General features: G+C 38.5%; 1 protein-coding gene across 3 annotated transcripts; it reads right to left on the bottom strand.

The window, feature by feature from the left end:
* Positions 1 to 16,445: 16,445 nt before the first annotated feature.
* On the bottom strand, positions 16,446 to 61,844 carry AGTR1 (angiotensin II receptor type 1). 3 transcript variants are annotated; one of them, XM_082625783.1, is made up of 4 exons: positions 61,641 to 61,844; positions 52,174 to 52,258; positions 33,000 to 33,146; positions 16,446 to 18,431 (listed from the first exon to the last, which is right to left on the bottom strand). In XM_082625783.1, exon 4 carries the CDS (start codon positions 18,383 to 18,385, stop codon positions 17,306 to 17,308), a length of 1,080 nt encoding a protein of 359 aa, XP_082481909.1. In that variant the 5' UTR covers positions 18,386 to 18,431; positions 33,000 to 33,146; positions 52,174 to 52,258; positions 61,641 to 61,844; the 3' UTR covers positions 16,446 to 17,305. The 3 variants fall into 3 exon arrangements, with proteins under 3 accessions (XP_082481909.1, XP_082481910.1, XP_082481911.1); XM_082625784.1 differs by lacking the exon at positions 61,641 to 61,844 and adding an exon at positions 61,314 to 61,631; XM_082625785.1 differs by lacking the exon at positions 33,000 to 33,146.
* Between the last annotated feature and the right edge of the window lie 10,245 nt (positions 61,845 to 72,089).

The raw sequence follows: 72,089 nt of genomic DNA, 5'->3' as shown, positions 1-72,089 counted from the left end.
TGTGTATTTCGGTCTTCTGTCCATTTTTGGATTGGGTTGTTTGTTTTTGTGATATTGAGCTCCCATTTATTTATTTATTCTGTCATTCATTTATATCAGCACAGATTCTTGAATATTTATTTTATATTTTGGGCTATAACCCAATACCATATTATTTATTTTATTGCTTGAATTATTTCAGCTTTGGCCATTGGAAGCTCTTCATATTGGCTCCTGTGTCCTTCTGACATGACCACATCGTTTATTTTTTCAGCGTTTCCTTATTTTCTGGCACTACAAAACACTCCAGGTTCATCTGGTATATTCCCTGCCCCAGCCCTAGAATCAGCCATTTCTCCAGAGAGCACTGGCTCTTTAACTGAAGAATGGTACAGAAAGCAACATGTGGGCCTTTGCTGTGCCTGTTGCTATGGGAGTGTCATTGCTCCTAAGCCTTTTCAGTGCACAGAGATAGGAAATATATGTATGTGTATTAACATACATGTACACATATGTATACACACATATCTATAGTTATTCATGTATCTATCAGTCTGTATCTATATTAAGCTAAACATGAGTTCATGCTGATGTTGCCAAGTTTAATCCAAGCCCACACGGTTCATTCTAGCCTGCCCCTCTTGTTAGTCTGTAGCCTCCTTTCCCAACAGGGAGAAACCTGGCTCCCAACAACTGTCCTGCCTTTACTTATTTGCTCAATCTCAGTATATATGTAGAGTACTTTCAGGATTGTTAACCTCCACAGGAAACCACTTTATCAATCTAAGTACAGTATTTATGCACCTTTCCATTTGTCTTTAGTGTTAACAGTTTCCAGTTGTTTCTTTTTGTGATACTAAGCTGCATGAGATGCTTCTATATTTTGGAGATTGATCCTTTGCCAGTTGCTTCGTTTACAAATATTTTCTCCCATTCCGAGGGTTGTCTTTTCGTCTTCTCTATGGTCTCCTTTGACCTACAATAACAAACCCAGAACAATTAAGAAAATGGTAATAGGAACATACATATCGATAATTACCTTAAATGTAAATGGATTAAATGCTCCCACTAAAAGACATACACTGGCTGAATGCATACAAAAACAAGACCCATATATATGCTGTCTACAAGAGAACCACTTCAGACCTAGGGATACATACAGACAGAAAGTAAGGGGCTGGAAAAAGATATTCCATGCAAATGGAACTCGAAAGAAAGCTGGAGTAGCAATTCTCATATCAGACAAAATAGACTTTAAAATAAAGACTATTACAGGAGACAAAGAAGGACACGACATAATGATCAAGGGATCAATCCAAGAAGAAGATATAACAATTGTAAATATTTATGCACCCAACATAGGAGCACCTCAATACATAAGGCAAATGCTAACAGCCATAAAAGGGGAAATATACAGTAACGCAATCATAGTAGGGGACTTTAACACCCCACTTTCACCAATGGACAGATCATCCAAAATGAAAATAAATAAGGAAACACAAGCTTTAAATGATACATTAAACAAGATGGACTTAATTGATATTTATAGGACATTCCATCCAAAAACAACAGAATACACTTTCTTCTCAACTGCTCATGGAACATTCTCCAGGATAGATCATATCTTGGGTGAGAAACCAAGCCATCGTAAATTTAAGAAAATTGAAATCATATCAAGTATCTTTTCTGATCACAATGCTATGAGACTAGATATCAATTACAGGAAATAATCTGTTAAAAATACAAACACATGGAGGCTAAACAATACACTACTTAATAACCAAGAGATCACTGAAGAAATCAAAGAGGAAATCAAAAAATACCTAGAAACAAATGACAATGAAAACACGATGACTCAAAATGTATGGGATGCAGCAAAAGCATTTCTAAGAGGGAACTTTATAGCAATAAAATTCTACCTCAAGAAACAAAAAACATCTCAAAGAAACAGCCTAACCTTGCACCTAAAGCAATTAGAGAAAGAAGAACAGAAATCCCCAAAGTTAGCTGAAATAAATGAAAAAGAAAGGAAACAATAGCAAAGGTCAATAAAACTAAAAGCTGGTTCTTTGAGAAGATAAACAAAATTGATAAACCATTAGCCAGACTCATCAAGAAAAAAAGGGAGAAGACTCAAATCAACAAAATTAGAAATGAAAAACGAGAAGTAACAACTGACACTGCAGAAATACAAAGGATCACGAGAGATTACTACAAGCAATTATATGCCAATAAAATGGACGACCTGGAAGAAATGGACAAATTCTTAGAAAAGCACAACCTTCCAAGACTGAACCAGGAAGAAATAGAAAATATAAACAGATCAATCACAGGCCCTGAAACTGAGACTGTGACTAAAAATCTTCCAAGAAACAAAAGCCCAGGACAAGATGGCTTCACAGGCGAATTCTATCAAACATTTAGAGAAGAGCTAACACCTATCCTTCTCAAACTCTTCCAAAATATAGCAGAGGGGGGAACACTCCCAAACTCATTCTACGAGGCCACCATCACCCTGATACCAAAACCAGACAAGGATGTCACAAAGAAAGAAAACTACAGGCCAATATCACTGATGAACATAGATGCAAAAATCCTCAACAGAATACTAGCAAACACAATCCAACAACACATGAAGAAGATCATACACCATGACCAAATGAGACTTAATCCAGGGATGCAAGGATTCATAAATATATGCAAATCAATCAACATGATACACCATATTAACAAATTGAAGGAGAAAAACCATATGATTATCTCGATACAAAAAAAGCTTTTGACAAAATTCAACACCCATTTAAGATAAAACCCTCCAGAAAGTAGGCATAGAGCAAACTTACCTCAACATAATAAAGGCCATATATGACAAACCCACAGCCAACATCATCCTCAATGGTGAAAAAATGAAAGCATTTGCTCTAAGATCAGGAACAAGACAAGGTTGTCCACTCTCACCACTATTATTCAACATAGTTTTGGATGTTTTAGCCATAGCATTCAGAGAAGAAAAAGAAATAAAAGGAATCCAAGTAGGAAAAGAAGAAGTAAAGCTGTCACTGTTTGCAGGTGACATCATACTATATATACAGAACCCTAAAGATGCTACCAGAAAACTAATAGAGCTAATCAATGAATTTGGTAAAGTAGCAGGATGCAAAATGAATGCACAGAAATCTCTTGCATTTCTATACACTAATGATGAAAAATCCAAAAGAGAAATTAAGGAAACAATCCCATTTACCATTGCAACAAAAAGAATAAAGTACCTAGGAATAAACCTACCTATGGAGACAAAAGACCTGTATGCCGAAAACTGTAAGACACTGATGAAAGAAATCAAAGATGATACAAACAGATGGAGAGATACACCATGTTCTTGGATTGGAGGAATCAACATTGTGAAAATGACTCTACTACCCAAAGCAATCTACAGATTCAATGCAATCCCTCTCAAACTACGAATGGCATTTTTCACAGAACTAGAACAAAAAATCTTAAAATTTGCTGGGAGACTTAAAAGACCCCAAATAACCAAAGCAATCTTGAGAAAGCAAAATGGAGCTGGAGGAATCAGGCTCCCAGACTTCAGTCTATACTACAAAACTACAGTAATCAAAACAGTATGCTACTGGTACAAAAACAGAAATATAGATCAACGGAACAGGATAGAAAGCCCAGAGATAAACCCATGCACATATGGTCACCTTATTTTTGATAAAGGAGGCAAGCATATACAGTGAGAAAAGACAGCCTCTTCAATAAGTGGTGCTGGGAAAACTGAACAGCTACATGGAAAAGAATGAAATTAGAAGACTCCCTAACACCACACACAAAAATAAACTCAAAATGGATTAAAGACCTAAATATAAGGCCAGTTACTATAAAACTGTTAGAGGAAACATAGGCAGAACACTCTATGACATAAATCACAGCAAGGTCCTTTTTGACCCACCTCCTAGAGAAATGGAAAGATAAACATAAAGGAACAAATGGGATCTAATGAAACTTAAAAGCTTTTGCACAGCAAAGGAAACCATAAACAAGATGAAAAGACAACCCTCAGAATGGGAGAAAATATTTGCAAATGAAGCAACTGACAAAGCATTAATGTACAAAATTTACAAGCAGCTCATGCAGCTCAATATCAAAAAAACAAACAACCCAATCCAAAAATGGGCAGAAGACCTAACCAGACATTTCTTCAAAGAAGATATACAGATTGCCACCAAACACATGAAAGGATGCTTGACATCACTAATCATTAGAGAAATGCAAATCAAAACTACAATGAGGTATCACCTCACAGCAGTTAGAATGGCCATCATCAAAAAATCTACAAGCAATGAATGCTGGAGAGGGTGTGGCAAAAAGGGAACCCTCTTGCACTGTTGATGGGAATGTAAATTGATACAGCCACTATGGAGAACAGTATGGAGGTTCCTCAAAGAACTAAAACTAGAACTACCATATGACCCAGCAATCCCAATACTGGGCATATTCCCTAAGAAAACCATAATTCAAAAAGAGTCATGTACCACAATGTTCATTGCAGCTCTATTTACAATAGCCAGGACATGGAAGCAACCTAAGTGTCCATCGACAAATGAATGGATAAAGAAGATGTGGCACATATATACAATGGAATATTACTCAGTCATTAAAAGAAATGAAATTGAGTTATTTGTAGTGAGGTGGATGGACCTAGAGTCTGTCATACAGAATGAAGTGTGTTAGAAAGAGAAGAACAAATACCGTATGCAAACACATAAACACATATATATGGAATCTAAATAAATAAATAATGGTTCTGAAGAACCTAGGGGCAGGACAGGTATAAAGACGCTGATGTAGAGAATGGACTTGAGGACATGTGGAGGGGAAAGTGTAAGCTGGGATGAAGTGAGACAGTGTCATGGACATATATACACTACCAAACGTAAAATAGATAGCTAGTGGGAAGCATCCGCATAGCACAGGGAGATCAGCTCGGTGCTTTTTGACCACCCAGAGGGGTGGGATAGGGAGGGTAGGAGGGAGGGAGATGCAAGAGGGACGAGATATGGGAACATATGTATATGTATAGCTGATTCACTTTGTTTTAAAGCAGAAACTAACACACCCTTGTAAAGCAATTATACTCCAATAAAATTAAATAAGAAAAACTAAAATAAAATAAACATAAAAATCAGAAACTGGTAGTCGCATACAGCAAACTCCAATCTACAGTTGCTCCCAAAATCCACTACCCAATTTTGGGATCATTCATTGTCTACTTAAGTATGCCACAGATGCAGGGTACATCAAGTTGATTGTGGGGATTTAATCGGCTGCTCCGGAGCTGCACGGAGAAATTTCCCTTTATCTTCATTGTTAGCACAGCTCCTGTGGTTCAGCTTTGGATTTGGCCCCGCCTCTCCGTGTAGGTCGCCTAAGGGAGTCTGTTCTTCGCTCAGACAGGACGGAGTTAAAGGAGCAGCTGCTTCGGGGGCTCTGGCTTACTCAGGCCGTGGGGAGAGAGGGGCACACGGATGCGGGGCAAGCCTGCGGCGGCAGAGGCCGGCGGAACGTTGCACCCGCCCAAGGTGCGCCGTGCGTTCTCCCGGGGAAGTTGTCCCTGGATCCCGGGACCCTGGCAGTGGCAGGCTGAACAGGCTTCTGGGAGGGGAGGTGTGGATAGTGACCTGTGCTCGCACACAGGCTTTTTGGTAGCGGCAGCAGCAGCCTTAGCGGCTCATGCCCGTCTCTGGGGTCCACGCTGATAGCCGTGTCTCGCGCCCGTCTCTGGAGCTCCTTTAAGCGGTGCTCTTAATCCCCTCTCCTCGCGCACCAGGAAACAGAGAGACAAGAAAACGTCTCTTGCCTCTTCGGCAGCTCCTGACTTTTTCCTGGACTCCCTCCCGGCTAGCTGTGGCGCACTGGCCCCCTTCAGGCTGTGTTCAGACCGCCAACCCCAGTCCTCTCCTTGCACTCTGACCGAAGCCCGAGCCTCACCTCCCAGCCCAGCCCGTCCCAGCGGTCGAGCAGACAAGCCTCTCGGGCTAGTGAGTGCTGGTCGGCACCGATCCTCTGTGCGGGAATCTCTCCGCTTTGCCCTCCGCACCCCTGTTGCTGCGCTCTCCTCCGTGCCTCCGAAGCTTCCTCCCTCCACCACCCGCAGTCTCCGCCCACGAAGGGGCTTCCTAGTGTGTGGAAACCTTTCCTCCTTCACAGCTCCCTCCTACTGGTGCAGGTCCCGTCCCTATTCTTTTGTCTCTGTTTTTTTTTTTTTTTTTTTGCCCTACCCAGGTACATGGGGAGTTTCTTGCCTTTTGGGACGTCTGAGGTCTTTTGCCAGCGTTCAGTAGGTGTTCTGTAGGCGTTGTTCCACATGTAGATGTACTTTTGATGTATTTGTATTTGTGGTGGAAGGTGATCTCCACATCTTACTCCTCCGCCGTCTTGAAGGTCCACCCTGTGTGTATGTCTTTAGCTCTGAAGTGAGTCTCTTGTAAGCAGCATATAGATAGGTTTTGTTTTTTTTTGTTTGCTTTTTTTTGCATTACGCGGGCCTCTCACTGTTGTGGCCTCTCCCGTTGCGGAGCACAGGCTGCGGACGCGCAGGCTCAGCGGCCGTGGCTCACGGGCCCAGCCGCTCCGCGGCATGTGGGATCTTCCTGGACCGGGGCACGAACCCGTGTCCCCTGCATCGGCAGGCGGACTCTCAACCACTGCGCCACCAGGGAAGCCCAGTTTTGTTTTTTTATCCGATCAGCCACCCTATGTCTTTTGACTGGAGCATTAATGTATTAACATTTAAAATAATAATTGATAGGTATGACTTATTGCAATTTTCTTACTTGTTTTCCAGTTGTTTTCGTAGTTCTTCTGTGTTCATTTCGTCTTGTTTTTGTTTCCTCCCTTGTGATTTCATGTTTTTCTTTAGTAGTATGCTTGTGTTCTTTATTTTTTTCTCTTTTTTGTTTATCTATTGTAGGTTTTTGAATTGTGGTTACCATGGGGTTCATATATGTTGACCTATATCTATTTGTTTTAAACTGGTAATCGTTTAAGTTCAAACATATTCTAAAAAGTCTACATTTTTAAACTTCTTTCCCCCACATTTTGCATTTTTGATATCACATTTTATATCTTCATGTTTATCCCTCAACTGTTTATCATAGTTGTAGTTGCTTTTATATAATTTTTTCTTTTAATCTTTGTATTAACTTATTTAAATGGTTGATCCTCAGCCCTTACTATATATTTGCCTTTCCTAGTGGGCTTTTCTGTTTCCTATAGACTCTTACTACTTTTCCACTTAGAGCAGACCCTTTAAAATTTATTTTAGGGTAGGTTTAATATTTATGAACTCTTTTGGTTTTTCCTTGTCTGAGATGTTCTTTATCTCTTCTATTCTAAATGATTATCTTGCTAGGTAGATTATCTTAGGTTGCAGGTTTTCCCTTTCAACACCTTGAATATATCATGCCACTCCCTTCTGGCCTGCAAAATTTCTTCAGAGAAATAAATTGATAGCCTCATGGGGATTCCCTTGTATATGACTGTTTGCTTTTCTCTTGCTGTCTTTATAATTCTCTCTTTATCTTTTACTTTTGTCATTTTAATTATTATATGTCTTGGTGTGGATCTGTTTTGGTTCATCTTGTTTGGGGCCCTCTGTACTTACTGTTCCCAGATATCAGTTTCCCTTCTCAGGTTTGGGAAGTTTTCAGCTCTAATTTCATCAAATGCATTTTTGATCCCCTTCTGTCTTTTTTCTCCTGCTGGGCTCCATGTAACATCAGTGTTGGTATGCTTAATGTTATTCTAGAGATCTCTTAAACACTGTTCATTTTTTACAATTTGTTTATCTTTTTGTTGTTCTGATTGAGTGATTTTCCATTATTCTATCTTCCAGATCACTTATTCATTCTTTTATATCAGTTAGTCTGCTATTTACTCCTTCTAGTGTGTTTTTTATTTCAGTTATTGAATTCATTACTGATTGGGTCTTTTTTTTTTTTTTTTTTCTTTTGTGGTACACGGGCCTCTGACTGTTGTGGCCTCTCCTGCCGCAGAGCACAGGCTCCGGACGCGCAGGCCCAGCGGCCATGGCTCACGGGCTCAGCCGCTCCGCGGCACGTGGGATCCTCCCGGACCTGGGCACGAACCTGTGTCCCCTGCATCGGCAGGTGGATTCTCAACCACTGCGCCACCAGGGAAGCCCCTGATTGGGTCTTTTTTATATTTTCTAGTTCCTTGTTAAAATTCTCACTGTGTGCATCTATTGCTATCCTTAATTCAGTGATCATTCTTATTACTAATGCTTTAAATTATTTATCTGGTAAGTTGTTTATTTCTTTTTCATTATTTATTTTTTCAGGAGTTTTCTTTTGCTGTTTCACTTGAGACCAGTTCTTCTGCCTTTTCACTTTGCTTAACTTTCTCTGCCTCTGTGAATTTAGGTGAAACATTTACCTATTGTGGTCTTGAAGGTGTGACCTTACGTGGGAGTGTCCCTATACAGACTGTGTGAGCCCAGTGCCTTTGGTGGGAGAGACAGATTTGACGTGGACACAAGACACGTCTTTCCTCAGGTTGTACTCAGCTGTCATCTTGGTAGGAGGTCGGACTGGCAATGGAGGGGCTAGAGCTGGAGCCAGGTGCGAGGTGGGGCTTCCCCTCTGCTCAGTGGACATCACTGCCCTATGAGGAGTGGGGTCTGATCCCAGGGTGATGGAGGAGAAGCCCTGAGGGTCAGGCCCTAGCTGGCTTTCTTCCCTCTGAGTGTGTGCTTTCCCTTCACCAAGCACAGAGACGCTCGCTCCAGAGTGGCAGAGTGCTGAAACAAGGGGAGGCTGCGTGGGCTCCCAGCTCATGTTGTAACAGCCAGAGGTCCAAGCTGTCTCCAGTACACTGCCTGTGCAGGTGCCAGCAATTGTTTACCTCACTCTGCTGAACTGTAGCTTCGAGTCCAAGCCCCTTTGGCCCTCATAGCCAATCGCTCCCCCAGCCTCTGACACCCCTGCCTTGTTGTGGAGCCACACTGCAGGGCAGGGGTCCTGCATGGAGTCTTGGTGTGTATTGGCAAATGAGCTGTGGCGGACTGGCAGCTGTCAGAGTCCTGGGCTGCTTCCGATGTGCTGCTTGAGTAAGGACCAGCAGTGGCTACCATTGCCCTACTCAAATGCTGCCCCAGGACCGAGTCGCCTCTGTGTCCGACATCTGAGCTTTCTTCCTGTGGTGGCAGCCATAGATCCATTGCCATGCTGTGACATAGAGTAAGCGGGGCTGGAGCGTTCCCTCAGCTTGAGCTGGGGTGCTCCCGAGTTGGTTGTGGGAAACCCGGCAGCCGTTGGAGCGATCTCCTATCTGCTGTCTCTGCCCTGCCTTGGGGCCACAGCAGTGTGTGTGCACTCCGCACAAGTGGAGTCCAGGATCCTCTTAGCCCTCCTGTTACTCTCAGCAGTCCTTAAATCAGCCAAGGGGGCTCGTCTCCCTGTGTAGGATCCCAGAACTGGGGCGCCCAGTCTGTGGCTAAAACTGCTTACTCCCCAGGGTGCGTCTTTGCCCATGTGTTGATAATTTCCCTTTTTTCTCTGAGTCCCCTCTCAGGGGCGCAGGTCCTGACCTGATTGTTTCTCTTCCCTTCCTGCCCAATTCCTTGTGGATCTTTCTTATAGCCTTCACTGTACAGGAGTCTTTCTGCTAGTTTCTATCTAGTTTTCAGTGAGAATTGTTCCATATGTAGATGTATTTTTGGGGTGTTCATGGGGGGGAGATGAGTTCCATGTCCTCCTACTCAGCCATCTCTATCGATCTCTCCATTACTACTTTTTTTTTTTTTTTTTTTTTTTTTTGCGGTACGCGGGCCTCTCACTGTTGTGGCCTCTCCCGTTGCAGAGCACAGGCTCCGGACGCGCAGGCTCAGCGGCCATGGCGCACGGGCCCAGCCGCTCCGCGGCATGTGGGATCTTCCCGAACCGGGGCACGAACCCGTGTCCCCTGCATCAGCAGGCAGACTCTCAACCACTGCACCACCAGGGAAGCCCCCCTCCATTACTACTTTCTGATTCACATTGGTTGTTGGAATTTCCATCATGTCGTGGTCATCCTCTCAGCCCATGGCTGAATCACCTTGTTTTTAAGTGTTTCCTGTGCAACCACTCCTTTCTACCTCTTCTGCACCCTGAAGCAGAGGTGAAGCGGTGAGCATGTTTTGCCTGATATGTTGCAACTCTCTTCTTAGCTCTCACTGTTTCAAATAGTATCCATTTTGAGGTGATTTTCAATGATGCTGCTAGAACTCTCCTCAGGACTCATGGCTGTGATCTTATTGCCTTTATTCTTTTGGTCTCTGGACACAGGTGAGATAAATCACACTTTTGTTTTCATTATTCTAGGTATATTCTTCAACTAAATTTATTGCCAAATCTGAACTGTATAACTTAAAAGGAAATCTCTCAGAATGTAATATAGTTTCTCCACAATGTTTTCTCAAAAGAACATCATTCCATCAGGTTGTAAGAAGAAAATTTGACATGAAAAATTAATTTAGGAATTTCTTTCCCTCTCCCATTTAGTACATACTGTCTAAATTCTTGGCTGCAGAAAGGACCAGAGCACCGAACTAATTACTGTGATAGTTAGCAGTCATAGCCTGTTTATTTGCTAGACCCAATATGAGCTCATCCAAAATAATACTCATGTTGATTTTGAATAAATAGACTTGGGCAATATTTTGGAAGGTACCTACATGATTCATATATTTTTTTTTTAATGGGGTTCTCTCTCTCTCTCTTTTTAATTTATTTATTTAATTTTTGGCTGTGTTGAGTCTTCGTTGCTGTGTGCAGGCTTTCTCTAGTTGCGGTGAGCCAGGGCTACTCTTCATTGCATTGTGTGGGCTTCTCATTGTGGTGGCTTCTCTTGCTGCGGAGCATGGGCTCTAGGTGCGTGGGCTTCAGTAGTCGTGACGCACAGGCTCAGTAGTCGTGGCTTGCAGGATCTAGAGCACAGGCTCAGTAGTTATGGTGCATGGGCTTAGTTGCTCCGTGACATGTGGGATCTTCCTGGACCAAGGCTCGAACCTGTGTCCCCTGTGTTGGCAGGCAGATTCTTAACCACTGCGCCACCAGGGAAGCCCCTGATTCACATTTTGTGATGCTGTTTTTTGGAAGGGGACAACATAGTTTAGTAAATAAGAGCACAGATTCTGGATTCAGAATGTCTGGGTTCAGATTTCAGCTCTAGCATTTGTCAGTCACGTTGCCTTGGACCAGTTATACAACATCTCTAAGCCTCATTTTGTCTCATTGGTTAATAATAGAACTGATAAGATTGGTTGTTGTGAGGATTACATAATATAATGCATATAAGCAGAGAACTCTGTCCTATATTAAGAATTTGATAAATGGTGGCTCTAATGATTTTGCTGAAGATTGGATTTTAGTGGATAATTTTGACAGGAAACCCATCCTCAGCCAGCTTAAGAAAAAGGGAAGTCTGGCACAGAAAGTGAATTCTTGAATGATATCATAAAGGCTTGGTTCCTCTCCAATTCTTGGTCTACCCTTTCATTATTTTAGTTTCATATGTTGACTTTACTCTTATGCTTTCTGTGAAAACTCCAGGAAATTTCTGCCTCTCCCTTTGGAGTGACCAAATGCTGCATCTGCTTCTCACATTTACTTAAGTTCTGTATGATGAGAAAGAATAAGCATTTTGTCTGGTGGCTTCTGGAAAAATTAGGAAATTCACCTTGATTGGGTCCTTTTAGGTTATGTGCCTATTCCATTGCAGTCAGGGGAATATATGGGCTGATTTGCTTAGGTCTTCTCACATCCCTCATTGCATGTGTTTGGACTAGGGGTAGAGCCCTATCCAGACTCCACACTAAATGTGGGACAGAGAGGGCACCAAAATGGAAATAGGGGGCTATTTCTGGAGGAAGGTTAAACAGATATGGGTACTCAAGGAACAACTATAAAGGTGATATCAGTGAAAAGTTTTTTTTTTCCCTACTATCCATTTACTACATGAATGAATGAAAATAACAGTTACTTATTTGTAAGGGCATCAGATTATATGCTTGGGGATCCTTTCTCTCTCTCTCTTTTTGTTGTTGCATATCTCCAGAGATTGAAATTGAGGTGCATCTTATTTTCTGCAAGTTATCGTTTAGCAACTCTGTGTGCCAATATGGCATAGCAGAACTTTATCAGGCTTGGAAAGGAGGTTCTGTGAGATATAGCCCAACTCATTGGGATGTTCAGCCAGGATTCCTATTTCTCATCTTGTTTAGTTTTTCAAAAGAACCTTTGTAATACATAAAGTGAATCAAGAAATGGGCCCCAGGACATATATAGCTCATCATCATTTTGATATTTGAAGCAAAGTATCGTGCTGTTTGAAGGGCAAACCTCAGGGTATTTAAGCTCGTAGAGGTTATTATACAAAGTTTCTTTGTATATGAGTGACAGAATTAAATAATAATAAAGCTAAATTCTCTCATTCTAAGTTATTGTCTTTTGAAAAAAAAAAGACAATAATCCGATTCTGACTCTTTCTAATTGTGAAAATTCAGTTATCTCATTTCTCAAGTAAGGTGGATGAACTTGTTGACCGAAGGCCTTTTCTGTTGTATTTGGGCAGGGTAGGATGGAGTGCTCACAAGGTCTGTGGGATCTAGAGAACATCCAGGTCATGGAGAGAAGGGAGGGTCCAGACAGCATGTGGACCATGTATTTGAACTCTCAGGGGGGTGCAGGGTGCTCATTACCTCTCTTTACTTACATTTAATGGTTCAGATAATACTTATCATAATTTCCTGGGCAACAGAGGAGTGTTTTACCAGTGTGCCACCTCAGGGGAAGATCTCAGTTTATAATAGTTTACAATAGTAGGTACTGTAGTACCTTCAGTCTCATCTACATATGGGTCCTTTTCTATCAGCACCCCTCTTCCGCTCTACCACACACAATCCTAGATGTCCTGGTCCTCACCCTTTGATAAGGAGACATGTGAAAAAAGGATGGTCCACATGATCCCTTATTAAGATAAAGATATTTTGGGACCTAGACTGGTATTATTCTTGCTGGATGGTCAGTGGGTGATGTGTTGACCACTACAGAAAGGAAATTCTTATTGGTCAAGCAGGAAGGAACACATGCAGATCTCAGCTACAGATCATTATATTCTGTCCCCTGATTAGAGACATGGATGCTGGTTCCAAGTATAAGGTGGTCAGGGACACAGCTGGGCATTGGACACAGATAGAATCAAGGACTCAGGTAGCCCCTGGACTTTCTTGCCTTTCTGTTAACTTCACTTGCAGTACAGGCTAGATTTATCCAGAATGAAGACATGGTTGCTAATAGATTCCAAGCTTACATCTCACAACTTCTCTCCCAACACCTTCCAGCACTGGAGTTGGGCCAACTCTTCATCAGTATATGCTTAAAAAATCCTTAGGAAAAAAGCTGTGAATGGTTCAGTTCAAGCCTGGTTTGATTAACTGTGGCCTGGGGATAGAGTTAGGTAAGAAAATTGCTCATTCTAAGGTGGTTGTGTTCTTCGGTGAGTTGGGAAATCCCCATGATAAGAGAAGAGGGGACACTATGCAGATAGCTCCACAGGTGTCCACTACACATATCCATCAGATAAGAGTGGCTGTAGTTACAGATGTCATATTTCAACTGATTCAATCAAAGTTTTAAATTGTGAATGTCTGACTCTATGATCATTAGCTCCAATATTCTACCTCTTCCATTTCCTTACTCCTTTTACATTTATTCTTCAGTCTCATCAAAATCTCCAGTATGGATAGTTCTTCAGAGGACTTTTTCTTTCCCAAAATGCAACCTGAAATATATAAAAATGGCTGAGTTTTGCCGCATACCATTGTCTACTGTTTATTACTTGCTTCCCTTCCTGATATTTAGGTTCTTTCTTCCTCTGGTTGGTCTGGGTCTAGTGGATCCAACATGGCCTTGGGGGCCTAAACATCTGTATTCAGCTCTCCTGGGGGTTTGCACCCTGACATCTGAGGCAGTGTGTCGCTGTCCCCCGGCCTCTACCACTCCTCAGTCTTCTGTATCTCATCTGCTCCTGATTTATTTGCTTCACGGCTCTCAGGGAAATCACCCTTCATACCAGTATTCAAAACTCCCTGGGACTCCTTTTCTTCACTCACTTCACCTCACTTTTGTGACCTGTCCGAATCTACTTTCCCATCTCTGGTCCTCCAGGTTGACGTGTATTGTTGGAAAAAAATTGGCCTGGTATACAGAGTTATAAAACTGAGAACCTGTGGCGTCAAACCTTTGTGAGCCTTTCCATGGATTGGCAGTCAAGCTACTTCTCACTTGGCTTGCCTTCATACTCCCCACAGCAGCTGGTTGAAAAGTTTACTGTGCATTTTAAGCTGTATGTTACATAACTCTAGTCCTCCAGCACAGAATAGGTAAGCAATACAAAATTTATTGAATCCATGAATTAATGAATTACTGACTGAAAAGATGAATCTTTCATAGGGGAAACAAGGATTGGAATATAAAATATATATATATATATATATATATATATATATATATATATAGAGAGAGAGAGAGAGAGAGAGAGAGAGAGAGAGAGAGAGAGACACCTTGAGCTCTGTTGGGCATCTAGATCCTCATGGTAAATATTCCTTTCTGATTAATTTTGAAAATATTCCAAAAAATAAGGAATCCACCTAACCTCTAAATATGTTCATGAAGAATAAATCATGGCATACCCTCCTAACATTTTGGTAAGTAGAGTCTCAACTTCAGTATTAAGTTGGTCTCACTGATAAAGCAAGATTAATCATGAAGTTATCAGTATCTATTTCACAAAATGGGATGGGGAAAAATCACAGTATAATTTGATGAAATTAAAATGAAAACAAGGCTTGGAGCTTGTTATTCATACCAGTTAATAAATACATGAGATAGAGGGTATCTAAGTACAATTGTCTACCAGAAATCTTATCAGCTATAACTTATTAAGTGTTTCAGCAAGTTTGAAGTACTTGTAATCACTTGGTTTAAGATGATTACTGAATAAAAAATGAATTGTTATACAGCTGACTCGGAGGGATTTCAGATAGGGTAAGTTTACACTATAATTTGAGACAAGCTAGAATTTATTTTTTGGAGGTGATTGTGAAAATAGGAAAGGACCTTTGGAGTTAGTGGCTGGCATTTTATATCAGTGAAATTAAAAATAATATAAAAGGAAAACGAGGCACATGTAACCACATTTATTCACAAAATAACTCTATCCTTGGGAATGTGAACGATAATAGGCTGCTTGGTGGAGATTCTGTCCAGTCTACCAAGGCCTCTCTGAATGCTCCCCCTTACCCACGCCTCCCATCAGCTCCTTTATACATCACCCCAATCCTTGGCCACTGTTTATGGAGTCAGATGAGTACCTCTGCCTGCTCTGTGCGGAGCAAAGCAGCAGAGGCCTCTAGGATGCTCCAAGGGGAGCAGGAACACAGCAGCACTTTCTTCAGTGCAGTTGCATCCTTGCTCTTGCATGTGGCCCCTGAATTCTTACAGTAAGTTTTCCTTTTCTGCTTAAATCTAGTATATATTCCATGCTGCTGAGGCTGTGGTGAGATGTCATACATAGTTGGTAGTATTGTAAATTGTTATGTTTTCTGGAAAATATTTGGAAATACGTCTTAAGAATATTAAAAACATTCATATCTGTATATGCACTTGTACCACTTCTAGGAGTGTTTCATGAGGGACTTATCAGATTCATGTACTTGAATGTTCATGTACAATGCAATTTATGATACTGAAAAATCAGGAAAAAGCTAAATATTCCAATTTGAATATTAGCTAACTGTATCATGATGTGTCTGTATTTTGTAATGTTATACAATTATTAAAATGTTTAGAAAAACATTTAATGTCATAGCAAACTACTGTGCTATGACATTAAGTGAAAAATTTGTATACAAAACACTATATACTTTATGACTCCAGTATCATGATTTATACATGTACATGTGTATAATGAATAAAAGAAAAGTAGAACATTGCACCTAAATGTTAAAAATGGTAATTTTTGAGCAGGAGAACTAAATATGACTTTTTTTTTTACTGCTTTCCTATATTTCTTACAATAATCATGTATGTGAATAGAAAAATCCTATTATTAAAAAATTCTGTGTAAAATAATATATTATTTTAGTGTTAAAAGGAATGAGTTTTTTCTTTGTTGCATGAAAAACTTTGGAAAATTCAAAATGGTGTATTTACTCCATGTTGTGCAGTGGAATAAAGTGTGTTCTTTATCTTTTTATGGCAGGATATAAAATCTAAAACCAACAGTGTTAAACTATCAGTTGTATCAAAATTTAAATAGAAATATGTTTGTACTTATTCACAGTTGTTTTAAAAATAAATCAGCATCTATTTTAAGTAATGAAGATTAAATACATTACAATAACATTATTTTAATGTGAATATAACTTTTCCAGATTTTAATAAAATAACAACAGTTTAGAGATATACATATATAGGTAGAATATATACTTTTTAAAATAGTAAGGCATATTTTATGATATATAATCTTTTTACCACAAAATATATATACTTCTCAGATACGAAATAAAACCAATATGACTAGGAAGACACTACTACCTGGGACCAGAATAACACCTTTACAAGTAGTTTCATTTTTATACGTGACTTTAGTAACATCATTATACAAATAAGCCATTTAGCAGGCATGTTTTGGCAGTGTGAATCTATAAGACACTGGTTGAATTTCACATAAACTTCTGCAACCTGACAACTACTGCTTAGCAAGTCTTTGTATAAAATGTGCAGTACCAGGTACAAGTGGCCACAGTTGCTAATAGGTAAATAGGCACACAAGCTTTGCTGCCCTTTGGAAGTTGGGCAGAGCAGTCTTGAGCTCTGATCTCCTGTTGTTCCTCTCAAGTTTTAACATATTCTAAGTACCTTTATGTGGAAATCAAAAATAACGGAACAAGAGCAGACTGGGGAGATGGCATTTCTACCAGTAAAATTTTCCAGATCAACACACTCATCCAGTTTCTGACATCATTCTTTGAGTGGACATCGTCTAGCTGATGCAAAATGTGGCTTTGCTTTGTTTAGTTGCAGAGGGAGAGGAAAACTTTTGTTCATAGCTTTAGAAAAGTCAGTTCAGTACACATAATCAATTTTCTTCTTTAATTCTGAAAAGTAGCTCGTGCTCATTTGGTAGTGAAGTGTTGTAGAGGAATGTTTCTCTTGCTCCTTCTTCAACAAGATGACTTCACAGACAGGTTTCAAGTGTGTCACTCAACCTCAATACATGGGACAGGCTTCTTGGTAGATGAGCTTCCATTTTCTGAGGGGCGGTAGGAAAGCGTGCTCATTTTTGTTGACAGGGTTGAGTGGGATTTGGCCTTTGGGGGAATGTATTTCAGAAGCTGGAGAAAATGTTTTTTAAATTTTTTCCCCAGAAAGCCATAAAAGAGAGGATTCAGGCAATTGTTAAAATAAGCTAAGCAAATAGTGATGGGCATGGCGGTGTCAACAATATCTGAAATTTTACAGTCATGTATGATGCCCAACTGAATCAATACATCCAGAAAAGTGAATATTTGGTGGGGAACCCAGGAAAAGAAAAAGAAAAGCACAATTGCCATAATTATCTTGAAAATATCATCTTTTCTTGGTTTGTTCTTCTGAATTTCATAAGCCTTCTTTAGGGTCTTCCAAATAAGAGTATAACTTGTAAGAATGATCAGAAAAGGAAACAAGAAACCCAGTATATTCTTGGTTAGGCCCAGCCCTACGGGGAGGGTTGAATTTTGGGATTCGTAATGGAAAGCACAAACTGTGATATTGATATTCTCGATGAAAAATACATTGCGGTGGATTATAGTTGGCAAACTGGCCAAGCCAGCCAGCAGCCAAATAATGATGCAGGTGACTTTGGCCACAAGCATTGTGCGCCGAAGGCGGGACTTCATTGGGTGCACAATAGCCAGGTAGCGATCAATGCTTAGACATGTGAGTAGAAACACACTGGCATAGAGGTTGAAACTGACACTGGCTGAAGCGATCTTACATAGGTAATTGCCAAAGGGCCAGTGGTATTCCATAGCAGTGTAGACAGCCCATAGTGGCAAAGTCAGTAAAAAGCATAAGTCAGCCAGTGCTAAATTCAGAAGAAAAACACTGGCCACAGTCTTCAGTTTCATGTAAAAGTAAATGACAATCACCACCAAGCTGTTTCCAAATATTCCCACCACAAAGATAATACTATATAAAGTGGGGATCATGACGAATATGTAATTGTGCCTTCCAGCTTTGGGACAGTCCTCTTGGATTCTTTTAATACCATCTTCGGTGGAAGAGTTGAGGATCATTTTGACCTCCTGGGTTAGTTGGTCTCAGACACTATGCCAAATGCACCTAGAAAAAATAAAAATGAAAAGGTAAAAAAAATTTTAACTTCTAGTTGTAAATGAATAGTTTTATTTCTCAATCATTAATACAGTAACTCAACTTTAGTTTTTAGGAAAAAAATTAGATCATATTTTCTGGAGAAAAGCTGTGGACTGATAAAACCTAAGATTGCATATTTAAATTAAGTTTTAGAACATATTGCTTTTCTAGGAAATGATAAAATCCTTCAGACAAGTAGACGTGAGGTCCTATGTGAATACTCATCTAGGTCCTTTGCCTTTTTTCTAGGAGTAAATCCTAGCTTCCAAATTGATTAGAAAAACATAATCTAAATCTCAGAAAATACTACTGAATTAAATTAGTTATTCAGAAAGACTTGAGTTTTTCCTGAGGCTAATTAATTTGTCCTTAACCTCGGAAATGTGACACATCCGTATCTTATTGTTTGAACCATTTCTTTCATATCACAATCTTAGGTATAAAAATTATTAGCATCCTCCCTTAAGTGGTCTGAATAGCTGCCTCTAGGTTCTGAGGAATTGATTTAAGAGGTGATAAAAGGGAGGGCGCTCAACGCTTTGGGGAACAGCATTCTTTCCATGGTTTTCCAGGTCACTACAGGCAGTTACCACTTATTCTTTAACTTCCACCGCAGTCTAGCAAAAGGGCCTGAATTTCCTAACTTTTGTGCCCACAAGCCACTTCTGGAGTTAACTCTGAGGTTAACCGTTTGTCTAACAAGGATGTCAAATAAATAGATTAGGTCAGGATTATCAATAAAACATGTATTTTGGGGAGGCTCAAGATAGCAGTGGTTCTTTAGGATTTTAGGAAGAATCAGATGCTAAGGAATGAGCTCCATAAAGACTTTTGCAAATATTTGCTCCAATATTTTACATAATCAACAATCAAGCCATTCATTTATGTGATTTAGAAAAGCATCATATTCTGCCCTAGACAAGAGTCTATCAAAAAACCCTTGGGGGCCTCCCTGGTGGCGCAGTAGTTGAGAGTCCGCCTGCCGATGCAGGGGACGCGGGTTCGTGCCCCGGTCCGGGAGGATCCCACGTACCGCGGAGCGGCTGGGCCCGTGAGCCACGCCGCTGGGTTTGTGTGTCCAGAGCTTGTGCTCCGCAGTGGGAGAGGCCACAACAGTGAGAGGCCTGGGTACCGCAAAAAAAAGAAAAGAAAAGAAAACCCTTGGAAGGGAAGCTGAAGATGCTTTGAGGATAACATGGCAGGGTGTGGCACAGGCAGGCTCTGAGGTGAAGGCCAGCCCTAGGCACAGGCAAGGCTGGCCAAGCAGTGTAGTGGTGTTGGGTAAAGACCCTATTGCTCCACCAGGAGTGGGTCCCTAGGTGAGCATGGGCATGCATTCCACTTGTAGCAAATCATCCCGGGTAAGAAGAGAAGCAGGAATAAGACATGAATAGTCTGCCCGGGATAGCTGTGCTTGGCATCCGGGAGAGCTGGATGAACTCGTGCACTTAAGGTGGTGTCCATCTTGGTGCAAAGTGGTGCTGTGAGAAGGATGAGTCTCAAGTAGCCAGATTTTAAGAGGTAACACTGGGAAAGAGAGGTTCTGAAGTGGCCTCTTTGCCTCCCCCAAGGAGGCAGTTATTCTCCCTACCCAAGTTTTTGGCTCTATGCCCTCGTCATCTTCTCCTTTTGTACTCAAGACTATATAATCTAAATCCCTTTCTTCTCTTATCATTCATGGGGGCATCAGCATCCACCAACAGGCAAATGTCACATCATCTGTGGAGCCTTCCTGACTTGTCTGGGCAATTGGCTGTTCCATTTTTTTGTGCTGCTTTGGCACTCTCGATGTAGGTTTTGACCTATATATTATAATGGTATGTTGACATATCTGTCTTCTCCACTGGTTTGTCAATGGCTTGAGGGTAAGGCCTGTTCGAAGCATCTTGTTCATTAGTATAGGCCCTGACACCTTCCTGGAAGCAGATGATAAATATCTAATAAATAAGAGAGCAAGTGGACAAACGAATGAGTGAATATTATGTAACTTAAAGCTACAAGTAGAGAGTATTGAGACTAATTTCTAGGGGCCAACGAAATCAATTTACATTCTGCTCCCAAAGAATCTGACAGAAAATACTCAGTGTCAACCTGGGCTTCACCTTGGATAACAAGCCAAAACCCAAACCCAAATCTAATCCCAAACCAAACCAAATCAAACTGAAAAACAAAAAAAACAAAAAAAAAAAACCTTGGCACTTTTAGAAATCTGTAGTTTACAAAACAGAAGAAGATAAAAATAAGGAATAACTTAGTAGAAACCAGGGCTAGGCTCTCAGGAAGGTTTGACCTACTTCTTCCTTACCCAGAAGGATTTCTCTACACTTTCCTGATTTTTTCAGTTTTTAAAAAAGTCATCATTACTGAAATTATGCCAATTTAAAAGTAGAAATTCATTTAGATAAACAAATATTCTCTATTAAAAATTAAATGCTTCTTAAAAAGCTTAGGAGCTAGCAGTGATTCATACCTTAAAGTGGATTAATTTACTTATTTGCTCTCCTTCTAACATCTAGTTGTGATAAGTTGGATTTTTGCCTAGGAAAACATTGGAAATGTCAAGGTTAAAGAATCTCAAAGATTAAAAGTAGCCTGGGTTGAACTGAAAATAGGGCAGAGTTAAATATTTGTTTCAGTTTGGGCATAAGGGCACTAAATGTTAGGAAGGAATAAACTGGATTCATTAGGATTCCTTGGGTGCCCTGAGCTTGAGCGCACAAGAGCAGGGAGGAAACTCTCTTTCCTCTCTTGACCTCACTTTGAGGGCACACAACCCTTGCTGGTCCCATTTTTTTTTTTTTTTTGCGGTTCGCGGGCCTCTCACTGCTGTGCCCTCTCCCGTTGCAGAGCACAGGCTCTGGATGCGCAGGCTCAGCGGCCATGGCTCACGGGCCCAGCCGCTCCGTGGCATGTGGGATCTTCCCAGACCAGGGCATGAACCTGTGTCCCCTGCATCAGCAGGCGGACTCTCAACCACTGTGCCGCCAGGGAAGCCCTGGTCCCATTTTTTATCTAGAGGGGGTAGAACTTTATTGACTAGGCTGGAACTATAACCATCATTGATAAAAGAATTTCAGTGGAAAAATTTGCATTTGAAAGGACCAATTTATAAACATGGTTTTGGACTCCAATTCCTTCACATTCTGAGGTCAGCCTTTTCTTAAGTTTCCATCGATCCATATTGACTAATATTTAAAATGTAAAAGGTTGCTCTGAACAGCTAGGGGAACATCCCTGGAAGTATGAATGAGGTCCATATTATTTTGATGAGTATATTATTTGAGAAACTCTGGGCATAGCATTGAATATACTAGCTGGAAGGGCATTTTATATAAATGTTTATATAAGCAGTGACCAAAACTTCCTATGTAGTAAGGCGTTGGGGAGAGGAATTTCAGGGGATGAAAATAGCAGAAGCAAGTACAAGAAAGCAGAAATGCAAATAGTGTATTCAGCAGGCAGTCATCCATTCGTTCCATAGTCACTAAACACCTACTATGTGCTGGGGTCAGGGATGCAAAGTGAATGAAGTCACAGTCCTTCTCCTGCTTTGGATGATTTGAGTCTAGCTGGGGGAACAGGAGCCTTAAAGCCAAATTATCTCCACTGTGTTGGATACTATACCATACCAGAGGCATGTGGAATGTTCTGTATTTTTCACTGACCCAGCTTGATGGTGGGAACATCCAGGAGTTATCAGGCACATTTCCCAGAGATGGCACTTGGACTTGGGAGGATGTATGGGAAACAGAGTGGTTAGAAGTTAAAGGCAACCACCCGGCCAGCTAAGGTGGAGTAGAGATTTCGTTGTTGCTTGAACTTTTCCCTCCTTATAAATGTCTGAAGCTTCATCTATGGGAAACTGCTCTTGTAAATTTACAGATATTGTACAACCTTCCAGGCAGGGGTGTGGGGTCTGAATGTGTACTAGATTGGACGGTGACACAGGCCATACTGGTAGGTAAGAAATATTGTTCTCTTAGTCTGCACTGTTGCCACTCATAGGCTTCCCTAGAGAAACTTGGTTCTTGAGAAAGAGAGAAAATGGAACTCTTATGATTGGAGTCACCTTAGATTGATGATAAATAAGTGGTAAAGAGTAGGCTGTTTTTCTCTTTGAAGCTTGAAAGTATGCTATTTTGGTGAGCAGCTGAAGGAGAGAGACATGTGATCTAGGACACCAAACTTTTGAGTCCCAGAAAGCAGCTACTTTTCTGTTTTATCCTGCTTCTTCTTCCAGTAGGGTTATAGGCAGGTAGGATACTGATTAAAAACACAGGAGGACCCACCTCTCTCTATTTCTGGGTCTCACTGTAGCTTTTACTCAGGCTCTGTGGTTTATATGAATTCCACAACATCATTTCCTCTTGGGGTAAACAAGATGGAAGTTGGAGTCAAAATGCTTGGAATGGAATCTTCCTTTACCACTTACAAATCTGTATGGCTCTGGATAAGTCACCCAATTTTTCTCTGAACATAAGCCTCAGTTTCCTCATCTGTAAGAAATGGGAGCAATGATTCCTACTGCACTTAATTATTGTAGTAATTAAATGCAATAACTTGAAAGTACTGGGCCTATCTTTCAAATAGTAAGTGTTTAATAAATGTGTTTTGTTTGAATCTTTACTATTAATTTTTTGAATGCAAGGCAAGTGCTGACTCAGCCATGGATCAAAAAAGCATGAGAGGTTTTAAAAAAAGGTTTATCATTGGTAAGCTCTTTGTCTTGCCATTAAAAGTCTAAAAATACCAAGCTATCTTTCTTTCGAAGTATGAGTAAAAAATAATCTTAAGCAGATGAATAAATTTGCCATGAGTCAGGTGGGAACTTTCAGTCTGCTACAAACACAAGGTTGGTTCATGGTGGCCACACCACATTTATCTACTGCTTGCTTTACTAGGAGTTACCTTTCATTCCTTGACAGCTTCCCTGTTTCTTAAAAACGAACCTAAGAAAGAAGATTTTCTTTTTTCTTTTTTTTTTAATTCTAAGAATATTTCCCCAAGACTTTTGATTAGAATATTAATACCTCTTTAAGCTTTTAGGCAAGCCAAAACCAATCTAATTAAATTGTTCATTACAAGCTCCTTTTTTAATGAGTTTGCAATCTGAAGAAAAAAAAATACCCCAAAGTTTCCTATGATAATAAAGAGAGAACTAAACAACCAAATAATTATATTTTAGGATAATCTATCAAAGTATCTTTCTTTTTTTAACAATTCTATTTAATTTTATTATCTCCTTTTATTTATTTTTTTAAATGTTTATTTATTTGGTTGCACCAGGTCTTAGTTGCAGCAGGCGGGCTCCTTAGTTGTGCTCCGGGACTCCTTAGTTGTGGCATGTGAACTCTCAGTTGTGGCATGCACGTGGGATCTAGTTCCCTGCCCAGGGATCGAACCCAGGCCCCCTGCATTGGGAGCATGGAGTCTTAACCACTGTGCCCCAAAGTATCTTTCTTAAATATCAAAAAGAGTACGCCAGTGTTTGTTATTTGCCTGTAGTGCTGGACAGCTTAATACACCATCCTATTCAAAAGGCACTCTCTTTATTGCTCCTATTTTATAATTCAGACATTAGAAAGCAACTGTTTCTGCTCCTGTGTGTTTTTCCCCTAGTAATGAATGAGGCATTCTACAGGGAACAACTGTTAGTATCCATTTGTGAATTCACTGAATCATAGAAGTTGGCATTCAAATTTTTAGGGTTTCTACTTGTTACTTTTTCAAATCCACTTGTTCTTATTTCTTAACCTTCTGTTCTTATTTTATGGGGTCTATTTCTACCCTTATCTCCTTAACCATTCTGAACATCTGTATGTGAAGAGCCCCTATCCAATTGCTTTAATATTTGTAGTTCTTCAGGAATAAATTCTATTTGTTTCATCTATAGACGCTCTTTCTTGGCATTTGCCTTCATTTTAGGTTTCATAATCTTTGCGAGTTAATCTCTAGTGGGAATTAACTTCTTTAGGAGGCCTGAGTGGATGGCAGTGGTGGTAAAATTTCTGCTTGGTCATACAACACTCACTTGATCTGGAAAAGCTTTCTTCTTTTTTTTTGCGGTACACGGGCCTCTCACTGTTTTGGCCTCTCCCGTTGCGGAGCACAGGCTCCGGACGCGTAGGCTCAGCGGCCATGGCTCACGGGCCCAGCCACGCCGTGGCATGTGGGATCCTCCCGGACCGGGGCACGAACCTGTGTCCCCTGCATCGGCAGGTGGACTCTCAACCACTGTGCCACCAGGGAAGCCCTGGTAAAGCTTTTAATGCCAATTCTCAGCCTAGTTTCCAACCCCTGACTTTGCAGATACTGCAGATTTGGCCCTCTACCCTTTCTCAGATTTTTGCTGGTCTACAGAAGTTATCTTAGTCTTTGGTCACAATGGGCAGTAATTTTCCAGTCCTGGCTTTAACCAGGAAAGCCAGTGTCCGTTGCCTTCAGTACATGAGCTTAATGGCCTTTACTTCCATTCTGGTAAAGTCATTAGAACTTTATCTCAGCTGTGTATCTGGTGTTGGTTCTTCTCTGGCCCCTGTAGTCTCAATTCTTATATGGAGCTGTAATGTGATATTTTATGTATTTAGAGAAAAAAGGTAATATCCATGATTGCTTAATCCATTATCTTCATCTTGACTGGAAGTTGCCCTATACATTATTTGGTGATAGTAGTTAAGTTGCTTGGATCCAATAAGCTTTGAAATACAGTCTTGTCCCTCTTCTTGCTCTCCCTGTCCCATCATGACCTTTGATGAAGCATCCAGGCCTTTCTGGGTGACACTCTCCTCCAGGCTGGTAATCCTGGCAGCCATGAAGAAGGGAGCATGGCAAAGAGCCTGCATCATAAGGCAAGTGACCAGAATTACTCTCAAGTCAGATCCGCAGGAGAATGCGGTGCTTTTGGTCAGCAATCCCAGCCTAACTTCTCTATGTTAAATACTTTTCTTGGAGACGATTTTGTTTGCCTCTGCAATTCCTAGATTAATCTTTCTCTTAATACAAAAGATATTTCATTAAAATTATTAATGCCATACTAATTACATACTTAAGATTCAATCTCTTCAAACTTAATGAATGCAAGTGTGGTATGTCTAAGTGGTAAGTAGTGGTGTCTGGCCCTCTTCCCAAGACAATATCATTCCACCATGGCCTGCCCTCACAAGAAATGAAAACAGCGCAAGCTACTTTTTAATTTCTGCTCATACCATATGTAACCAACTGTAGTGATGGTGGTTAAATATTCTGTCATCCTCAACCAGTCCTCCCCTTTGCTTTGTCCAAAATAGCCCAAGAACCTAAAGAACTCAGCTTTAAGAAAGGAAATTCAGAAGTTCCTTCCAAGTTAGGGTATAAATTTCAAGGAAAGTAAAATGTTAATCCTAAATTTTTGCTTCTTGGAAATTATTCAGTACTTTAATATCTAATAATATAACACTAAACTACAATTAAATTTCTCTCCACTCGAGAAGCTCCAATTTATCATAGATTATAGTTTAAACAAGTCGGTTGTGATGAATATCCCAAGCTCCCCAAACAACTCTCTTCATTCCTATGCTATTTCCTCCCACTCTTGTCTGTCCTAAACTCTTGGCTATTTCTGTAGTATGATTTTTTTTTTTAATTTCAGAAAGGAAAGATAGGGATGAAAGATATGTGATTAAGTCTAATCAGGTGCTTAATAATCTTCCTTTGACACACTGGTGTTAGTAGAAAATATTCTTCTTATGTTAAACATAGAAGGCAATGGAAGGTTTTTCGGTTAGCTTAGAAAGAGTAGTGTTCCAGAGACTAGGAGAAAAGGAAAATAATATCTAACTTGGAAGAAAGCTTTTACATACATGAACCCCTGCCCTTTACTACTTCCAACTTCCTCAAATTTATGGACTCATAGAATCTCCCTGAAGGAATCATAACCACCTTTCGAAAGATCAGTATCTTGGCCATCAAGGTGGAGGAAACCTCATTTTTAATATATGGCTTTTGGAGACTGTTTACAAGCTTTTCTTTTTCTAAAGATGGAAAAGGCAGCTCCTAGGTGGGCATCTCAGTCAACAACAGCTGCTTTATCCAACTTGTGAACAAAAGCCCGGATTTCATCTGTGAAGCCACTCCACATTTGCTTCTTTGAGACTTTAAATCAGGAGCAGACACTGCTTATTTCATTTCAAATTCCACTTTAAGGGGTATGAGGAAAGTTCTTGGGAAGGAAAGGATGCACTAATTAATTTATACCCTTAAGAAATGATGATAATATTATAGAATTTGTATGTATTATGAGTTTTATGTTAGAGGTTATGGCATATAACCATATATGGCATATGACATGGCAATTCATTTCAGATTAAAGTTTTTAATGTTATGCAAATCAGATAATCATAAATTTTAAATGAAGCTAGAAGGATTAAATATTCAGTATATTGTACATGTTTCCCCAAATTACCCAGTGTCCTAATTGAAGCAGAAATATTCTTTGGATGATAGTCTATGAATTGGTCCTGCACAATGTGTAAGGAGACTTGGGTTCTAATTTTGGCTTTCCCACTCACTAGCAATGTGACCTTGAACCAGTCACTTAGCTTCTCTAGGTTTCTCTATCGTCGGGGAGCTGGTACATGCCTCAGAAAATCTCCTGAAACACTGAAATTTCATAATCTCTCTTCTGAACAGGTATACATCTTTTGTATACAATATACAAAGATATATATTAGATATACAAAAGGTATACAATAATGGCTCGACAAGTAGAAATTACCCAATAAATCATTAAGTCAGCCAGCTATTTGTCTATTGATACAGATATTATTAGTTTCACAATGAGTTAATAACATTCTGTAATTAAATATACAAACTCTTTTTTATTTAAAATGAAATGAAAAGAATTTTACCTCTTACTGAAGATGAATAAAGAAACTCTACTTAAGATCATTATGTTACAGTGACAGTGCGTTCCCCCCACCCCATTTTTTAGATTAACTATTAACCCAAAGAAATGTTTCCCCAGCAGAGCATTTGGATAGCTGGTTGTGATTCCAGGTTGATGAGGTCAAGATTATAGGTTTGGACCCCATCTAGACTAGCTCTTTTCACTCCATTTATGGTCAAAGACTGTGAGCCTCTCAGGCATCCCTTGTGTTATTCACTGGCAATTCCAGGTGAAAGGGTAAATAAAGACAGATTGATTCATGGCTGCAAGTCAAAATTAAAAGTATCATCCTATGAAAAAGGTGGCACAATATGTTATTGTTAAAATAACTTATTCAAAACGAACCTATTCTCAGATTCTCTGTGGGGAAAATACAACTTTTTAAAGTTTAGCATATACTCAGAGTGGTTCAGTTGCCCAGATAAAACATAGAGGTGAGGGCAGAGGAACCTCACAGTAATATACTATTTAGAATAATACTTTGAAGTATTATATTGTCAGTGTTTTGATGAGCTAAATGGACTTTTGTGCCAAGAAAATGAATTCTGTAAGGGTTATGTCCATTTGATTTTTATCACAGAGTTACATTTTCTTTCAAATACAGTTTTGTATGCTACTTTTAATTTTATTTTTTACATTAAAATGTCATAAAGATGGAGAGATATTAGAATGGTTTGACAGAGAAAGCACTGGAATAGAGTCCTGTCCAATGGCTTGTTTTGTCACTGAAATCATACATAGGTAATTTAATCTCTTACTTTGTTATACCTTAAATATTACAAAGTATTTAGAATGGGAATACCAATACTTGTTCTCACCTCTATTTCATAGATTGTTAAAGTTAAAAAGTGAGGTCTTTGGAAGGTATGGAGACACTTTGAAAATATAAGCTTTCTATAATGCAAGGATAAATGAAATGAACTTCATGAAAGAAAACTCAGAACTTCAAAAGATTAATGGAATTTTTTCATTCAGAAATTCAGCAGAAATATTTTTGATTATTGTAATCTAATGCTTTTACTTCAAGAATTATAACAAGGTACTTGATTAATTCTGAAAGGTAAAATGATAAGATATTGTATAGCTTCTACATTTACATTGTAGCAGCAAATGTTTGTGTACAACGTGGGACCCTCAGGCTAAATCTGATTGACAGATATATTTTCTTTGGCCCCCAAAATGTTTATAGCTTTTGGAATTTGAATACTCTGTGGTTCACTAATCCCCACCATTCTCTATTTTCTGATTCTTTAGGTCAGTGCTGTTCAAAAGAAATATAATGTGAGCCACATATGTAATTAAACATTTTCTAGTAGCCACATTAAAAAATAAGGAACAGGTGACATTAATTTTGGTAATATATTTTATTTAACCCAATATACCCCAAATATTGTCATTTCAACATGTAATCAATATAACAATTATTGAGATATTTTACTTTTTTTTTTTTTGTACCGAGTCTTCAAAAGCCAGAGTATAGTTTGTTTCCAGCACATCTTAGTTGAAACTAGCCACACTTCAAGTGCTCAGTCACCACTTGGGGCAGGCCACTGAACTGGACAGCACAGCATATGTGCTTCCCTCATGTAAGTCACCTACCTAGCCCTTCTAGCAATGGTCCTGAAAATGTGGTCCCTTAGAACAGCAGCATCACCATCACCTGGGAATTCCTTCGGAATGCAAATCTTAGGCCTCACTGCAGACCTACTGAATTAGAAACCCTGTGGGTGAGGTCCAACAAAATTTTAATGAGCCCTCCAGGTGATTCTGATGCACACTAACATTTAAAAACCACTGCCCTACTGGCATCTTCATTTGTAACCCTTGCTTATGTGCTCTGTGCCTGTCACGATTCATAGGCAAAACCAAATACAGCAAACAACAAAAGTGCCATCAGCTAAAATGTTTTCATTTGGCCCCTTTGAGGCATTAAAACTTGAAGAAATAGGACAAATTCCTAAATGCAGCTTGAGAGTTACACGTTAAACTCTGTATTTCTTTTAAACACTCAGGACTGGAGTAGCTAAGGGGAGCCGAACAGGAGTCATCTGGTCAAATAACCCTTGCACCTACTCCTAGATATCTGGAATTTCTTTAACTGGGGTGGGGTGGAAGATACCCACATCTATACACCCATTAGAACCAAGATCTACCTGCAGGAGAAGACACGCTGACACAGGTGAGAGCCAGAGTTAAGGTCGTGGAAGAGCATGGTGCTGGGAACCAAAGACCTGAATCAAGTACATGATTTACCTCTCATGAGCTATGAAGTTTTTAGCTTTTCACCAAACCTACGACTCATCTTATTCATCTGGAAAATAATGATAATGAAGTTCATGATAATGATGAAGTGATAAAATATCTGTCCAGTCTGGCTCACAATACCATTGTGAACATCCAATGAGATCATGTATGTGGAGATGCTATGAGGTCCTGTAGCTTTAAGACTTTTGTTAGTGTTATTAAAATCCACTGTGGTGTAAATGACCAATTTTTCCCTTGCAAGCGAATATGGATAAGAAGGATTGGAAAACTGCATGTGATTCTGGAAGGAGAAGAAGCTAAAGGACCAGAAAGGGGTGGAAAGGCTCAGAGAGGGGCCTGAAGGCACTGCTAATGAGCTTCTTGACCAGTTTTTCCAGCTCTAATCATGTTCTTGAATACCTATATAATTTTAAAATATAAATTACAATGATACTACACCACTGATTTTAATAAAAAAAAGTTTAGACCATTCTATCTCCCATTATTTACCTCTCCATTCATTTCTATGTGGGGCTACTTGTGTTCTCTAATTAATCATCCTGTGATAAGAGGCACGGATGCTGGGCCAATAAAAGGTAAACAACACTTTGCCAACTGAAAAATACGATGAGATACTGGTGACTGCTGCTTCCTGTGAAAACTTCATTAGCAATAAATGAGTTACCAGATGTCACCTATCAGATTTGAAATTAAAATATATTCCCAGTATTTGTGTGCAGTCTAAGCAGGACAAAAAAATGAACTCTTTCCAAGAGAGCTGCATAAGATAATGCACCTCTTTGCCTTCGATTGTTTGTTTTTCCTCTAAATGTAGAATAAATGCATCCCTTGGTTTGTACAAGGGAAATAGAGCATTTCTGCATACAAGGGTTATGCAGTGAAATGGCACATTACTCATACAGCAACAGCTCTTTAAGGGCAAGGTGAATGTTTTCAAACATTCTAGGCCACACCAAGAACACCATCTCCTCTTGTTTTTAACTTTGCCATAGCAATTTCTGTCTTTTCTCACCTTCACTTTCAGCAAGCAATTTCTGCTTTTATTACCAACAATAAAACTGTTCAACTCAGCAGCTGTCAACGTTGGCTCCATTTTTTCCCTGTTAATGCTTCCTTTTTTTTCATGAGATATGAAACCTCTCCTCTTGTTCTTCTGGCTGGCTAAGCCGACTGTGTTCTGGTCCTCAAAGTCACAAGCCTCTGATCGGAAAGCAACTGTGGTTAAGGAGGAAATCCCACAGTAGATATCGGACAGCACACTTTCACTTGAGCCAGCAGAAATTTCAAATGATAAGCCAGTGTGGTAGAAATATGTAACACTCTCTAGTTTTTATAAACAAGTTTTTTGGCAGAAGAAGGCCCATGTTCCTTTGCAATTTCAAAATCTCCACGGTTTTCTGGTTCCAACTAAAGGCCACGACTGTTCAAAGCTGTTTATTTCTTTTCCTCCCTAGTTTATTTTTGTTCTTATCTCCTGTGAGATAGGTGAAACATAAATCAAATTAAGAGGGTGAACTTAATCACCCACACTCTCAAGAAATATTTACACAGAATTTCTTTACACAAAGAAATTCCCCAAAGCACTTAAAAGCTTATTTCTGGGTCATTTACTACTCATCAGATGCTGGGGATGCAGGATCTACTGCCCTTTGACCTTTGCATAAAGGAAGCCAGAACATCTTTGAAATAATTAGCTACGTCAATGGGGAAAATGTCAATTTAAACTTTTTAGCTGCATAACTTCAGCACAAAGTGACACACAAGTGTTCAAATAAACTTATTGTTTTATACTCTTCTGTGTTTCAGCTGGTATCTGATTCACATGGAGGACTTATAATAATAGTGGCTTAATATTAACAATAGGAACATTTATGATTAATTGAATGCTTACTATATGCCAAGTTTTGTGCTAATTGCTTTCATCTCTGTGAGAGCCCTGTTATGAACTGAATTGTGTCCCCCCCAACCCCAAATTCATACATTGAAGCCTAAATCCTCAATGTGACTATATTTGGAGATAGGGCCTTTAAAGAGGTAATTAAGGTTAAATGAGGTCACAGGGTTGGGGCCCTAATCCAGTATGATTGGTGTCCTTATTAGAGGAAGACACACCAGGAATGTGCTTGCACAGAGGAAAAACCATGTGAAGACAGTGAGAAGGTGGCTGTCTTCGAGTGAAAAAGAAAGGTCTCACCAGAAACCAACCCTGCTGGCAACCTGATCTTGAACTTCTAGCCTCCAGAACTGGGAGAAAATAAATTTCTATTGTTATTTTGTTATGGCAGTCCTAGCAAACTAATACAAGACCTATGAGGGAAGGCACCATTATTCCCACTCTTCAGATGAGGAAACTGAGGCTTATAGAGCAGGTCCTCACATTTCTGACATTTTAAAGTTTCAAGGTTCAGTTCTTTCTTTTTTTTTTTTTTTTTTTTGTAAGGTCATCTCTTTATACTCTGGTTAAGTGCTTCTCTATCAGGTAATTTTGCCCTCCAGGGACATTTTGCAATGTCTGTAGACATTTTTGGTTCCTATAACAGGGGGAAAGGGAGGAGGGGGTTTTACTAGCATCTAGTGGGTAGAGACCAAAGATACTGCTAATCATCTTACAAGGCACAGGATAGACCCCTGCAGCAAAGAATTATCTACTCTAAGATGTCAGTGGTACTGTTGTTGAGAAATCTTTCTGGTCTGGACCTTGTTTTTTCCCCTTTCAATTCTTGATAACCTGTAGTTCTTATCTTTCGTGGAATAAGTTAACTTATACAGTCTGTTTTAGTGGTGGTATTATATTCATATCTTCCCAGGGAAACTATAGATCCCTCAAAAGGTAAAATTCTGTCAGGTAGCCTTTAAATGTTCAAGGTCATGCTGAATACTTAGTAGGGGCTCTAAAATTGTGAGTTGACTAAATATCTGTTGTGTCAGATCATTCTAGAAATTATCCTCTCTAAGTATTTTCCAGAATTCTAGGATTCTGTATAAGAACAATGGAAGAGAGAATTTGAGCTTAGATTCATTATAAGGGCTTCTAAGGATTTGATGGCTCTTATAGTAACTCCAAGGTTGCCTCTGGAGGAAGGCAGCCACCAGGTCCGGAAGTCAAACCCTGCCCTCTGGTGGCATCACTGCCATAGGCAACTGCTGTGTCAATCTGAGTCATTAGTGTCTGAACTGACTGTACAATATTTGAATGTAAATTCATCTTTGCATTTACATTAGGCTTTTCTTCTCTGTAGATCAACACATTGGATGTAGCCTGTCATCAAGGCTCTAATGAGAATTAAACCAAGTAGAGAAAAGTAAGAGAGGGATAAGCATACCTAGTTAGAGAGGGATAAACATACCTAGTTACAAATGATAATCTCTCCAAGTTTGTCAACCAAAGAGTTTCAGTTACTTAGTTTGAGGCTCTGTTACTTGTCTTCTCTGCCCAACTGCTTTACTGATCCATAAGGGCAATGAGTAGTTGTTTTTGTAGCCGAAGAACATTTCTGAAAAAAAAAAAAAAGGGTTTCTAAAGGACCAATATTAATAGAGTTCTATGACCAAAATTTTAATTGTTTATTGGTTCCTGTGGTATTTTCCCTACAAATTTCTTACTGACTAGTTCTAGAAGAAAAGCACCATTGTGTTTGAAATACCAGCTAAATCTGAGGAAATTATACTTCCCCTTTTCCCAATTGAGAACTCTATTCTCTCACTAGGAAAACACCGCTGTACTTCTTATCACAGAATGCAGCCTTTTCTGTATACTGATGCCAAATGGGTAACATTTTAGTGGGGCATTTGAAGTTGTGATATGCAACTCCATGGGAGACAAACAAGGTCATGCAGAAGGTCTTTTCATTGAGAACATCAGAGCTTTCAGACGACTCAGGCAGCCTTTCCTGGATAATTGGGATAAAACTGAAATAAAGAAAAAGCCCATAAGGTTCAAAAATAAGCAATCAGATGGAAACACTCAGAATTAGGAAGTAAAAGATATGGTAAATGCTGATGCCGAATCTTAATATATAAAACCAATAGTGGTGAGTAAAAAGGCAACATAATTTAAGAAGTTGAAGAGTAGAAATCAGTTGATTGCAGGGTTTAACAGAGGGGGAAAAAAGACTTGAGAACAAACAGTAGTCTGGAACTAGGGGGTGGAGGACTTGGCGGCTTTTTCTTTGCCATTCTAGAAATTGAGACCTTAGGCAAATCATTAAACCTTCATTGGACCTTGCTCTGACCAATGGGAATGAGATGATAAAGCCTCTACCTCGCCCTTGTAAGAACGTTGTAAGATTCTATGTTTAAAATAATTTCCTCAAAAGATAATTTATTATACTCATTCAGTGTGAACAGACCATATACCATAAAAACAAGTTTAATATATGGCTGAAGTGGAAAGCTAATCTATATATCAAGAGGTATATATTCAGTACTTAGAATTTTAAAAGGGAACATTAATTTAATTAATGTTAGCAGAGTCTGGTGGCTGGCAGGCATCATGGGAAAGAAACCGTAAGCTGTGCAGTCACAAAGGTAAGATCCTGGCTCAGCCTCTGACTAATCTTGTAACTGGCTAATTTACTCATCCTTATTGAGCCTTAGTGTCCTCATCTTTTAAAACAGGATAAAAACTTGCTGTTAGGTCTGTGTCTTTATTCCCGTCTTACCCCTGGGTTCTTCATGACATTTTTCTTCCTTAGATTCCATATATATGTGTTAGCATACGGTATTTGTCTTTCTCTCTCTAGAGAATGGACTTGAGGATATGGGGAGGGGGAAGGGTAAGCTGTGACAAAGCGAGAGAGGGGCATGGACATATATACGCTACCAAACGTAAGGTAGATAGATAGTGGGAAGCGGCCACATAGCACAGGGAGATCAGCTCCGTGGTTTGGGACCACCTGGATGGGTGGGATAGGGCGGGTGGGAGGGAGGGAGACACAAGAGGGAAGAGATATGGGAACAGATGTATATGTATAACTGATTCACTTTGTTATAAAGCAGAAACTAACACACCATTGTAAAGTAATTATACTCCAATAAAGATGTAAAAAAAAAAAAAACTTACTGTTAACATGAGGGTTTACAACATGGGGGAAAAAAGATTGCCATATATTAAACACTCAATAAATATTATCTATTTTTACTATCATTTTATATATTCTCAATATATATTCATATGTCCCCACCAAATACTAAGTGAATTACCCCATAAATTTATATATATATGTATAAGTTGTCACATTATTACACATGGCCAAGGAACAGATTGGAATGATGTTAGAGCTCTGTCAGTACAATACCGTATGGTGATACAATTTGTTGTTAATCCCATAAAGCAATGTAAAGGATCCAGGAAGGATCCATTTTTAAAAGAAGTGAAAGTATGAACACCTAAAGTGTAGATGATTTTAAGATTACTTTGAGCTGGAGGGGGAAAAATACCATCCTATAGACCTTTGGTTGATGAAGCATACCTAAACTAATTAAATGGCAAAAATTTCCTTCAAAGCGTAGGATTCAGAGGAAAAAAATACCTTTGCCAACAGCCCCCCTAGTATTCATATAAGTCTCTTCCTTGAATTATCTGACTTAACATGTGGTAATTGTTTTTTAATGTGACTTCATGAGATTCACTTTCTAATAATTATAAAACACTATTATTTCTGGTAATAACATTTTGATATTACTTTATTACTATATAAAATAATGGAAAAACAAATTAGGCTAAATATTTTTGTACTCAGAATAGAGCAGGCAGATTTGTGACGTTCATTAGAACTTTGTGAGAATAACATAGTATGCTAATAATTTTGGATATGAAGAGGTTCTAATCCAGAGAAAATATGTTTAGGAATCAGTCTGTTTCAGTAGGCCAGTGATCTGCTTAAAAGCCATTCTCTAGATAAATAACATGGTTCATGTTACATCAACAAATTAAGATGTTCTCTTTACAGAAAAAGTCATTCTGTAACTATGGACTTTCGATTTAGGTTTGGACTGTAGCTTTGTCTCAGTGTAGATCAGGAAGTCACAGAAATTTCTGCTATAGAAGGAAATTTAGGGGTCATATTTATTGCTTTTCTTCTTGAGAGAAATACAGGAATATATATATGTACGTCCTTAGAGACACCAGGGGAGGCAGAGACAAGATGGTGGAGTGGAAGGACTTGAGCCCACCTCTTCTCACGAAAACACCAAGATCACAACAAACTGCTGAACACCATTGACAAAAAAGACTGGAACCTGGGCTTCCCTGGTGGTGCAGTGGTTGAGAGTCCACCTGCCGATGCAGGGGACACGGGTTCGTGCCCCGGTCCGGGAAGATCCCACATGCCGCGGAGCGGCTGGGCCCGTGAGCAATGGCCGCTGAGCCTGCGCGTCTGGAGCCTGTGCTCCGCAACCGGAGAGGCCACAACAGTGAGAGGCCTGCGAACGGCAAAAAAAAAAAAAAAAAGAAAAAAGAAAAAAAAAAAAAGAAAAAGAAAAAAAAAAAAAAACAGACTTCAAGCCCCAGCAAGATGCTGCAGACCCCCATTCCAGTGTTTTTATAATACACTAAATACTTGAAGTGGGCTGTTGTTAGACATCCCCCATTCCATTTCCACATTCAACAATAATCCATGACCAAGGAGTAGCAGGTAGTGGGAAAACAAAGAGATATGATGGGATGAGGTATTACCCACCACTGCTCTCATGAGACTAGCCTGGTGCAGAGTCTGAGAACTGCCTCAGAATGGCAGCTGGGACCGCACCTCCCTGCTTCTTTGATCTTGCCAGCAACTTATCTTTCCTTTTTCCTTTTTATATTTTGGTAAAGATACCGGTATGTTTTCTAGAGCTGTTGTTGCATTTCACTAAAGTGATGTCTCCATGTGGGTGAATACAGCACACAATCTGTGATATTTGGTTCTTGCACATTATTTTAACATCTATTCAAAAAGTATCATCTAGTGCCCCAAAGATGATCAGTAGTGAAAGGGCCTGATGCCATTTCATAGAGCCACAATGACCACATGGCCCTGGTTATATAACTAGTGATGAGGTGAGATTTTAAAATATTTTCAGTAAGTGCTGAAAAATACTTATTCTTGAAAGCTTCATTGTCAAGTAAAGTGTTTCTAAAGTGAACTGTGATGCTCCAAGCATGAAATTATCTACATATTTGTGTTGCAAGGCTACGTTTGTGTTTTTGATACTTTTTTTCTAAATTCATTCACTGCAGGTTTAGGAACACACACACACACAATACATAGAGAGAATATATCTGCTGTTAAGTGGGTACATTGACTGAGGGAATTACACAGGATTAATACTGGGTGAATATGGAGCATTTCTGATGAACAGTAATATTTGGCTAGCATATACATTTCTTGGAATTCTAGCCCTAATAAAACTTCCTAGACAAGTAAATTGATTTTTTTTAGCTTGGTTGGAAAAATAGTTTAATTCTCATGAGCATATTTTGAATTCTGTAAAAGGACAACATGTACATTTTGGTTAATTGCCTCATTGGCTGGAAGAACACAGTTCATGATTTTATACATAGTGCCTTGGATGGGAAGGGTGGGGAGCTTCAAAAGTATCAATACTAACTTCCATTTTAATTGTATTTTGGGTGAAGAGAACAAATTTCATGCTGTTTCAAACTATAGAGTTTTCAAATGAGATGGAAAATCGAGATGGAACATGGTGGTCTGATAATATAAACTTTCTTATAATTCAGAAGGTGCCATGTTGAGGACTGCTAGCAGCTACTCTACTGAGGAGTCCATGCCAGAGTGGAGTGTCAGTCCATGGACAGTGGTGCCCTCTGCTTCCACGAGCCAGAGAAGGGCCTCGGGGGTGGGGGAGTCAAAGTGGGATGGGAAAGGGCCCATGTGGAGCCCTTCAGGAAGTCTGTTGTCTTCAGATGCTAAACCCCTCTTAAAAGGAAGTATTCATCTGGGAATTTCAGTATTAAGCAAGTAGTAAGTATGAGGCCACTGGGATCAAACTCATGATCCAGGGAAGAATATGGTGGGGGCAGTAGAAGAAACATGGTCATAGTGTCTGAAGTCTTGGTTTGAGTTTTCAGCTCCAGAAATTCTATTTCAGACTTTTGAATATTGTCCATGTCTCTTCCATATGTTCAGACTTTCCCCCTAGCTTCTTGAACATATGGAATACAGTTATAGTCATCTCATGGCCTTGTAAATGAATTCTATCATCTGTGTCATTACTAGGTCTGTTTCTATTAATTGATTTTTTTCTTTTTATGGATTTTATTTTCCTGCTTCTTTGCATGCCTGGTAATTTTTGAATGGATGCTAAGCACTGTGAACTTTACCTTGTTGGATATTGGATGTTTTTGTATTCCTATATAAATTCTCCAGCTTTGTTCTGGGAAGCAGTTAAATTACTTGCAAACAGTTTGATTCCTTCAGATCTGGCTTTTAAGCTTTGTTAGGTGGGACCAGAGAAGCATCTAGTCTAATGTTTTCCTATTCTTGAGGCAAAACCCTTCTGAATATGCTACCTGATGTCCCATGAATTAGGAGTTTTACCCTTCTGGCTCGTGGGAGCAACAACTATTTTCTGGCTCTGGATGATCTCTGCGGAGTGTGCCCTCTAATCCTTCTGGGTGATTACTCACTCACGTGCACTGAAACACAGGGGGCACCTTTCAGATTTCCATGCTCTTCCTTCGTAAAGCTCTCTAGCGTCTGGTACTCTGCTCTGTGAACTCTAGCTCCGTGGTCTCTGGACCCTCAGCTCTGTCTCCTCAGCTCAGGGAGACCTGGGAGCTCCTTCTGGATTATCCTTTCTGAGCCATGGCTTGGAGCTTTCTCCAGGCAGTGATGTGGGGCTCACTTCATTTGTCTCCTATCCCTCAGAAACTACTGTCCTTTGTTGCCTGGTGTCCACTGTCTTGAAAATCATTGTTTCTCATATATATATATATTCACATATATTCATATATATTCATATATATATACATATATATATTCATTATATATTCATATATATATCATATATATATTCATATATATTCATATATATACATATATATATTCATTATATATTCATATATATATTCATATATATATATAATATTTTAGTAGTTGTTTTTGGTGAGACAGTAAATCTCTCTCACTCCATCTTGGCTGGAAGTAGAAGTCTCTGGGTTTGAATTTGACCTACATCTTGTGTGCTATTTAATTTTGGAAGAATTACTTAGCTTCCTCCTCTTCTTTGTCTATTTATGAAATAGGGATAATAATATAATGATTAGGCAATGGAGTCATATAGAACATGTTATAGTCTATAAGATTAGGCAAAGGAGGGACTTTCTTGGTGGTCCAGTGGCTAAGACTCTGCACTCCCAATGCAGGGGACCTGGGCTCTATCCCTGGTCAGGGAACGAGATCCCACATGCTGCAGCTAAGAGTTCACATGCGGCAACTAAAGATCCCATGTGCCACAATGAAGATCCCGTGTGCTGCAACTAAGACCCAGAGCAGCCAAATAAATAGATAAATATTAAAAAAAAAAAAAGATTAGGCAAAAGAGCAGCCATACGTTGAGAGTGGACTTTAAAAAACGACCTGCATGGGGTGCACCTCTTTCTCCCTTGCAGAAGTCACCCGAGCTCTTTTCTCTTGCCCAAACAGGGATACTTGCCTTATTTTTTTGCCCTCATACCAACTAATGACCCTGCCCTTTACCCTGTGGACCTGCTGATGAAGGGTCTATAAGCCAAAGGCCACTTGTCTCCTCTCAGAACCCATGGGGCAAAAAACAAGTTTATCTGAAACATTTTGCCAAAGCTACACCGCCGCACAACTGTAGTAACTCAACAGAGTCTATGTGATTTGTGGTTTAAAAAAATCGATTTTTTTTCTTATTTACACCATAATTTAAAATAATCATGTTCGCCAAATTCCTGTGAAGCAGAATGCATAATACTATTAATTGAGAACATCTGTGCACAATTATAAACAACTCATTCAGCTTATAGTTAGTACTTTAACATTTGAAAAGAAAGTGTTATTTTTTTAAGGGAAAGATATCTTTCTTCTGCCATATTAAAATTCCAACTTACTAAAGTAGTAACGTTGAGTGAAAAAATAATAAAATCGTATGGTTTTTTCTTATTACATGTTTATTTAGGCCAAACCAGTATGAGGCAGCTAGATTAATTACTTTTATACTGTTAAGTACTATACATAGTTAATTATTTCATCTAAGTCGTGTCTGAGCCAAATCTGTGAATTACTGTTCATGCAGGGCAATGATGATAATTTATGTACTCTCTCCATGCTACAGCCTGTTAATATACTATTTTTGATTTGAAACTGGATGTTAAAAGTTTGCAGGAGGCTTTTCAAGACTACCCCATGACATAAGTTCTAAAATTATGGATTTCAAAATTAAGCTTGATAACATGCCATGATAGGAACTTATTTAGATGATGGATTTTGCCTGAGAAATGTTTTTCCCATATTTTACTCTGATCTGTTGACTCTTAAGGGTTTCAGCTTGTGCTTTTTCTTCTGCCTGATTTTACGATGTGGATGTTACCTTGGGCCCTTAGTAGTTTTTCAGCATGCACAAAACCTGATCTCACCCACTCTCCCAGTATGGCTAATCAGGTATTTAATTGTGGTTACAAATGCCTAGTTATTTCAAGTGCTAGAGAGGTGCTCACAACCACCATGAACTCACCAAACTAAACAGATGACACTGAATCCATTCTTAAAATGTAAGATCAACTTTACAATACTTGAATAACAGGTTCCCAGAAATTTCTGTACATAGTCAAGTGAAAGAGAACTTTAAAAGTTATATAATGTCAAAAATTAAATTTTGAGGTGCCATTGAAGTAAAAAAGAAGAGAAAGATGAAGAAATCAGTGAAACACAAAGTGTAATAAAAAATTAGAGATGGGGCTTCCCTGGTGGTGCAGTGGTTGAGAGTCCGCCTGCCGATGCAGGGGACACAGGTTCGTGCCCCAGTCCGGGAAGATCCCACATGCCGCGGAGCGGCTGGGCCCATGAGCCATGGCCGCTGAGCCTGCGCATCCAGAGCCTGTGCTCCACAGAGGGAGAGGCCACAACAGTGAGAGGCCCGCTTACCACACACACACACACACACACACACACACAATTAGAGATGTTAAGAGCGTCTCCTCGCTGCTCCGGACACACACACACACACACACACACACACACACACACACACACACACACACACACACACAATTAGAGATGTTAAGAGCGTCTCCTCGCTGCTCCGGACACACACACACACACACACACACACACACACACACACACACACACACACACACACACACACACACACACACACACAATTAGAGATGTTAAGAGCGTCTCCTCGCTGCTCCGGACTGTGGTCCTGGATGCCAGCAGTAGCATCACCTGGGAGCTTTCTAGTAAAGCCATCTCAGGCCCCATTCCACACCTACCGAGTCAGAATCTGAATGTCAACAAGATTCTCCAGGTGGTTTGCGTAGCTATTCATGTTTGAGAAGCGCTGGTCTAGAGAGACATTTAATAATCACCGAACTTGTGCACAGTTTGCACCGAACTTGTGCACAATAGTTTGCCCCTCACAAAGATGGAGAAACACCCTAGACACTGAGCCCCAGTCCAGTGGAGTGTGGCTGTCCCCATGGAGAGAACCTGGGAAAGGACAGGCAAGAAGTGGCTGTGTGAGTCTCTTGCATTTTCACGGGGAGCCCTTGGAGTTTAGAGGAAGAAGAGTCTCATGGAAGCAAAACTGTGTGCCAAGGAAAATAAAATCTATTTTTACATAACGCAAATATCTGCTAGCTCCATTCATATAACAAGTGAATTGGACATTAATCTTTCAGAGGAAAACCAATACAGATCCAGACGTCTTGCTGGGACTTTGATGGGAGGGGTCCTTGCTTGTTTTGGGAGAATTGAGAGCACCTAAAAGGATGGGAAGTGCTCCATCTTCCCTTGCTGCACAGTATTACCTTGTTTTGATTTGTATGAACTATGTGAATTTTGCATTGTAATTGTAACTAGAAACAGTTTTCCCTCTTTAAAATGCAAGCACCTGATGCACAATTTCCTCTTCTTGCAGAGGCTTTCAAACCGTTCAACCACTAGAGGTCTGTATTACCTATTTAAAAAAATCATACCCAACTGGTTGAGACTTTCAGCTCTCAATTTCAACACCTATTTCTATGTTTTAAGATTTAACATCTTTTACAAACATAACACCAGGGAATAAAAATCACAACACTTTAGGAAATGAAGGAGAAAAGCTAATAGGCACCCTTTCATTCAGAAGGGTACCAAGTCTTCCCTGCTCTGTCTAGGAGACAGTACACCTTCACACTCAGAAACACGGAAATCAACAGCCAGTTACAAATCCAGGGAACAAATTTATTTTCTGTAAAATAGTTTTTCCCCCAACATATTTTAAGATCTCTGTGTTTTAACTTTAATTTTTAAAGCATTTATTTTCCTATTGCAAGAAAAAAAAGTTAAAGCAATGTAATTCTGTTTAGTTCTTAAAACACCAATTTGACTATTTTTATGAAGGTTTTTAAATAAGAATTTCTTGTTGATCCAAGATTAGACTAAAACTTAATGTTCTTTCAGGCTTAATTTATAAGGCTTTGCTGTAACTTTATAAACAAATGCATGAGCCTGGGCTTGCCTGATTAAAGCTGTAATAGTGGCGATGACTGCCAGTGGTAGCGACTGCAAGTTGCGTCTCCCAAATTTTCACTGGGTTCCATGTTTGCCGGGGATTTTTCATTAGCATAGTGCATTTGGGTCTGCCTTCTGCCAGCAGCAGCAAAGGCTCTGAGCCTTCCAGAAATCGAAAAAATGAGGTATCCCATTTACTGCATACCTGATTAATAGTGATGAAACCTTTCCATAGCATTATAGAGCAGGCCTCCTAAAACTCCACACACTCATATGTTCACATACTTAAATGGATGTGTTGAAAATACTAGAGGTAAAAAACTGTAATTTACTGGGTATGTATTGCACCAGGGGTTTGGGATTTAGATGCTGGATTTTCATAGATTCTAATTACCCCCGAGTTTGGAGTAAGTGTCTACATTTGTTGCCAGGCAAGGTGTAAAGCTAAGTGGCTCCCTTCTTTTAAAAGGCATTATTGCATAATGTTCCTGGTCTGTAACGCTTCCAGAAGCATAAGCAGGTCTAGTGTGGCTTCTCTCTCAGTCTGTCACTTTATTAAAACACAACAATTTGCAAATGTTATTTAGCAGATCAGCTGAGTTCATTTCAAAGGCTAATATTGAACAGAAGGGAAAATAACCCATCCCAATCCTTTAAAAAAGTGTTTTCTATGTATTCTCAGGCAATCTGCCTAGTGTTTCATATAGATCTCAAAGCTAGGATTCAAGGATAATTTTAGTAATGTCTTACACCGCTTGCCTATATAATCCAAATGATCAGTTCTACAGCAGAAGGAAACGAATTCACAGTGCAATAATTTGTATTGCAGACCACATTATTTACAGTAGTTAAGTTTTTCATTTCCTGTTGCATTTCTGCGTATGGCTGGTGGCATATGAATTAATTTTCTCACTGAAATGTGACAAAAAAATATCTGCTTTACCCAATCCTGAACATTATTTCAGATCTCCTGACTCTTATACTATTATTCAAAATGATGCTAGCTTATACTTACATCCAACATCAGTATAAACCTATAATTAAATATTAGCACAGTGTTCGCTTGTATACATATACATAAAAAAATGCTGTTAGTGTAGGAGTTAATTGAAAAAAAGGAAGATCTCAGGCTTTGAAGAATTTGCTGGGTTACATCTGGGAGAGAAATGAGAACTAGGGCTTTGGAGTCCAAAATTCCAGTTCTTGTCTTGGTATTAGTTAGCAAGATGGGTCCCTTAGACTCACTGTGTGAAAAAATGAAGCCAATAAGAAAATCTAGCTTGTAGTTTTGTTTTGTTTTGTTTTTGTGAATTAAGTAAGAAAATGGAGATAAAGTGACTAACCCAGTGCCTGACCAACTAAGTGTCCAATTAATAGATGTTAACTATTACATTCTCTTTGTCTGCATTTAAAAAAATAGCAATATAATACAATGGCAATAATCCTAGTTACTTTTTTTTTCAGGTTTACTGAGGTATACTTTATTTTATTTATTTATTTTTCCACATAAAAACACTTTATTACCATATTAAATAACAAGTTTTTTTTTTTAATCCTAGTTACTTTTAAGTGTTGTTGTGAGAAGGTGATAAGATAAAGTGTATGAAACTACCAGGCTCTGGTTGCTTCCCAAACTGGTCTCCCAAAGTTTTCACCCATGAAACTAGACTGCAGGTTGGGAGAGTTTTAAGGATGATTCATTCCTGGATTTTTTATTTTATTTTTTGAGTGAGAAGATTGTACCATTTCAATTACTTGCTCAGGATGATGACTTAAATTTGTGACTCTACTAGATTAAGAAGATATAACATTGCCCTGAATAAGAGTCAACTAGAGACAAACTATTTTCAGGGCAGTTAATAAAATGAAGTTTAAGAATCTGTTCAACCTCAGGGAATTTAAAGAAAAAACATGATGCTTAAAATGCTATTTTCAACCCTTTTATTACCTTATCCTTAGCTATTGACAAAAGTTTGTTTTCCCTAAAATGCTGTCTAGTATCTCCTTTCAGGAGAAAAATCTGGGGGAGAGGGATTTGAAGGAAGCTGTGACTAACTAGCTTTTTATTAGGGACAGAATACTTATTAAATTACAGGCATTATTTTAACTCAACTTGTCTTCTGAATACTATTGGGGTTTAGAATGAAAGTTGCGGTATTTTGCAACAAGCACTGAGGAGAACAAAGACCAGCTACTGACAGACAACTAAAAGATTTTTACTCAGAGGAGAAGGACTAGACTTTGGCAGTTTGGCCTTTACGCAGCAATTTCCAAGGACACACTAGAGTTTCAAAAGAGATACATGCTTCCTGAAATCACAGGCCCTCGCCTGGACAGAAGTCCATGTCAATTCAAACCAACTTTCATGCTTTTGCATGAGAAAAGGAAATTTCCTCCTTTAAAGTTATGTGTTGTATGTTCTCAGAATGTTCTAGTTCTTTTGCAGGACTGATTTTATGAGATGTCAATGATAAGAGGGGTCCTGGGAAATACATTCCTGTATAGTTGTATATAAATAACTATTTGTACCATTAACTAGCCCTGGGACCTGGAATTATACCAGAAGAACTTCTTTTTGGGTTATATTTCAGTTTAGAGAGCCAGTCACATATTACCAGTTAAGGACTGAATCCTTTATCTTTCTGTCAACTCAGCACAACCCCGTTTCCAGAAGCTTTCTTCTATCACCACCACTCTGGAAATCAAATCAGCATTTCTACTTCTAAGTGCATACCTTATAACTCTCCACATGTGCAGGAGAAATGTATGAAAATGTTTTACTGTAGCATTGTGAACCAGCCACTGAGTATTATTTTTCTAGAATAAAGGAAATTGCATTTTTTTCCTCGTTCTATTCATGATCACTTCTCATTTCTTACTTTGGGGAAGTCTCTAACCGAGGCCTGAAAGGCAGCTGGCCTATTTGGGGGAAGCATGACATCACAGATGATTGTCTTTTCCTTGGCCCGATCTGCTGGAAATAGTAACTAAGTCCTTTGCCTAAGCTGGTAGGAGAGGAGCTATAGAAAATCAAATTAGCAGGAGAGAAACTATTAGTCTTCATTTTCTTGTTTATAACCTGCAAATACAGATTGTTAAATATGCCTGTTCTCTAATTCTCATTAGGAAATCTTGAAGAATAGCAGGACAGGAAAAAGGCATGGGATTATGAGAAAACATACCACTAAAAAATAATACAAAGTCAGAATTGTTCCTTCTCATTCAGACTATCTTACATATTTAGAGGTGGCTGAATTTGAAATTTTCCATTAAATAATTTTATTTCAGTTATATGTGGATGGATGCCGCATATACAATCCCAAATGTATCTTTTTATTTAGAATTTTCTTTTTGTTGGACTTGAAGATAAAATAATTTAAATGGAATAACCAGTATATGAAGTCATTTTGCATTCAGTGGTAGCCCCAGGAATTATTAAGTTCATCAGTGCATTTGTGTCAGGAGGCAAAGCTTTCACTAAAAATAATCTAATGGCAATGTCGTGCACCACTAACTCTGTTACAGGGAGTTTTATTTTCAGGCCCAGAGACATGGGATTACAGGTCAGTGATAGGCAAAGTGTTTTTGGGGTATACCACAGGTGCCAAACAAGTCATTTGGTTGTCCAGGAGGAACTGACATCAACTGCAGGTTTTTAGTGATAAGAGTTCTAGACGTAGCCCCTGACCATGATGGCTACTGAACCAGTCACTGGGGATTGAATCATGGACCTGACTTCTTTTTAAAATCTCTTGTGTGAAAATATTTCACTGTATTTCAAAGCATTTTCAATATTTAAACCATTTCAGTTTAAAAATTTCATTTGTTCTCCTCTTCTAGCATCCATTCTAAATATGTCTCTAGTCTACCTGTCAGTTTATACCCTTCAATACTGGCTTTTTGGATACTGGCCTATTTGCTGTGCCTCGAATATGCCAGTATAGTGCTGCCTCAGGGCCTTTGCATTTGCTCTGCTCTCTCCATACAGCCATCTTCCTCCAGATGTCCACATAGTTCCTTCCTTCTTACTAAGCAGGCTTTCCCTAAACTCCCTTTACAAACTGCACCCTTCTCCCTCACTGCTTCCATGTTCTATTGCCCTTACTCATGCCATCCAACATATATACTTTACTTGTTTTTCTGTCTACATGCACTAGAACGTAAGTTCTATGAGGGTAGGGATTTTGGTCTGCTTTGCTCACACTTTGTCCTTAATGCTGAAAATAGTGACTGGCATGTAGGTGTCCAATAAAAATACTTATTGAGTGAATAGCAGCAGAATCTGTTGCAAACTGCAGCCCTAAATAGGAATACCTTGTGTTTAATATAACTTTCATTCAGAAGACTTTTGTACTGTCATGACATTCCTTTGATATTCTTATTTTAGAGTCAGAAGAAAGAAACTTTAGGGTCACCCCACACCTGTTCAATAATAAACTTCTAGGTCACAATAGTTGCAAACTGAAATGCCATCAGGATTTAGGCAGTTAGATAAATGCGTGAAGCCCCATTAAGGAGTGATAAATAGTTGAGTTCATGTACTCTTCTACTTAAAGGCATTCAGATTTGAGAAACAAATGTAAACATAGCCGTGTCTGAGGAAGAAAACCTGACTACCTGTGGTTTCAAAGGCCCACTTTGGCTGTTAGTTTGTGGTCAATAGGACCATGAAGACATTTTCTAAGTCATGCTATTTTTTCTACCTCTTTCCAACTATAAACTCAGGCTTGGGTATGTGCCTAATTCCACATCAGGACAGGAATACTCAACTGATCAAATCTAATTACATTTGCTTCCCAACTAAATTGTATATCACCTTCCCCTCTTGTGAGGGAAACGGCCCCTCTTGGGTCCTCAGGATCTGATTATTGCAAACCTAATTGATTTGCAACATTTCATTAATAAAGTTAACTAAAACCAATTATACATATTGAATAAGAGTTTCCTGTGAAATGAATTATTCTATTTAGCTTAAGGGTTCCTTTTTTTTTTTTTTTTTTGCAGTATGCAGGCCTCTCACTGTTGTGGCCTCTCCCGTTGCGGAGCACAGGCTCCGGACGCGCAGGCTCAGTGGCCATGGCTCATGGGCCTAGCCGCTCCGCGGCATGTGGGATCTTCCCGGACCAGGGCACGAACCTGTGTCCCCTGCATTGGCAGGCGGACTCTCAACCACTGCACCACCAGGGAAGCCCCAAGGGTTCTTAATTATTAGAATAAATTGCTGAGAAGGATTGCAGCATTACTTTATCTTGAGATATATATAATATATATATATATATATATATATATATATATGTCAACCAATATGGATTGATGGATGTTTACACCATAGAAACTGATAAAAGAAAAAAAAATTAAATATGAAGGTTAAAGATATCAAAGCATACTCCTAAGAAGACAAAAATCACAAAATAGCTTACACATAGATCTCTTCATTTTAAGATGTCAAATTACGTCTGTTACATTTGTCATATAAAGGAAACTAAAATCAATTTTTAAATTTATTGACATTTATTATTTTATTCATAGTAAATTTTTCCTTCACTTAATTGGTTCATATTGTATTTCTCACTCTTTAATTCAGATGCTATGTGTCTAATTCATTGATCTAATTAAATCAGAATTCTAGCAGAAATCCAGAGGGAGCCTATACTAACTACTTCAAATGCCCCAAGCCAAGCAGATGCATTGTGGGCCAATACTTCTCAGGGCCATTTCCAACATTCCCTATTTGTTCAATTGTGTATAGATAAATATGTTCTATGTAAAATGAAGATGAGCATTCATTAATGGTTTAGAGTTGAATAAAATATGGCCGGGCCATTAGTGTTACAGAATAAACTTCTATATCACATAAGAAGCTATGGTCATCAGTGACTCAAATTTGCATTGCTTTCACACTGCCAAAGTAGGTTGGATTTCCTTCTTTGCATTGTTAAGGGAGATACTGAGTTGTTTTATCCTCCTGCTCTGTACACTGACTGCACTGGAGGGACCAAGAGGCAGCAAAATGCCCATCGTGTTCTTGCTCTTTGGCCTGGAGCATCACTGAGGAGCCGGGGTTCAGACTCTAGGTCAAAAGACAGCCTTACCCACTGCTTGGTTTTATCTGCAGTGGCTTTGTTTGCTTTTTATGGTGGCCCATGCTGTGTGCAGAAGTATCTTGGCTTCGCCTGGATAAGAGGAGAAGCAAGGCTGCTCCTGATTGGATTTTGGACTTGCGGTATGACATTGCTCCTGTTGTCTCACGGATGCCCAGGGAGAGTCCAGTATTTTGTTCCAAATCTGGAAAGATGCCAAAGACCTAGTTCCAGATAACTGGTTACCTTCTGCCAGGTCTGCACTGTACTATTACATTTCTGAGATATCTTAGATCTTCTTAGAATTAAAAAAAAAATGACTCCTATATATCCAAATCATCTCAAGGGTCTTAAAAGGAATTACTAGCTAGTTGGAGGGAGAGGATGACAGCACTTTTGGTACTAGTGAAAAGTTCTTCCTGCCGGCAAAACAGAACCTCTAAATTTAGAGGCTAATTCTCTGAGCTCTTTTAATTGTTAAAAGTATTAATAGTAATCCAATTTAAATTAGAATCTCCTACATAGTTGTATGTTGAGCATATCTAGCTATATTATTTAAACCTAGGAACAATGTTACTGTAGATAAACTTTGTGAATAATAGGTTATTTGGAGTAAAACTGTTATTCTATAAAGAAAGCTATTTTTTGGTTTATTGAAAAAAAAAGCTCAACAAGTGGCTAACCTTTACTCTGCCTTTTTTTCATTGGTAAGACTCTGATTCATATTTAACAGTTCCAAACTGGGTCCAAACTTCTATTATTTACGCTTTCACTGAAAAATGATACTATTAAATCTGTAAAGGGATTATTGGCTGGATATTTATATGCCTTTTTCACAGCTACTTATATAGCTATCTCAAATCCTTGATACTTCAATAACTCAAAGATAAATTTGTTTTTAATTTCTTGCCTTGTGTAACGTACAACCATTAGTCCAGGAACCAAATTTAATTGAACTACTAGGTATAAGTGACTGGAAAGTAATTGAGACTGATGTTAAATAACAGGATCGTATTAGTGGAAAAATCGTGACTAAGAAGTTTAAGAATACACTGTAAAAGGGGGTGATTATATTAATTAAAATGATAAACAAAATATTGTTATCTGCGATACATACAATTTTGAAATCAAAATATTACACATTTCCATAAAAAAGAGAAAAAGAAATAAATGATCTAAGAGTTATTTTGCTTGGCTCTCCAATTGCTGAAAAAACATAAATCAACTTTAGTTAAGTCGGTATAATTGAGACACATCTATCATTGTAGGAAAAATAAAATCTTACAGAATATCAACAATAAAGAAAAAATATTGGCCTTAAAAATGATCCTACATCTTTTCTAGTTTTTCTTACTTGGAGATGTCAATGATTCAGGTAAAAAAGCCAACAGCCATGTATTAGCTCAACATAATTGTGTGTACCACTTTTCACAATTTTTAAGGAAACGAAAACCTCTAACTTTAGAAGAGTACATAAAATATTTAAGTAAAACATTTAATTCCACATATTTTAACAGTCAAATAAATAGGAAAAAGGAAAAGGGGCTTGTGAGAACTAACTATACACCAGATAACTGACAACTGAGGAAACTGGAATTTAAAATATATTTTAAAATTTCCAAATAAGTATAAAAGAGCACAAAACTTTCTTGCCAAGTAGCAGTGGAAGTCCACTGCATTATTAATTGTTTATGATAGTACTGTCTAATAGAACTTTCCATAGTGATGGAAATGTTCTATATCTGTGCTATTCAATACAGTAGCCACTAACTACATGTGTCTGTTGAGAACTTGAAATGTGGCTAGTACAACTGAGGAACTCGGTTTTTAATTTCATTTGTTATAATTAATTTTAATAGCCACATGGGGCAAATGGTTACCAAAGATTTTAAGCCGCTGAACATGTTCTTTATTCTATGTCTGAACCAGGTTTTCCCATTTTTCATAAGTAGATTTCAACCTAAATATTTTTAGTTCAATAAAACAAGCTCTGAAATGCTGTTTACACATTACTTGTTTAAATCAATAAGAGATCAAAGTTCTGTAGTTGTAAGTTGGTGAAAGTTTTAAAGTGACAATACAAAGTTCAGAAGGCCCTTGGAAAATACTTTTTGTATTTCAATATAGTGACCATGGATTGGGATGGGGCCTTGAAGATTCTTTCACAGGAAACCAAAGGCAAAGTTGCTAGTTAGTGGCAGAATTGGTATGGCATTAGTTCTTTAACAAAAAAAAAGTCTTAGAATTAAGTATGTTTTGCTCATTCATTTGAACCTTAAAGGTTTGAAAAAGTTTAAAATTTTACACAATGTTTTTGTTCAGTGTTTTCTTATTTGTAAACAAAATGTCACAGTTATTTGGAAAATTTTGCTACAAATATGGGAATGTTAATCAGAAACCGAGGGGCTTCCAAAATACAGGAGAAGAGAGGATGGTCTAAGAATCATTTCTAGTAGGAGCCCCCCGTATTGCTGTCCCGATTCTTCTGCTCTAAGGCTGATGGGGTGTTACAAAGAGTTCCTTCTGATCCGTACTCTTAGGTGCAAAAGAAAGCTTCCAGTCTTGGTGTCTTCCTAAGTGATTCAATAGATTTTAATGTACGTTTTCCAGAGCTGGATTTTTGCTGAAAACATGCACAGCTCAGCTTCCTAGGTTTAACCACACCTCACAAAAACCCCCCTAAAGATTTCCAGTGGCAGAACTCTGTAGAATGTTACTATTTTGTCTCCAAGATTAAAGCGGTCCTAAATAGTTTCCTAACACCACTGTGGAGTGCCTTCCAGCAAGTGTTTCCTACTTGTCAATCAAAAAGACTAGTCGCCTCTAACATATGTAACCCACCACCTATCTTATCTACCTTCTATTTTGATAAAATGCAATCACAACATATTCAGAAGGGGACAAGCTACTCTTTTCATTCTCCTTGGAGGAACTAGGGAATGTCTCCCCTGTTAATTTGGGAAGCTGAGGGCTTGTTCTTTGAGCTGAATTTACATCAGGAGAAAAAAGTCCTGCTAGCCGGGTACATCCAGGAGTCTTTTTATGAAAAATATCATACAGGCCTATGTGATAGGAGTTGGACCAACAGAGCAGTCTCTAGCTGCCCTCTGAGGTTCTGAGTGTAATGCCCCGCTGCGTGACTCCACAGGACTCATATCTACCAGGGGGTTAACCTGCATGGGAATTAAAGGGTACCTCTATATCCAATTTCAGAGCCCCTTTTCCTATATCTCACTGGAGTAAGGGAGACTTTTGTAAGAATGAGACTCTGAGACATTCGGGTTTTCTGAAGGTGAGCAGGTAGTTTCAAGGTTTATGGTGTTTAGACATATGCCCACCTCTAGAAGTGAGTGCTGGGGCATCACAGAGCCCCAATTCCCCATTTGGTGGCTGATGAGAGCGCACAGTCATTTCCCTCCTGGCCCTACTAAAGCCCTAAGTAGCATGGAACGCACTGCTCTGAGCAATCGCCTATGACCATGAGGAGGTCCTCGCCAAGGGTTTGCACATCTCTCACATGGTTTATCATCAATACATGAATATCTTGGTAATTCTGACACTGTTTATATTGAAAATCATATTAATATATATATTCTTAAGCTGTATATTGGAAGGGATGGGGTAAGACTGGAACTTCATTCTTTTCTGCTTCCTCTGTTTCTGTCACCTGACAATGGCATATGTGGCTTTTTGTGCTACCTTCACTTTTGACACGTTAGATGACAGATACAGCATTATAGGTGTAAGACATTTACCTGGAGGCAGACCTTCTGGGACGGCTTCAGTGACTTATTCAGATAAAACCTCAGCCATTTTAGACCAATTTATTATGTATCAAATCTGGAAAGGAAAAAAAGATTAATGTGATTCACCGAATATGGTCAGATTTTAATTTTCTAATTTATAAAATAAGCATTAACACTACATCTTTTTTTTTTTTACATCTTTATTGGAGTACAATTGCTTTACAATGGTGTGTTAGTTTCTGCTTTATAACAAAGTGAATCAGTTATACATATACATATGTTCCCATATCTCTTCCCTCTTGCGTCTCCCTCACTCCCACCCTCCCTATCCCACCCCTCTAGGAGGTCACAACTCACCTAGCTGATCTCCCTGTGCTATGGGGCTGCTTCCCACTAGCTATCTATTTTACGTTTGGTAGTGTATATATGTCCATGCCACTCTCTCACTTTGTCACAGCTTACCTTCCCCCCTCCCCATATCCTCAAGTCCATTCTCTAGTAGGTCTGTGTCTTTATAAGGAAGAATATGTTCTTGATGTCAACCAGATGGCTTCATTACCTTCAAAAACTTTCATAAGATGTAGTGAGATAAAAAAAACACTACATCTTAAGAAAGTTTTTGAAGGTAATGAAGCCATCTGGTTGACATCAAGAACATATTCTTCCTTATATAGACTTGGGCTCTGCTGAGTGGCTGACCTGGTCCTGTCCCTGCTTATAGTCGACATCTTCCCTCACACCCTTTTACATGAGCACTAGAGAAGGAGAAAAAAACTGTTTCTGGATCAAAAACAGTGCAATCTTCTAAGGCATTTCTGTAGACATAACTATTAAATATAAGAAATATCCTAATAGATTAGATTTTTACTTGTGAATTTACATTTAAACTTTGCTATGATTCTAGAGCTTATGCAAGTGTTATTGTACCATAATTTTGAAAAAGAATCTTTTAAAAAGATGTTCTCAGTTTTAATCTTTCATTGAAGTAATAGATGCATGTGATATAAGCATCAACTTACAGAAACATATAAAACAAAAGTACACGTCTCTTAACTCTGTCTCTCCAGATCCACTTCCCAGAGATACTTACTACTAATTGTTTCTTATGTACCCTTCTAGGACTTTAAAAAATGTATACACATGCATACAAATATGTATATCCATGTTTTTTCATTTTATACATTGTATGTTCTGTGCCTTGCTTCCTTTTTTTTAAACTTAATAATATGCTAGCAGAACTTTCTACATCAATATACATAAATCTAACTCATTCATTTTAATAGCTATATAGTATTCCATTCATTGCACTGAAATATGATAATTTATTTAACCAGCCCCTATTATGGGCTGTAAGGTTGTTTTTTTTTTTTCCAATTTCCCTTTCCGATGCTTAAAATAAAGCCCAATGATCATATTTATACATATGCATTTTTGTACTTATATGATTATATCGGTAGAATAAGTTCCAAATATAATTGTTGATGCAAATTGTTTATACACTCTAAGTTTGTGAAAGATACTTACAAAATGTCCTCTATAAAAGTTACATGAATTTATGATACCAAAAATCTGGCTTGTATCAAATCTTAAATTATTTTCTGTCTGATAAGTGAAAAGTATATATTTGTTTTGGTTTGCATTTTTTTAGTTATGAATGAGGTTGAGCTTCTTTTTGTTTTCTTATTTTTTGTAGTCATTTTTCTACTAGTTTGCCCAGTCATGGCCTTTGCTCATTTTTCCATTGGGTTGTTCATTGTTTCTCATTTTAAAGAGCTCATGTTGAAAATTGGAGTTTTACATGTAATGTGTGGCAAATAGCTTTCCCAAGTTCCTGTTTATCTTTTGACTTTGTTTATGGTGCTTTTTAATATACAACCATTTCAATTTTTTTTAAATGTAGCCAAATTCATCAATATTTTTCATTATAGATTTGGGGATTTTTTTAAGTAGGAAATTTTTTAAAGTTAAAGAGTTATTCAAGAAGACTGTGTAGAGGTTGCTTTTTTTTTTAAACAACAAAGTACACCAGCTTTACTATCACATTGTGATACAGGAGATATAGAAGAATTTTGGCATTAGAAGGATCTATTTTTATCCCAATTTTTTGGTGGTTTTGTTGTTATAGCAAAGATTTTCCCATTAGATGATTCTTCCTATAAAATACCACTCGTGTAAAATCTGTGGATTCTAGTGTACCTTAGGGACAAAAAAAATAGACAGGGCTGACTTGCCAGTATCATTCTCCAGAGGGTTAACAGTAGCGTCTACGATCTGAAATCTAGAGTGAGTTGGAAGGAAAGGAAAAGAAATTCCAAGATAAACAGAAAGTATGAAGTATAATAGAGGTTCATTATAAGAAATTTTGAAAGCACATGCAAAAAAAAAGGGGGAGAAAGAAAAAAGTCACCTTTGAGCTTAGCCTTGATCTTAATAATCCTCACAAGCATTTAAGATTTGTTATATATTTTTCCTAGTGTTTTTTATCTGTTCCGCAAATATGCAGGCATTTAAAAAATATATCAGTGATTTTACTCACAAATCAGTGCTAACATAACTAAACTATTTTCATTAGAATACCAGTGACCCAAGTAAGACCTTAATGGCACCTTGACAAGAATCTATCAAACACATACACACACACAGGCTCTCGCTCGATTTATATTTTATATGTTGCTATATTTACTTGTGATTATCTTTCCTTGTCACTAAATGTTTTAAAATATATTTATATAAAAATATATAATGACTATATAATATTTCATCATATGGCTTAATGTAATGGGAATTTAAAAGAGTAGATTTGTATTTCTCTCAAAAATCCATTCTGTTAACCCAGTAGATCAAACACTAGGACACATTCAGGAAATCATTACGTAGGAATCACATCAGATTCTTTTCCATTCCTGATAAAGTGGCAGTAATTAAATGTGTGAAGGTTAAGTGCTGGAAGACATCATGGTACAGTGTGTTTTATGTGAAGTGACATCATTTGAATGGAAAGAGAATTAGATTATTAAAGCTGGGTTAATGGAACATTCTTGTTCTAGCGGCATCCCACATAATTTAGAAGCATGTAAGATGCATTTGAATTGTATAACAAGAAGAGTTTGGGTCAAAAAGTGAAGAAAAGTGTGTGTGCTAATAAAATTGTAAATGTATGAAGTTTACTAGAAGAAATGCTGTGAGATTTTTTTTCAATTTATTTAGGAAAAAACCTGGTGCAGATTAAATTCAGCCACAGTCACAGATATTTGGGGCTAGTGAGACAAGCAGGACTGTAAAGGATCATAAGAGAATCACTAGTACTTTATCATTTATTAGCACTAAGAAACTCTGCCTGCTAACGTGCAGGATGTCTCCTGGGCACGAGTTCCCTTGCTACTTGGCTTTATGGCATCGCTGGGTTGATTTCGCCCTCAGCCACAACTTACAAGGTAGACGCTGTACTGTTAGCACAGCCGAAAGTTCTAGATCTAAGCAGCAGCTGATGAAATTCTGTCTCCTAAGGATGTCCCTTTATCACGGAGAAAATCATGGCTGCTCAGTCCCGTTGACACACCTCTCCTCTCAAACATGATCACAGGAAGCCCAGACTCACCTCAGTCTTTTGACCAACATCAGTGAGGCCCTGTCAAAGCAACAGACATTTGACCAGATCCAACTGACAGCTCTCAATCTATATGCATTGGGAGGGATCTTTCAGAGACTAAATCATTTGGGGAGTCGCTGGCTTAAAATAAGTCACCCTTGACTGATTAGTAACTATATTCAACTAAAGTTTTGTAAACTATGCCTATAGGTAAATAAGTGTTTATGTTAAAAGCTGAAAGTGATATATAATTTGAGTTGGAAAGATGAACAGTTTATATATGTAGGAAATGACTTGTTCAATTCAAGTACTTTAAAAAAAAAGTTCATCAGAACACAAAATGGTAAGAAAAAAAAGTAAATTTCAGGTAAGTTATGGGAAAATAGATATATCAAACCTTAAGTTTTAAATAATGGGCTGTCATAGTTTTCATATTTATTTTCCAACTAAAGAAGGAATTTCTAGAATTCTTCATTATTGCAGTTAAAGGTAAGATGACAGGCAAATGTTAACCAAAATGGAGGACATCTTGTTTTATTCTATGAGGGAAACAGAACTTGATTTCCAGTTATAACTTTAAATAAATTATCAAATAATTAATTGGCCTTCAAAAGCAGGCAGCCTAGTGTAGAGCAGACAGTGTGGGTGGCTGCTCAGAGCACAGTAATCAACATTTGTGTTTAAATCTTGACTCTACCAGTTACCACATCTGGGTAAGCTACTTATCTCATTATTACTCAGTATCCCAATCTATAAGATGGGGATAAGGCAGTGAGTATTATATAGGGATGTTGTGAGGATTAAATAAAACACAGTATTTAAAGGCTGAATATTGTTTGGCGCATTGTATGTGCTCAATAAATGTTAGCTTTATTAAAATTGTTAGTTTATTAAAAAGCCAAGGAAAGAACCTCTAGGTAATCATTCTGAACAAGCCAGAGGTACCGTCCACTTGTGCTTCTCTAGATTCAGTGTGCATTTGAATCACGTGGGGATCTTGTTAAAATGCAGATTCTAATTCAGTGAGTCTGGGTGGGGTCTGGAAGTGTGCATTTCTAATAAGCTTCCAGGTGATGCCCCTGATGCTAGTCTCTGGACCTGGACACTTGAGGTAATTATGGAAGATTGGTTCTAATTTGTAATAGATGTGGTGGTTCTCAATAGGGGGAAATGGGGAAAGGAGGAAAAAGGGAAGTGTACACAATATGTACAGATTTAAAATGCTCCCCAGGTGACTGTCATATGCTTGCCTTACCTGCTCTCTAAAACCTGAAAAACCACTGATTTGATATTTCAACCTTTTATTCCTTTTCATTTCTCCTTGTCTTATTCTTTTCTCTACCTTGCCCCTGCCATTACAGCTTTAGACTAAAAAAACAGTATTAATACTTAGTCCCTCAATTAGTAAGACTAAAGCATCAATTTTAAGTCATTTTATTGTGTGTAATAGGAAGTGGTTTCTGTCTAACATTTCTCTTCTACAATATAGGGATCTGAAAATGTATTTTATGTTTTCCATAGCTTTAGCCAAAAACAAACAGGCAAGAAAGTGACTTGTGGAGCATTTAGTAACAGAATACAAGGATGCAATTGGGTGTGGTGCATACAATCAAAGGAGTTATAACCCCATGGGGAAAGGAAAGTTGTAGTGGTTATTATGGAAGTGGCTAGAATCAAACAATGTAACCACATTAGACATTCTACCTAGTCTGAAAGGTAGGAGGGAGGAGGGTTGTTTTTAAATGGCTTCCCACCCCAGTGGCATTGAGATGATTAGAGAGACCCATATCTAAATATGTACTTAGCTTGACCAACATCTCTCTAGGGCAAAGACCATTTTTATACTTCCGTGTGGCCTCAGGGCCTAATATCACTCAGATCCATTGAATTCCCTCTAAGTATCTTCTACTACTGTTGATATATTTCGTAGATATAATTCTTCATTTTCCAAGGTAGATAAGAGGAGCTTTGATTAATATAAAATGGGAAATAGCCAAAGAAAACTTAGAGGGGAAATTAGCAATCATTAACTCTCTTTAAAAGTGCAGAACCAAATGTGTATTCTCTAGTATTCTTAGTCTGAAGTTCACTAGTCAAAGTACTTTAATTCATTGATCTAAATGAGATTTTAACACCATTTGAAGAACAAAGCAGCATATATGTATATAAAATGAACGAGAAATCCCATAAAAGTTGACCCAAACTGAATGATTATTAATTCTATGATCTTAAGTTTTAAGGACATCTAGAATTGGGACTTGGAATGTGAAGGCACAATGAGATTATGAAAAATGAAGCATATCTATTTCTTACCCATTTTTCCAACTTGTGTTAGAAAAGTAATTAAATATGAGATTGGCAACACAATTTAAAATATTTCTGAGTATGGGAAGAAAAATCAAACCATAACGGGCAGATTCTAGACACTTATTTTTACTTAAGACATTTAGATGATGCACCTATTTGGGAACCAGACAAACAAAAATAAACTCTTCTAAATTGAGCTATAAAAATGATGTATCAATAGTATAAAGCAGTTGTACAGCATTTACAGTATATAGTGCATTCTTTGTTAGTAAAATATTTTGAAAGAAATTTTGGTTTCATATTCAAGGGAATCTTTTTCCCTCTGTGATCATCTACTATCAAGAGAAAGAATCAAAATCAGATAGAAAAACTTTTAATGTTAATACAACCACAGTTAAGATTCACTTATCATTTTTATGATTGTTATAGATATATATTTCATTTTCTAATTGTCAAATTTGTCATTAACTACCAACTAACAAAACATCTGGCAAATTTATAGCTCTTTAGATATTTTTTTTGCTGTGATTTATTTTAGATGTATTTTAGAGCTTTAATAGGATAATGGTAGTCATTTGCCAAATCATTTGAATAGTACCTTAAATCCCTATAGATACTCCTCGATTTAAGATGGCTTTGTGTATTAAGCCACTGAAAAGTTGAGTCTTAGTAGCTAAAATTCATATCATGATGAAGAATAGAAAATGTAAAGTGATAGCTAAATTAAGGCTGGAAATGGAACAAAGTTTACTTTTGCTTATGGGAGCTTTAGTATACTGTCTTAATAAACACTTATGTAAAAAGAAACACATGTAATCCAATGACTTCAGGCAATTTTGAAAGAGAAAGCTTATAAGCATTTTGAAGAAAATAATAGTACTTTCCAGTGGTGATGAGTTGGAAAGCTGATTTTTCCAATTTGCTAGATAACATGGGAGAAAAGTGTTCCTAACCCAGCCTTGGACACTTTGTCATATTTTGTTGCTCTGGCTCTGTATTTGTTTATTGCCACAGTCTGTCTTCAAGACAGCTTTTTAATTTTCACAACACTTGGATTTACATCAAACTTCTAAATAAGTTTCTTAATTTGCTAGCCCACTTGGGAGAATCTCTGGCGTTGCTCAGTCATGACTGAGCAGGAAAAGGACCAAGTAAACTAGCGAGCTTGGGGCTGAAGAACAGGAGCCTGTGTCAGGCAGCCAAAACATCTAAGTGTGATGGGACTTGATCTTGGTCCCTGTAACAAATTTGAGAGCAAAATACAGCAACTATCAGCTGCATAAAAAGGACAGTGTGGCAGCACAGATAAAACTATGGGAGACGTGCATCACGCATTTTAACTGTGAGTTTCAAACTCCTTCTCAGCTAAGCATTTTACCTGGGCTTTGGGTAAGGAGCAGATTAAACTTTCTTTCACTATTTTCCCTCTAGCATAGGGCAAGCAATTAGTCACAGTAACAACAACAACAGAAATAAGCAGCAGCAGCAGCAGCAAAATCACACCAAATTATATACAGGTACACACACAATTCTTACCCCAAGTAGGAAAAGAAAAAAACAAAGAAGCAAGAAACCTGGACAATTCACAAAGTCACAATTTGAACACTGAAGCAGGGCAAGAGAGTGATAGGAGAGATTGAAGCTCAGAGCTCTTGGGATGTAGAGCATTGCCAAAGCAACAGTGACTGAAAGACACTTTATAAAACTCAAGGTAGACAAGTCTTCCTTTGACATACGTGAAAGAAAAGCAGTTTTCTTCCGAGCTGGATGATGGAGCAGTTGATTCAGTTTAAGATCAAAGAAGAACCGAGCTAGAAATCAAGGCCTCATGATGGGCACAAAGAAGAATGAAGTCGGGGGAAAAAAGGGGGGAAAAAGAGTAGGTAACAGACTTGACACTAACAATCATGAAACTTTAACAAATGTTGAGATCTAGCAACTTGGGGCCACTCCCTGAGCCTTAAGCCAGGTTGTAGGAACTGCCAACTCTAATTTGGGGGGTGGACACTTGGACCTAATGATTTTCCAGAGCAGATAATTTACCAGGAGAGCTATTTAGACAGTTTTGAGGACCACAGACATGGGCTAAAAGGGTAATTATTTTTAGGCTTTTATTTTTTTAAGCAATAACTAGGAAACAAAAGGAATCAAGGAATTTTATCACTGGAGGGAAACTTACAGGCGGGGGCTTGAGGTTCAGAGTTGTGAAATAACTCTAACAGCACATGGCCAGTTAAGTGGGACTCTCCATTCCCAGCTCTCTGTGCTTCCCTGCTCCTGCACTGTCTTCCAAAAGGGTGGTGGATTCCACCACAGCCTGAGCAAAGATTATCCACGTGGTGGGGCCTTTAGAGCTAGGGAAACACTGCAGGGGACAAGGGAAACAGACAGTTTCCTTTTTTTGAGAAGACTTATAAAGGTGTTACTGCTTATGCTAAGGAGAATAAACCTTGGAGACCCAGGATCCTTGAGTGGTAACTACGAAGAGAATCATGTTGGGGATGAGGCACCTTTAAGAGGAGATATAAGTTGCTCAAAAAAGTTATAAAACAGAGCAGCAGGGTGCCAGATTTCCTTCCTGCCTCATTGTTACTTTCTCTTCCAGGAATGATACTAGAAGTAAATGCAGCAGGTCGAAAATGTGATCCCAGGGGAAAGTGAGCACCCAAATGTTCACCAAGAAGAGAGGGCTCCAGAGGGCCACTAGTGAGTGTTTGATTCTTAATGAAGCCATCAGCAAACAAAGATTAGGTACAGAGGCCCCAGATGGGTTCAATAGCCAGGTCTCTAACGGGGGCCCAAAGTCAGGGCAGGAGATGCTTCTGGAGACGAACCATCTGGCACTTTGGAGAGATTGGGCTGGATATTTAAGAGAATTGGAGAATGGGGTGCTAGGTAGAGGGGTGGATGAAGGGAAGGGGCCAGCAAGAGGTTCTGTTCAGTCTTGGAAGCAGAAGAGCTTCTCCTAGAATCCCCCTCAGTTACAAACGTGCCCTGGCCAAAGCTGTGGGGATTGGGGTGTGGAGAAGCCCCGGGTTTTCCCCTCCCCAATTAATTCGATGTGGGCACGGCATGCCGTGCCAAGGACCCACCGATATGGTTTGCAGAGAGGGGTATGGGGGAGGTGAGCTGTGTTGGTGCGAGGCCAGGGAAGGCAGGGGACACTCAACTTCACTTTTAGTAGTGGCACAACTTTTAAATGGACGCCCCGCGGAGTCATACACTCAGGTCACATTTAAAAGACAAGAGTTACCTAAAAGCGTCGGGAAGAAAGTTTACTTGGCTGCATCCCATTTCTGCAGATTCCTTGCTTGTACTCGATAGACTTGTGTCACATCGGAATGAAATTTCTGGGGCATGCGGCAAACAAGCTCAAATTGTTTCTTCCCAACTCAGACGCCTCTCCTCTGATTTGGGGAAGGGCCTCCAGCTCGGGGTGGGCGCCGGTTGGAACTCAGCTCGCTCTCGCCTTCGTCCCCGGGAGCCTCCCGGCACAGCGCCCGCAGTTCACACCTCGGCAGGAAACTGACTACCCTCGCCCCCAGCCCCGAAGCCTGGCGGGGCAGTCCGCGCCACTCACCGCCACTCGGGACGCTGCGCCCACGTCCGGCCGAGCTGGTGGCGCTGGTGCGGGGTGCGCCCTCACTCCCGGGGTCCGCTCGGGTTCCTCCCCATGGATCGCCGCCTCGGGCCGGCAGAGCTGCTAGTCTTGCGTCCGCCCAGGCGCTCTGTCGCCCACTGCCTAGGGCCCTTGGCTGACAGGCGCTGGAATCATTCTCTACGAAGGCAGCTACAAATTTATAGCGAGGGGCGTTGCTGCTTCGAGGGTTCCAGGGGCGAGGCTGTGTTTTGAACTCCCTCCTCCTCCGCCCCGCCCGGGAGACCCTCTCGGCCCAACCCCCTTTCCTCTCCAGATGCTGACGGAAGCGGGATGATGCCACAGTCACCCCAGTGTCACTTATTAGATCTGAGTACCAGGCCCAGAACCCGGCATCGGGGGAGGGAGTGGAGAAATGGAAGAGAGCTGCGGTTGTAGGAGCAGCTATTCACACCGAGATCATTCCTCTATTTTTTTTTTTTTTTTTTTTTTTTACTTGGGAAACTTCTAAGGACTAATTAGGGGACTTCTTTCTCTTCCCTGGGAGTAACTCAAACTTTGACAATACCATTGTGGATCATAGATCCATAGATTAATCTCAGGGTTGTTACAGAGTGAATGGGTGGACATTTATTTCCTCCTATTGGACATGCTCTTGGAGTTACATTTTTTTAATGTAAAAATAGAAAAAGTTAAAAAAACAAAGTATGACCAAATATTTAAGGAAGAATTAATAAAATTCTTTATAAATTCTTCCAAAAAAACAAAGGAGGAAGTATCACTTTCCAACTCACACTATGAAGCCAGTATCATCCTTATTCCAAAACCAGATGAGACGTCAGGAGAAAAGAAAACTACAGATCTTCCATGTGAGTGTAGATAAAAATCCTCAGCAAAATATTAACAAATCAAATCCAGTAACATATTAAAAGGATAATACACTATGACCAAGTGAGATTTATTCAAGTAATGCAAGATTAGTTTACCAAAAATCAATTGATGTAATAATATACCATATTCATAAAGGACAAAAACCACAGGATCATCTTAATAAATCAGAAAAGGATTTGACAAAATCTGACACTTTTTCATGATAAAATCATTCAGCAAACTAGGAATAGAAAGGCACTTCTTCAAACTGTAAAGTCTCTCTATGAAAACTCACTAACATCATACTTAATGTTGAAAGATAATGTTTTTGCATCTAAGATCAGGAAAAAGACAAAGTTATTTGCTTTCCACACATCTGTCAAACATTGTACTAGAGGTTCTAGCTGGGGCACTTGGGCAAGAAAAAGAAATGAAAGGCATCCAGATTAGAAAGGAAGTGAAACTATTTTATGTGCAGATGACATGATCTTATATTTAGAAAATCCTGAGAAATCAATAAAAAGCTATCAGCACTAATAAATGAGTTCAGAAAGTCTTCATGATACAAGAACAGTATACAAAATCAGTTGTATTCCTATACATCAGCAATGAGCAATCCAAAAATGAAAGAAAAAACTGCATTTACCATAGATCAAAAATATTAAAATACTTGGGAATAAATTTAACAAAAGGGTGCAAAACTTGTACTCTGACAACAGAAAACATTGTTGAAAGAAATTAAATTAGACCTAAACAAACGGAATGACATTCCATGTTCATGGATTGGAAGATTTAGTATTGTTAAAATAGCAATAATCTCCAAGTAATATACAGAGCAAACACAATCCATATCAAAATCCCAACAAGCTGCTTTTGAAGAAATTAACAAGGTGATACTAAAATTCATGTGGAAGTGCAAGGGACCCAGAATAGCCAAAACAATCTTGAAAAAGAACAAAGTTGGAAGACTTGCCTCATAGTATCACAGATATTTGGAATCATTTATCACAAGACTTTTTGTAGAAAAGCCAAAAGTAGGTGACAAATTCCAGAGTCTGTGAGTGATATTAGGAAATGCTCCTGTGATTATTATTTAAGAATCAGGAGAGTTTTATATTTTTAAACCTATTTAGTGCTAGAAATCATTAACCATGGTCACACCTGTACTAAATTCCACCTTGATTTTAGAAATGATAATAGTTTTGAAGACTGGAAGTTTGTTACAAAGTCAGCTGTTTTGGGTGAAATTTCTCAAAAGGGTGGGGTTCACTCCCTGGGATGTTAGATCATCAGACACAATCAGATGAGAAGGACAAGTTTCCAAGAAATTAATGGCATCATTATTATTGTGCTGAATCAGCTGAGTAATAGTATGGTTTAAACACCCAACACTTAAGCTGAACCCAGCTTTGCTGCTTGTTAGCCTCATACACAAATTTACCCACCCTCTGATATGGATTTTTTAATATATAGGGTAGTAATGTTCTCTAAACTCTTGTCAGGATTAAGGGAAAGAGTATATATATATATATAAAAGCTTCAGGTACTGTGCCTGGTATGTAGTAAAGTGCTTAATAATTGGCAGTCATTTTTAGTGAGGAACTGGCAGTTTTCCATACTGGTCAGGGGTGTATTGGCCTTTTGACGCTTTGAAAAAAGAGATAAACTTCTTGATATCTTTCTAAAGATTAAATTTGTCTCTGGTATTTAAAATTTGAAATTTTGATATAAATGAAGTCTTCTGATACAGTGGACCAAGGTGTAGGCTTTTTTTTCTCTCTTTCCTCTCTGTATGCGTCACGTGAGGCAGAATCAGAGTGAGCCATCACCATGAAGCTGGAAGTGGGAACACAGAAGGAAAGGGCAGTGGGCTGTTGAAAGGCTAGGTGAGCAAAGGCAGAAGGAGTGCAGAGCCTCACTGCTGCTGAGGCCAGGGCTTGGCTCATGTCGGATTCTAGATCATCTAAGAAAGACTCAACTCTGACTATCAGTCTGGAATAAAAATTTGACAGGACATGCGAAAGAAGTGCAGTGCCCAATAAACATGAAACAAATGTTTAGTCTTCAAAGTAGGAAAAATGAAATTTAAAGCAACAAGGTACAATTTTTCATCTATAAAATCACCAGAGATTAAAGAAAAAAGATAACACTGGAATTCAATTTTTGCAAGGTGGTAGGCAAGTTGGTACTCTCAGAAGCAGAAAAAAGTATATATTTGATACTGTAGGATTGTTGCATACCCTCATCAACCAGGAATTTATTCTAAGTAATAATCATGGATATATGCAAAGCTTTATGTACAAGGATGTTATTTACATTGCTAAGCATGATAGTACATAATTGGAAAAAATCTTAATGTCCCCTAAATAAAGAATTAGTTAAATAAATTATGGCACATCTGGAATAGAACTTAGCCATTGAAAGTGATGCAGAAGGATATTTAGTGATATGGAAAATATTCGTGATATGTAAATTAGTGAAAATCAGCTTATTGAACAATATGTACACTATTATCCAAATTAACTAAAACATACACACACACATACACACACATGTATACACACACATTCACATGCATATGGGTAGAAAAAAAATTAGATGTATATTCACCAAAATGTATACAGTGGTTTCTTCTGAATGAAGAATGTTGGGGCTTCCCTGGTGGAGCAGTGGTTGAGAGTCTGCCTGCCGATTCAGGGGACACAGGTTCTTGCCCTGGTCCGGGAAGATCCCACATGCCGTGGAGCAGCTGGGCCCATGAGCCATGGCCGCTGAGCCTGCGCGTCCGGAGCCTGTGCTCCGCAACGGGAGAGGCCACAACAGTGAGAGGCCCATGTACCTCAAAAAAAAATAATAATAATAATGTAGAATGTAGTGATTATGGATACTTTTAAATTATATTTTATTTTTATGTTTGTCTATATTATCCAAATTTTACATAACAATTAAATCACCATTAAAAAGTTAGCAGAATGAACAAGAAGGCAGGGAACTTAGCACAGGAACTGTTTGGAGATCAAGGAACATCAGGGGGCACCTTTTGTGGACAGTTTTTGCTGACACTAAACTTGAAGTCCCCATGGCTTCAACACTGTGAGTGCACCTATACCTGTACTGTTTTTGAATATATAAAGTAGCATGATTTTATGGGAAGATATGTTAACTAGGAATTCAGAGACCGGAGCCCATTTTCCATTATCTCTAGAGACATCAGTGGAGCTTGGCCAAGACAGCTGACATCTAGATCTTTCCTTAAAATAAAGGTTTTCCAATATCCTGTTTACTAGCTGTGTGAACTTGGGCAAGTTATTTAATCTTCTATCTTTTAGCTTACTTATCAGCAAAATGTGGGTATGAATAGCACTTAATTCATAGTAGATGAAGGTTAAACAAATTAATTAATGTAAAGCAAATAGAACAGTGCCTGGTCTGTAGTTAGTACTCAATACATGTTATCTTTTTTTTTAAAAAAATTAACCCTAATAATTCTACATATGTATAATGTCCAAATATTCAAATACAGTCACTATTCTAAGAAATGCTTTTAATAAGACAGGGATTTATCTTACTCAATATACTTTACCAAAATTGATATCCCTGCTTTAAATAGTTTTACAGGAATATAAAGAGATGAATATGACAACCAAACAACAATTGTCGAGCATTCTTGAGTGGGGCATGTACATCACCTCATTAAGTGTAACTAAGTTTTACAATGCCATGCATTATAATGAGGGTCTATATCTGAGGTGATTTATTTCAGTTGTCCATATAGTATACTGCAGAAACTAATATGTAGAGTGAAAAAACAACTGCTTTACCCCTCTTATTTTCTGTTTTACAAACCTAACTGATTTAAAAAAAAACAGTTCTACACTTCATAGATCATTAATCAAACAGGATTTCTACTTTTTTTTTTTTTTTTTTTTTTTTTTTTTTTTTGCGGTATGCAGGCCTCTCACTGTTGTGGCTTCTCCCGTTGCGGAGCACAGGCTCCGGACGCACAGGCTCAGCGGCCATGGCTCACGGGCCCAGCCGCTCCGCGGCATGTGGGATCCTCCCGGACCCGGGCACGAACCCGTGTCCCCTGCATCGGCAGGCAGACTCTCAACCACTGTGCCACCAGGGAAGCCCTCTACTATTTTTTAATCACCCCATTTATGAAGATGGAGAATGAATATTTGCAAGGTTCTATAACTCACCAGAGCATAAGGATATTATTCAATAGATATTGTCCAATAAGCTGGTGAATGTGATAAAATTTGTAGAGGCTTGGAAGACTCTAAAAGAATAAAATATTCAAAGTATATTTTGCTTTAACTATGAGTTATATATTTTAATATTATTTCAATGCTTATGAGGAAAAAGGAGAAAACTAGTAGGAATAAAGCTATTGTTAACGATAGAAATGAAGTCAGATGTAGTAAATGAAGATGGATCAATTTCATATAGAATTAATTTCACTTTCTAAAAAAAACAAGGTTACTGTATTCACCAATAAAATGTTGATAGATAATAGGAAAGAATGAAACATTTTATTTACCACACAAATATAATTCCCAACTGGAAATTTGTAATATGTGAGTGTTTCAAATCTGTGAACATCATTGTTAATAAACATTGAATAAATACATCATGCTCTATATAGGGACTGATATACTAAGAGTTGTATCAATTTCATAAACACTTAACTTTAAGAGAAGGAAGTTTTATATGGTAAATGCTAAAAAATGGAGGTGCTGAGAAATAAAGTATCTGGGAAGAACAAGGTAGGTATTTAGGATGGCAAAGGGGGTATATTTTGACCCATATAAAGAACTCAGCAGACTTTCAGATTAAAACTTCTAGAAAAATGGGTGACATTTGCAAAATTATGTTTGAATTTAACTGGCTGAGGAAAGATAAGGAGATGAGGTTGTCCCAGTTTTATTTAAATTCCCATTGTCTTCAGAATACAATCCAAATATTTTCCACCATATTTCTTATTTTGGTTCAATTTTGGTGAGTGGTCCCTTCTTTACTGTCAAATAGTTCATTCACACAATCATGCTGGCAGTCCTTTACTCACTACAGAGGTCATGATAACAAGCTGTCCACTTTGGCTGACGCTTCTCTGGCACCCGGCCACCTTGAGAACACCCCTGCTGGCTGAGGGCAGACTCCTGCCCTGCTGATTGAGCTGCGTGATTCCTGGTCCAAGCAGGAGGCTCCTCCCTGATCAGTGAAAGGCATGTCTTTGACAGAGGGGAGATATTTATAGCTGATCTGAGCTCCTTTGGTTAGAGACAACTAATGTATAAAGCTTCTCCTGGCCCATTTAGAATCTTCAGGTTGACCCTGCAGTCCAAATACTTCCTTACACATAAGCAAATTATGTTTAAAAAAGTAAAACTGTATGCACTCACATGCAACCCCTTGATTGCTAACAGCTGTCATCTTGTCAGGATTTCATCTACACTAGTTTTCATGCTGGAGGTATTCACAAAGTAGTCCATATTTGGCTGGCTTGAAAACCACTTATTAGCAAGGTTTGATCAATTGTTTTTTGGGAGATGAAGTGTGACTATTGAAGAAATGCCACTGGTAATCCTATGCATCATTTGGAGTTCAGTGGTGGAGGCGTGGTTGAGTTGAAGAGATCTTCTGAACAGCAAGTTTTTTAAATTAAATGCTGTCTTTTCTAATATATCAGTCAAAAGTTAATTTTATACTAATTCTTATAGGATTACTTTAATTGAAAACAGTTTTTCACATGGCTATTGGTATAATTTTAAATAGACACACTCAGGTTTCTTTGGCTGACTCTGCTTCTAGTCACTTTCTGTTTGGTTTGTATTCCACGATCTTTCTACATGAACTCATGCTGCCAGTTGCTCATTAAATTGTTCTTGCCTGAGTACTTCCTGATCAATTTTATTATTATTTGTTCTTTTCTTTCCCAGTATTGATGTTAACTGCTTGGTAATTTCCTGGATCTCCCCTTTGGCACATCTTAAAGATTAGAATAGTTATTATTATAACTGTTCTCTTGAATCTTTTGCAGCCCATCCATCATTTTCTATTTTCTGCATTGTTTATGACTTGAAGGTTTACAGGATGTAGATACATTATTCATATAAAGCAAATATCTTATTGTGAGGATAATATTCTCAAATATTTCTTAGCAAAGAGATTTATATTTCACTAAAATATACTTCAAACACACTAAAATAAGAAACAATTTAGAGGATAAAATAAGCATTAACAACTAAGTATGGCTTTGTTGGCAAATTGGCTTTTCCTGAATGAACAAAGCATAAAAGTCAAATTTTAAAAATTTATAACTCAACTATGCAAATAAAGTACTATTTTATTCATATTATTTATACATGAGCAACATATGTTGTCTTTTTAAATATTTTTTACTATTTAATTTTTTCAAATATTGCTTATTATTGTAGTGTAGATATAAGCCAGTTTTTGGCCTTGAGTCACAGAAGAGAGACAACTAACTAATCAAATCACCGATAGTGACTACTGAATTAGGCATGGGGACATCAATAAGACACAACCCCTGAATATAAGATGTCCACAATCCAATGAGGTAAGAGTAGCAGGGATGTTTAATATTGTGTTTAAATAAGAGAGGTATGCTCAGATAATAAAAAGAAGGACAGAATTAATTCTGAGAGCCACAAGTTGCCAAAAGTTCCCATCTCAGAGAAGGTATTTGAGCCCTGCCTTGAAAGTTATGGTATTCTAAACAGAGGTCACAACACTATGACAGTGTGCCTTTTCCAATATTGGTTTAAGAGATATGCAGTGGTACTTTGTTTAATTTTGATTTCTTTTGCTGGATTGGAATCCCCCAGCAAGCAGAGACCATGCTGATCTTATTCACTGCTGTGTCCATAGTCTGGCATAACACTTGGGACATAGTATAAGCTCAATGAATATTTGTAGAAGGAATGAATGGAGGTAAAGGCAAGATTGTGAAAGGCCAAGTTCAAGTGTTTGGATTCATCCTGTGAGTGATAAGAGTTACAGGCGTCATTGAGCAGGGATCCCATTTGTTATGTAAGAAGATGAAAAGTGATTCTGATGGAAATGTACAGGATAAATCCAAATGGGACCAGACTGCGAGCTGATTTGAGTTAGAAATTCCAGACAAGAAATGAAGAAAGAGGACTTAAACTAAAGTGATGGATCTGTGAATGGTGGGACAAGCTTCTGAAATGCAGTGGAAAGGATTCATTGACTAGTTGGAAATGAAGGCTGAGAGAGAAATAGAAAGAAAAGGATGAGATTTCTGGGTTGGGAGGCTGGGTAGATGGCAGTGCTATTAACTGAGGTCAGGAATACAAAAAGGGAACATATTTTCAGAGGAAGGGTGAATTTAATTTTGGATGTACTCAGCTTGCTTTCTTGAAGGGCATCCAAGTAAAGCAAGAGCTGGGCTGGGATTTGTAGTTTTGGGAGTCATGAGTATGGAGATGATGCCTGAGGCCATGGAAGGAAATGAGGTTTATGAGAAAGAGTGTGAAGAGAAAAGAGAGGCAAAAAGTAAAGTCGAATCTTGAGGAACACACATCTAAGGGATAGATAGAGGGGGAAGGAGTCAGCAGACAAGACAGTTCACACTGATTCGAACACAAACTGTGAGAGATGCTGTCTTAGGTACTCTGAGTATGTTGTCTTGTGTGATCTTCACAACTCTTGGGGGGCCTTATTGGAGAAGAAGGAGCTTTTCCAGGAAAGGCATTCTGAAACCTTGGCTGGAGGGAGTTTAAGTAGGTAAGTGTGAAGTTTTTCTGTAAAGGGCCAGGTAGTAAATATTTTAGGCTTTTAGGGCTATACTGTCTCTGTGGTAACTACTCAACTCTGCCTCTGAGGCCAAAAAGCAGCCATAGACAAGCAAATAGATGTGGCTATGTTCTAACAAACCTTTATTTATGGATACTGACATTCAAATTTCATGTAATTTTTGTGTGTCAAAAATATTCTTTTTTGACTTTTTTAACCATTTAAAAGTTGGAAAACTAATCTAAGCTCATGGGCTATATTAAAAACAGGGAGTGGGCTGTGGTTTGCCATCCCTTGGTTTAAAGAAAAAGAGGGTGTTAAGTGTCAGATGTAGACATATGAGCCCTAAAAATATCACTGAATCTTGAAAAGAGGGGATAGTTAATGACCCAGCAGAAATGGTTTTAGTAGGGTGGAGGGGCAAAAACCCTATTGAAATAGGTTGGGGAATAATTAGGAGGTTGATAGAGTAAGTATAGAGACTTTTTAAAAGCAAATTTGGCAAGGAAGAAAATAGAATTAAGGTGATTTTTTAAGGGAAAGGCAATGTCTAGAGAGTTTTTTTGTTTTGTTTTGTTTCCTTATTTTAGGATTTAGGCACTTTGATCATTTTTTGAATGTAAAGGCGCCAGGTGAAAAAGAAGAGAGATTATTGGTTTAGGAGAGAAGAGATCATTGGCAGAATAACATCCTGTGGAAGACAGGAGGACATAGGGTTCTGTGCACAGGTGGAAGATTACCTCCGGTTGAAGTTGGACTAAGCCGTCATATCCGTTTCTGTGATCCCTGTTCTGAATGGTGTTTTTAAAACAGCTTCTACGAAGGCTAAGAGGAATTCTATTTGATCCTTAAAATAATCCTGTCTGACATATAAGTCGGCATTACATTCTACATTTTACAAATGAAGAACCCAAGGATCAAGAGGTAAATGTATCCAGAGACATCTAGCTCACAGATGGCTGATTAGAACCTAGACATGCTAATTCTTCCTCCAATTCTCTTTCCATTGTATTCTGCTTCCTTTCCTACTTCTAAGCGAATTTGCAACGTACAAGAGAGTTTAGTGGTGGTATTTTAAATAAGATTTGAACGAAACATTTATCTATTTGCTGGTATTTAGAGATCTTTTGATTTAAGGGCTTATGTTAAAATGGAGTCATATACCTGTAGTTTTCTATTCTGGAAGTCTGAAGTAAATGAATATTGATTTCTTTTAAAATTAGAGTTTTAGTTTTGGATTCTAGTTGTTAAGATCTTTTAGGAAACTTGAATTATAACTCATAGCTACATAACTGTAATTAGGTAATTCCTATATATATGCATAGGGACCTGCTCTGCTGACATAATTCGGAGGACAGTTAACTTGGCATGGCCATCCCTCAGTTCTTTCTAGACATGAGACAGATAGCAGGCAAATGGATAATTCCTGAGGGTGAAAAAAATTTGCTGAAAACTTAGGGATGTTCGTAAATAGTTGAAAAATAATGGAGACAGTTTATTTAACCTATGCTGAAATAATTTTAATATTCACCACATTCTTTTTTCCATCCTTTTTTCCTCTACTTTCAAAATAATTGAGGAATGTTGTGGAGATATAATCTAAAAATAGTGAGGGAGCACAAGCAGGGATGTTTAAAAACTAAATTCTACCTGCAGTTTGAATTTTGCTAGGGCCTCCATAGATCCACAGCAGTTTGGAGACAATGCTACCTCCCCTGACAAAGAAGTAACTGTTTCCTTTGGCTAGCCACTCCCCCTCTTCCCCACCAATGGAACAAT

Source organism: Mesoplodon mirus (assembly GCF_964341445.2).
Source record: "Mesoplodon mirus genome assembly, chromosome: 6".
Lineage (NCBI taxonomy): Eukaryota > Metazoa > Chordata > Mammalia > Artiodactyla > Ziphiidae > Mesoplodon > Mesoplodon mirus.
Note: the sequence above shows the minus strand (reverse complement) of the source record. Positions and strands in the feature narration are given on the sequence as shown.

What these genes read in the sequence shown, in the direction of transcription:
- AGTR1 (XM_082625783.1), bottom strand. Translation starts at nt 18,385, where the DNA reads ATGATCCTCAACTCTTCCACCGAAGATGGTATTAAAAGAATCCAAGAG.